Below are 72,089 nucleotides of genomic sequence, written 5' to 3'. Positions count from 1 at the left end.
GTCAAGTGTTTTCTTGCCCCTGCTTTGCACTGCTTGGCATCCACACTGGCATTGTTATGTCCATCACTGATGAGTAGTATTGACTATCAACCACGTGCCCAATGCTATGGAGGCACAACAGAGGTTTCATATATGATTGCTTCCCTCAAATTGTTTAGAATTTGGTTGAAGAGACAAGATAGTCAACATATGCACAAACCTATAAAATGGTGGAACTCTGTCTCTCTCTCTCCCTCTCTCTCTCTCTTTCCCTCTCTCTCTTTCTCTCCTGTGTTCCCCACTCCCTCTTCATTTCCCTTCTTTTCCTCTGATCCTCTCTCTCAATCTTCTTTCCCAAAATTGCACAGCCCTGGTCTCTTACACTGAAGTGTCATTGACTCATTTAGAAAGTCTATATCTTATAGTCCTTGAAACCTCTTTATCACTTTTATTTACTCATTAAGAGGACATTTTTGAACACTGGCTTTGGGTGTGTAATGGGTGGGTAATGCACTGTGCAAGGCACTGGAGATACAAAGTGAATAAGATACAGTCCTTGCCCTCAAGCAGCTCACAGACTAGTGGGGAAGAATAAGGATATAAAGAGGAGAGTGCAACATAGTGAAATAAGTATTATCTGTATCTCAGTTTCCTTATTTATACAATAGGGATTAGTACCTACCACAAGACGTTGTTGTGATGATTGAATTAACATGTATAAAGTGCTTATAATGGTCACATAGGATACACTATGTTAGTGTTGCCATTTTATTAGTAGTATTAGTAGTAGTAGCATTACTATGATGGAGGTAAGTAAAGACAAGATACCATAAGAACACAGAGGATGGGAACTTGACCCAGGCTAGAGTAAAAGACATCTGAGTCCTAAAGGATGAGAAGGTGCTAAACAGAGAGAAAAGAATGCCAGGCATTCTGCATAGTAGGAACAACCTGTGGTCAGGTTTGGAAGCAAAAGGCAACAGGACATGATTGAGGAACTCAAAGTAACTTAGTTCAGCAAGAGCATAGAACATGCGGAGGGCAATGGCAAGAGATGAAGTTCGACAGGTCATAGAGTCCAGACACGTTTTGGACTTTATCCTTTAGCCGATGGGGAGCCAACTGGAATGTTGTATGTAGAGCAGAGACTTGATTAGATTAGTGCTGAAAGATCACCTTAACAACAGCATGGAGAACGAATTGGAGGGGGCAAGACTGGAAATAAGACCAGTTAAGAAACCGTTGCTATAGTCCAGAGGAGAGAGGATGATGAAGCCCTGGACTGTGGAGGTAGCAGTGGGGATGGAGAGAAGGATGCCATCGATTTGAGGTATCTTCAAGAATTGGTGAGACTGTGACAGTAGAAGGTGAGTGGTAAGTGTGAGAGAGGTGTCAAGAATCACTTCCAGGATTTGGGTCTGGTGCAAGGAGATAAATAGAGGTGTCACTCAGTGACCACAGGGAACCCACGGAAGAACTGTTTGGGGAGGGGTACAATGGGAGAGGTGATGAGTCTTCTTTTGAACATGTCCAATTTGAGATGCCTGTGAAATTTCCAGGTGCACATTTTATTTTATTTTTTTAAATGCATTTTATTTATTTATTATTTATGTATTTATTTTTGGCCGTGTTGGGTCTTTGTTGCTGTGCGTGGACTTTCTCTAGTTGTGGCGAGCGGGGGCTACTCTTCGTTGTGGTGCACGGGCTTCTCATTGCTGTGGCTTCTCTTGTTGCGGAGCAGGGGCTCTAGGCATGTGGGCTTCAATAGTTGCAGCACGCAGGCTCAGTAGTTGTGGCTCGCGGGCTCTAGAGCGCAGGCTTAGTAGTCGTGGCGCACGGGCTTAGTTGCTCCGCGGCATGTGGGATCTTCCCAGACCAGGGCTCGAACCCGTGTCTCTTGCATCGGCAGGTGGATTCTCAACCACTGCGCCACCAGGGAAGCCCCCAGGTGGCCATTTTAAATAGGTGATTGCTCTGGAAGTCTCGAAGCTCAGGAGGAAGGTCTATGCAGATTTGGGAGTGCCAGTGGTTGGGTAGGAGGTTATGTCATGGGGGTGGATAGTTTGCTCAGTGACAGAGTGTACATTGAGCAAAGGATGGATTTCTGAGGAATACTCACATTTAAGAGATGATTACAGAAAGAGAAATCTTGAAGAAGGCTAAAATGGAATAGCCAGCTTGTGGTGGCTTGAAAAACTAGTGGGTTGGAGGGTCTTGTAGTGGATGGAGAGAAGGATGTGCCCTTGACCTTTAGTGTCTTGAACCTTGATAAGTGTTGGGGGCGGTGAGAGGGGGACGCTTATTGAACACTGCAAAATCCTGAACAGCTCTGAGATTCTAAAGGATTGACTCACATGCCTGCCTCTTACCAAGTCCCCTTATTCTAGAGCAGCTACCTTTTCCTTTGTCTCAGTGCCCCTAACAAAGAGCCTAGGGAATGTCAGGGCTCCCTCCGGGCCCTGGAACAACCTTTTCTGAATCCTGAATCCTCCCACATCACCCGAGAGGCCTAGGGATGGTGGCGCAACTATTAGGAGAGCAGACAGGAAATGTCTGGGTGTGTTATACACGTGGGAGGCCTCAGGCTAGCCTGTGGAGGGGGATTTGGGCAGGGCTGGGAGGACTTGAACTCTGAGACTGTAGACAGATGCTTCGTTGCCTGCCTCAACCTGCCCTGGAGTCAACTTTCACCGTGGGCAGGATGACCCAGGGCTAGACCATTGCTCTCTAGGCTGCTGGAGATTCAAGAGGCCTCTAAGAACCTAGAGTCCAAGGCTATACCTTAGGGTCTGTTTCTCCTACTCCAGTCTCCTGGGGTTTGGCACCGGTGTGCAATTGAGGGGCCCCGTAGCACTGTTGCCAGGTAATGCGTTAAACAGCATGCCTTGGAGGCGGAGCCAGCCTACAGCCTGACCTGGAGTTAACACGGTCACCACAACCGACAATGGCATCACCACCTTCTCGGAAAGCAGCCACTTGTCTGGCCCCTGGCTTTGTCTGGCTGCCAATCTAAAGCATGTACCTACGCAGGAGCCGATGACATTTTGGCTCCACTTTCAAAGTTTTTTTTTTTTCTTTCTCATGTGTTATTTCTAAAGAAGATAACAAAGGTCAAAAGGCATCCAGCATTTTCTGGTTTCTCATAAGCTTCTGGTCAATATTTAATCTGGTTTATGGATTTTTTTTAGGTCTTCTAGATGCCTTCTTGAGCCTGCCCGTGGCCACCCACAGACACTTGTAAGGAGGAGAGAAGTCGGCCTGGCACAGACACTCTGAAATGAGGGATTAGAGCCCAGGATCTAAGGAGGAAGAGCTACAGCCAGAAGACGAGGGAGCAGGCCCTGAAGACGCATCTACTGAGAGGTCTGCCATGGCCTCTCTTGGCCTCCAACTTGTGGGCTACATCCTGGGCCTGCTGGGGCTGTTGGGAACCCTGGTTGCCATGCTACTCCCCAGCTGGCGAACAAGCTCTTACGTCGGTGCCAGCATCGTGACCGCAGTCGGCTTCTCCAAGGGCCTCTGGATGGAGTGTGCCACACACAGCACAGGCATCACCCAGTGTGACATCTACAGCACCATGCTGGGCCTGCCTGCTGACATCCAGGCTGCCCAGGCCATGATGGTGACGTCCAGTGCAATCTCCTCCTTGGCCTGCATTGTCTCTGTGGTGGGCATGAGATGCACAGTCTTCTGCCAAGAGTCCCGAGCCAAAGACAGAGTGGCGGTGGTGGGCGGAGTCTTCTTCATCCTTGGAGGCCTCCTGGGCTTCATCCCTGTTGTCTGGAATCTTCACGGGATCTTGCGGGACTTCTACTCCCCACTGGTGCCTGACAGCATGAAATTTGAGATCGGAGAGGCTCTTTACTTGGGCATTATTTCCTCCCTGTTCTCCCTGGTAGCTGGAATCATCCTCTGCTTTTCCTGCTCGCCCCGGGGAAATCGGTCCAACTACTACGATGCCTACCAGGCCCAGCCCCTGGCCACTAGGAGCTCTCCAAGGCCTGGTCAACCACCCAAAGGCAAGAGTGAGTTTAACTCCTACAGCCTGACAGGGTATGTGTGAAGGACCAGGGGCCAGAGCTCGGGGGTGGCTGGGTCTGTGAAAACCAGTAGACAGCCTCCCCCAGGGCCACAGGTGAGGGACGTTGCCACTGGATCGTGTCAGAAGGTGCTGCTGAGGATAGACTGACTTTGGCCACTGGATCGAACAAAGGCAGGAATGGGAGCTGGTGTGACAGCGTGCAGGCTGAACTGTCAAGATGCTTGTCAAGTCAGACTTTCTGTTTCCTTCATCCTGGCTCCCCATCTCCCACCCTGAGTCCCCAACCCTCAACTCCACTCCACTCCCCCCTGAGGCCAGGCCCCAGAGTCTCCCCTTTACCTTCTGCTTTACCTGGGAATCCATCCCCAAACCCACTAATCACATGCCACTGACTGACCCTCTCTGTGATCAAAGACCCTTCCTCTTGCTGAGGTTCGCTCTTAGCTCATTGCTGGGGGATGGGGGTGGGTGGGAAGAAGTGGCGGGTTCTGTGGGCATGGCGCTAACCTCCTTCTCAAGCCTCCCTGCAGAGAAACTTATTGGCCAGTAATGGGCCCTGGAGCCTCGTCCATCCCACTCTTGTTATGACTCCACAGTGTCTAGACTGGTTTGTGTATGAACCGAAATAAAGCCATCGCACAGTATGGAGGGAACAGAGAGCAGCTGGGTGTAGAATGAGACGGGGAGGGCAGGCTCGGAGAAGAAGCCGAGGACCAAAAAAGAGCAGAATCATGGCCCAGGGCTCTAGCCCCCGGCTAGAGGAGAGCACAAGGAAAGAAACTGTGGTGGGACGCACAAGGTGGCAGCAGACTCTGACTCTACTGAGGAACTCCCTCAGAAGCTCCAGCTCCAACGTTCACTGAAGCCCCTGCCTCCCTTTGACCTGGCTAACAACGAGGTTAAAGGGCCTACACAATGGTTTCTTTAGGAACAGGAAACTGGTTTTTGTAGAGATGGCCTTGGCTGGGGGATGACAGCATGGGAGCAGGTGGGGACTCAGGAAGGCACCACTCCTTGATGCTGCCCGAGAGAGAATAAGAACTTGGGTATCTAAGAAGCTGGGTGGACATGTGTGGGAACCTCAGTGGGTATTTCTATTGGGCCAGAGAGGCAGCCCCCAGAGAGTCTTCAGGCCTAACGGAGAATCAGCCCAAAGGCTGAGATCAGGCCCCCGGGGTCTGCCCACAGAGCACTGCAGAGTCTCTGACAGACCAGAGCCCCAGATGGGCCCCCTGTCAGCCACCTTCATATTCTCTCCACCATCCTTCACCAGATATGGTAGAGCTGCTAGAAGGCCCTCATCTGAGTGATAGCTGAGCTGCTGCCTGGGATTTCAGTTGAGATGGAAGAGTCGAGAATGATTCCCAGGCAGCCGGTTCCAGCTCCAAGGTCTAAAAATGCCCCATTTCCCCTGGGGGGGGGGGCGGGGCGGGGTGGGAGTCACGAACAAACCGAAAGCTTGACCATGACCAGCTTCTGACAAACTCCAGTACACCTCCCCAAACCTCAGTGCCAGCAGGAGGGGCCCAGTGACTGTCTGTGACATGCCTTTCACAGTTCTACCTTCTTGCCTATATTTAAGCTCCTGCCCTAAGTGGGAAGGCCCTCTCCCCTTAGTCAAGTCTTCCTCATGTTGGAGAAGTTGCTCGGCACCCCTCCTTCACTGAGCCTCCACTGACCACTCCGTCCCTATCCTACCCCTCCGTCCTCTAACCCTCAGTGTAAAACTCACTCTTTGATGCTTATCATTCACAATTTTTGATGGATACTTACATTTCCATGTGCATGTAACTGATTTCACAAGTACATTGTAAACTCTTGGAGGGTAGGGGCCATATCTCAGACTTGTCTATATTTCCAAGACTATCTGTAAGAGTGCTGGGCACACAGTAGGCGATCAATAAACACTTGTTGATTGAGTAACTGTTTTATTAATACAAATTAATTCAGACAGGGCAGGTGTGACTGAGGGAATTGGGCGAAGGGGAGGGTAGAATGGAAATTGGCCTTTCTCCCCACTGGGTGGATAGAAAATTCTAGACTTTACTGGAGACGTTAAGAAAGCAGGACACAGGGCTTCCCAGGTGGCGCAGTGGATAAGAATCTGCCTGCCAACGCAGGGGACACGGGTTCGATCCCTGGTCCGGGAAGATCCCACATGCCGTGGAGCGACTAAGCCCGGGAGCCACAACTACTGAGCCTGAGCTCTAGAGCCCGCGAACCACAACTACTGAGCCTGCGAACCACAATTACTGAGCCCGCACACCTAGAGCCCATGCTTTACAACAAGAGAAGCCACTTCAATGAGAAGGCTGCGCACCGCAACGAAAGAGTAGCCCCCCGCTCCCCACAACTAGAGAAAGCCCACAACTAGAGAAAGCCCACAACTAGAGAAAGCCCACGCGTAGCAACAAAGACCCAGCGCAGCCAAAGATAAGTAAATTTAAAAAATTTAAATTAAAATAAAAAAAAATAAAAAGAAAGAAAGCAGGACACCCTCCCTCTCCCCAGGGAAACATTAACCTTTTCATAACGTCCAAGGATCCTCCCGTCTCACAACAGTTGTTTCATTTATTTGTTAAAAGGCTATGTGTTGGGCTTCCCTGGTGGCGCAGTGGTTGGGGGTCCGCCTGCCGACGCGGGGGACGCGGGTTCGTGCCCCGGTCCGGCAGGATCCTGCGTGCCACAGAGCGGCTGGGCCCGTGAGCCATGGCCGCTGGGCCTGAGCATCCAGAGCCTGTGCTCCGCGGCGGGAGAGGCCACGGCAGTGAGAGGCCCGCGTGCCGCAAAAAAGAAAAAAAAAAAAAGACCATGTGTTTATTCCATTCAGCTCTGAGCCACCATTATGAGGAATGTGAAATAGATCAGAAAATCTCCATTTGGCGGATGGGGAAACTAAGGCCCACATCAGTAAAGAGATTTTCCCAAGGCCACACGGCTGGTGTTAGTGCCCCAGTCTCCTGACTCCCAAAACAGGATTGCCGATCCAACAATATTCACAGCCAAAACGAAGAGTCTGCCAGAGGTCCCAAGTTGTCTGAGGAAAACAACGTGTGTGGCCAGCAAGGTAACATCGGGGACACATACGCTCTCCGGGTCTCCCGTGAGGGGAATCTGGGAGAACAGACCCAATTCACCAAGTGAACCACTTGGAACTGCCCCTCCTGCTGTGCTGGCCACTGGGCCAGCCTTGGCCCAGCTAGCTGTCCCATCCCAGGGATGCTAGGCTTACATTTGAATAAGACATGACACCTTAGCTCCAATTCCTCTACCTCTGGAGGTGTAGGAGTTTGGGAGGCCAGTGATTTGGCCCTGTTCTAACCTCACTGGGAGGTTGATTCTTAAACATGTTAACTGTGGCTACACTGACAAGATTGGAGCCCTACAAGTCTCAGCTTCCTCAGTCCCCAGACCTAGCGGGCCTCAACGCAAAGGAGCCTGTTATAAGAGGCGCTACACTTGCATTCCTGAGGTGGGCCTTTTTTGTTGCAGACGCTAGGACCGCAACATCCAAGCCCATTTAGAGGGAATAGTTGCAGGTAGGAGTGAGGGTGGAGAGAAAGGGCTCTTTGGACAGAAGTTTAATAAGAGGTCATGCCTCTGCTCTGGTACCAGGAAACCCGGAGTCCTTGACTGGGGGCCACGGAGGCTGGAAAATGGATTTGCCTTCCTGACTCTGCTGTGCTGAGTGGGCAGCAGTCTGATACGGGCTCTGATGACCCACCACCTGGCAGCCAAAGCGCGTTCAGACCCACGATTTCACTGCATCCTCCAAATACCCCCAGTGAAGCAGGTCTTTTACAGGAGACAAAACGGAGGCCCGGGGAGGTGAGTAAATTCCCTGAAGCCACAGAGTGTCAGAGTCTGAACATAAGCTTGGAAACTCTTCGCACAGCAACACGGGTCTGGGATTTTGCCTTCAGATTGCTGCTGCCCCCCTGCCCCTGTCTGTCACTGCAGTGTAGGGGCTTTTGAGGAAAATAGGGCACAGAGCTTCCCTTCCTCTTAGGCTGAGGCTGGCTGAGAGAGGTCCTCCTTCCTTTTAATCTGGGAGGATTCTAGGGAAGGAGTTAGAAGTTCATCCTCAAGTAGAAAAACTAAGGCAGACCTGATAAAGATCAACTGTTCTCTTTGGCTGGTTGAGCAAGAAAAGCCTTTCTCTAGATAGTTTCCCAGAGTCTGGGTCCAAGTTGAACAGCTTTCAGCTCACCCCATTGCCTTCCATCATAAAGTAATTTAGATTAGCCACAGACCCAGGGGATAGTGAAGGCCATTGTGTTTATTCCCTGGCCTCATGGTTCTGACCCTTGCACAAGGAGAGATGTTTCTGCCCTCCCTCATTCCTCTGATAATGGCGTGACTCATATTTTCTCCCCCTGGGGGCCCTAGTGACCCACTGCTATGTGATCATTAATAGGGGAGGAGGAGGCCGAAACTGACTTCTTGGTGGAAAGACAAACTCCAGCTCTCTGAGAGACCTGCATTCAGCCAGTCAAACAGCCATTCAGCTAGCACTCCAGCCGGCGAGCTACCAGCCGGCCCACACTAACTGCGCTCTCACCTGGTGGCAGGCAATGTGCTGAAGGCTTTGAGGGTGACAAGGGTGAACAAGGTAAAATCTGTGCCTCGTAGGAGGCTGCAGTTGATCTAAGGGAGACATAAGACATGCACACCTACCTGTGGTACCAGGCGCGATATGGTCTGTCCTGTGAGAGATAAGGAAAAGGTGTCGTAAGATGGGGTGCGTCAGGGGCTAGTTAAAAACGGTTTGTGAATCCCCTCAAATCCCAGCCCATAGGAAATGAGGGTCTGGCAACTACTTGAGCTTCTGGGGGAAGGATGATCAAAAGAAACTGCTTCCTCCAGCTGATGGACCATGGGAAATAGAGAAATAGGGGAGAGGGCAGTGCTAAGGAGGAAGCAGGGCTACAATGCACAGCGAACCTAGGAGCTCCTGGGACACCTAAGTGGCTCTAACGGCAAGATTGACACTGGGGCTCAGCCCGTCCCCCCTCATCTCCTTCTCCTGGGCAGGGCTCCCGGAAACTGCTGGGGGCAGCAGAGGCAGTGCCCATCCAGGTAACCTGAGGCCTTTTGGCTCTGGCACAGAGGACAAACACAGACGTGGGAGAAGGGAGAGAGGAGAGAGGAGGGGCCCAGTGCTAAAGGAAGCCAACTGAGGCCTCGCACGGTCAACTGTTCTCTCCCACTCAGCCCTAGGCTCACGGACGGGGTATTCTTTCGTGCCTGTAGCTGCCCACTCCGGGACATGGAGGTCCCGGGCTGGGAAGCCCATGGGCTCCTCCTCAACTGGCTGAAGCCTGGCCTTCGCCTAGCCTGGTCTCGCTTCCCCGGGCGAGCGGCTCCCAGCTTTGATGAGAAGTTCTGTTATCTCAACGGGAAGGAGCAGGGGAGACCTCAAACAGGAAGTCCAGCAGGTTATCTCTCTCTTTGGCCCTAAGTGGTGGCTCCCCACATGCTGTGATGTGATCACTGATAAAATATTAACAGGCTGTTATCAGGCACAGCAATACAGAAGCTGTCGTCTGACTACCCCTCCACCTCACACAACCTACCACCTTCCTGAGGATTGCAGCTCAGGGTTTCCTAGTTAAAACTTGCCTACACTTCCCTGCTCTAGGCCTCACTTCTCCACAAGAGAAGCAGGAGTCTCTTAGGGTTTGATGAAGCAGGAAGTCACCATGCAAGGGCAAATCATCAGGTGCTGCTTTTCTGTTATCCTGGAAGTCCCATTCCTCCAGAACAGCACCCTCTCACCGCTCCACAAGTCACTTCCCAGGAGGGCTTTGAAGAAGTTTCTCTTCGCAGACATGGCCTTGTGGAGAAAACACTGAGAAAACTCACGTGCTTTCAAACACATATTAGGGAGTGTAACGGGATGTGCAACTAGATGCCAAAGGAGTGTGAGTAGTGTGGCAGGCAACCCAGCGTTTCAGTGGTTAATCCCTTTTCTCCAATAGCACTTTCAGAGTCTGTGATATTTGACAAAGTTCTGTTTGCGTTGCTCAGGAGAAAGGCCAGTCACACCAAAAGTACAAAGAGAAGATGCTCTTGACTTGAATTTGTTTCTGGAATTACCCAACTGGATGCAAGAAGGTGGATCAGCAGCCCCACAAAGGATATCTGATGACACGGTGAAGATCCTGCTCCCTTGGTTTTAAAGGCACTGAACGCCCTGATTAAAAAGCAAGTATATTTTCTGGGAAGAAACACACATTCAGCCACAGATCGACCATTAACGCCAGAACTTGCACTAGTTTCTCAGTTTAGTTCTTGAAGGAGCCAGAATGAGAAGATGAGTCTAGTGAGTTAAAAAAAAAAAAGGAACACTAATTCAGAGACTACGGACACTGGAATTTGGGGGACCAGGGGACTTCTCTGAGTAACACACACACCCTTCAACTAAATGGTTCAACAGCTTTAAGAATGGAGATGAGGTAGGACTCAAGAGAAAGGCAGACAAGATGAGAAAGGTGGTGCCACCTTCCCCTCGGCAATTCCAGAGGCACCTCGTGTGGTTAATTTTACTCCTCCATGTGTAATAATAAACCAATATGTTCTCAAGTGTCACTTTCTCACTCCCAAAGAGATTTGCCCAACTCAGCACTGTCTGGAGGGGGTGGTGCAAAGGAGCCAGTGAGAACACTCAAAGGCAGAGGCCAACAAGTCCAAGACCTCCTGGAGTGTAAGAATAGGATCTTGGTGGCTGTTTTGATATCAGGAAAGCTGCCAAGCGACAGCCCTGAGTGAAAAACCCAGTCAAGAGGAAATGAATTTCCACGTTGTTTAGAGGGATATTCGTTACAGAGTGAACGATTTCCTGATCATGAGGGCAGTTAAACATTGTGTGGGATTGTGGAACTTTCTTCCTTGGAAATTCCTATTAGTGTGGGCTGGCTGTAGCATTTTCTTATCAAGAGGTAGAAGACGAGACTGATCGTCTTCAAGATAGTATGGTATAGTGGGAAAAGAGCCTGGAGGCTCATTAGCCGCACTCTCTAGCTGTGTAGTCTTCGGAGAGTCACTTCAATTCTTCACGCTTTAGTTTCCTCATCTGTAAAATGGGGATTATACCTGCCTCTCAGTGTGGTCATGGCATATAGTAGGTCCTCAACAAATGGTTAACTGTATTCTAAGCATAGGTGACCTAAAAAGTTGTGCCAAAGTCACACTAAAATGTATGTGTCTTTGGGGAAAGGAGGCAGACAAAGTATATTTTCTACCACAGATCAGAATCTGCATTAGCAAGGGGATAGTCCTTCCCAGGACAAAACTTCTTAAGATTCTTCCCCAAAGTCTGAATGAATACCTTGAAGATTTTGAATAGGCTTCTACTCATCAGATTCCATTAACAGAAGCCAGGGGCAAAACAGACTTGAGAAGTTGGAGAGGAAAGAGGTGGTGATGGCTCTTTGACCTTCAGCCAGATTTGTAAAAATCTGAGGTGGAACAGAACCATAACCCATCACGTCCCACTGCTAGAGAAAAGCTTAGTCCAGGGGAACTGCAAACTAGGCTTAATTTCCCAAACTCAACAAGTGGGGAGATTCCATTAGCCACTTTCCTAATTCATATCCTACGGAGGCTCCGTTGTTAAACAGATTTAGGGCAGCCCCCGCTCTTGCTGGCATTCCAAGCCCTTGGTCCATTCTGTTCCTTATGCTCCAAATCGAATGATTCACTATTCCTCAAACCTTCTTGGGCGTTCCCTTATTCACCCCACACCCAGTCTTGTGACTTTGCTTATACTATTCCCTACACCTGGAAAACCCTCCCCACACACCTCCACCTTTCCAATCCTTACAGGTTTCCATAGCCCATCTGGAAGATCAGGCCTTTGTGAACACTTTCCTGAGCCTCTGCCTAAAGTCATCTTGCCTGTCCCTGAAGACTCAACGGGCAAATGTATGGAATGTGGCACCGAAACATTTGAACTACTATCTAAAAGTGTGTTGGGGATTTCTGGAGATTCACATCAAAACTTTGGGTTTAGGTATAGAGGCAATTAACAAAACACATTACTCTTGCAGATTTTATTTTCCATTAGAAAATGAATGCTCTTTATGTCTCACTTAATGACTAAAGCTTTAACATACCCAAGAGTATCTAAGTCAATTCTTTCCAGTTGTGTAGTTTATTATCCAACCATGTGCCCTGACTTTGGAATCAGAAAGTATGGTTCCTGAATTTCCTCTCTGCCTAAGATAATTTGTGAGTTAGGGATGTCCTTGTCACCAAGCACAAGTTATTCTTTTGGGGAAATTACACTTGACTTAGCTTGAGCTCACCCCTAGCTTTCCTGGGCATACCCCAGCGCTTTACTCCTAACACAGTACTACAGAAAGAGGTTTTAATGCATAGTACAGAACTCTGAAACATGTTCTATCTGGAGATTACTCTTGGGAACTGAGAGCCTGCCAATTAAGCCCCTCTCTCTAAATTGTTACCCCAGATTATTTGCAGTCACTGGACTTGGGCAAGCAAATCTTCCTGTCCCCTGGGGCCTCAAAGTCTCTGATCTAGTCCTCTGGTAGGTGCCCATGTGTTCATCCAACAAGCATGTACATACAGTTGTCCCTTTGTATCTGTGGTGGATGGGTTCCAGGATCCCCATCGGACACCAAAATCCAAGGATGCTCAAGTCCCTTAGATAAAATGGTGTTCAATTTGCATAAAATCTATACACATCCTCCCGTATACTTTAAATCATCTCCAGTTTATAATACCTAAGTCAAGGTAAATGCCATGTAAATAGTTGTAAATACAATGTAAATGCTATGTAAACAGTTGCCTGAATGAGGCAAATTGAAGTTTTGCTTGTTGGAAATTTCTGGATTTTTAAAAAAATCTATTTTTAATCTATGGTTTGTTGAATTCGTGGATGCAGAACTCACAGATTTGGTGGGTTGACTGTACTTGTACTGATTTGCTAACTTGTGTGGGGAACTTACAGGTATACCTCATAGATATTTCAGGTTCAATTCCAGATCACTGCAATAAAGTAAATATCTCAATAAAGAGAGTCCCAGGAATTTTTTGGTTTCCCAGGGCATATAAACTTATGTTTCCACTATACTGTAGTCTATTAAGTGTGAAATAGCATTAGGTCTAACAAAACAATGTACATACCTTAATTAAAAATACTTAATTAAAAAACTTTATTAATAAGAAATGCTAACCATCATCTTAGCCTTCAGTGAGGAACAGCAAGGATTGTTGATCACAGATCACCGTAACAAATAAAATAACAGTGAAAAAGTTTGAAATGTCATGAGAACTACCAAAATGTGACACAGAGACATGATGTGAGCAAATGCTGTTGGAAAAATGACACTGATAGACTTGCTCCACACAGGGTTGCCACAAACCTTCAATTTGTAAGAAAAAAAAAAAATCGCAACATCTGCAAAGCGCAATAAAACGAGGTAACGAGGTATGACTGTATTTCCTTGAGGTGTGTTCTGTCTGTCCTTTGAAAGAGGATAGCTCCTCTTTCTTCCCTTGAAATAAACTATCACTGCTCTTGGGAAAATGAGCAGAAGATTCCTCAGAATTTTTTTCCCTTTGAGTTCTCATTCTCAAGATCTGATCTCTATAAACTTCTTCTGATTACATTCTGTGATTTTCAGTATTTTAAAATTGAAATCTAGGGAGCCTCCTTGTGACAATATTCAAATATTTGTCATCCATATTCCCTTTCTCCTTGATAGCCTTTCTAATTATCCAAATCAAAGATCAGCTAAAGAGAAACATTAGGCCTCCCATAACCTGTAGCACTTATTGTCTCAGGCTTTCATTTTCAGAATTTAATGCCCAGGATTGTTATCTACCTCACTCACACTGTATTTATCCAACCCCTTCTACAAACGAGGCACTGTTTCAGGCTCTTGAGGGAGATGCAGATATGAACAAAACACAGTTTCCATCATTAATTTGTTCAGTAACAACCATTGATCATCTACTATATACCAGGTACCATGATAAGCTCTGGGGTACAGTGATTGGAAAAAACAGGCGTGGCCCTTCCCCTCATGGAAGTGAGGGAAGACAGAAACTGCGTGTTTTGTTCTCCACTGTATATCACACAGCACACAGTAGGTACCCAATAAATACCTGTTGAATACATGAAATTAAACGGCCAAATATGTGACTTCAAATTGTGAGAAGTGCTATGGATTCAACAAAACAGGAAAAAGTGATAGAATTGGGTAGATAGAGAAAAATGGCTGCTGGGGAAGGCCTGTCTGAGAAAGTTGATAACACTAAGGCCTGAAGGATGAGGAAGAGTCCACCATGCCAAGACTGGACACACAGCATTCCAAGAGAGGAAACAGTATGGGGAAAGTCTCTATTTAAGTAAGAGCCTGAACTATTTCTGTGGGAAAAGCACAGTGAGCAAGGGGAAAAGCGAGATATGAAGAAGAGTTGCAGGAGACTAAGTAGAAGAAACAGGCAGGGCTCTTGTAGGACATAGTAAGGAGTGTGGATCTTATTCTAAGTGCAATGAGAAGTAGTGGAAGGGCGTTAAGCGGGGAGTCACATGTTCTGATGTGTACTTCTTAAAAAAAAAATCACTCTGGCTGTAGTGATAAGACAATCGTGGGAACAAGAGCGGAAACAAGGAACCCGTTAGGAGTTGCAGTTATCTATGGGAGATGATGGTAGTTTGGACTAAGGTAGATGTGATAAAAATGAGTGGAGTCAAGATACACTTTGAAGACAGAATTGACCGACTTTCTGACAGACTGGATGTGTGGGACTAGAAGAGGAAAATTAAGGATGACTTCCAGGTTTCTAGCTTAAGCAACTGGGTGGGTGGAGGTGCCATTTTCTAAAATGAGTAAAATTGGGGGAAGGAACAGTTCCAGGGTGTGTGTGTCACTGTTTTTTAACATGTTTTATTTGAAATGTCTGTGAGACATAGAAGTGTAAATGTCAAGTAGGCAGTTGAATTTATTTGAATGTGGAGCTTTCTAATGGGGAGCACAGGATAAGGACACTTGTGATAAGAGCCTAAGTGACACAAAACTTGCATGTTCAAAGAAAATGTCGTACCTGGCTAGGTTAATCGGAGGAATTTTCAGGAAAAAAGGTGATTTTAGAGCCAAAGGAAGGATAATGAAGGAAAATATTCCAGGCAAAGGGGATGGAACACGGCAAAGATGGAAAAGGAGAAAATCTCAAGGCAGGTTCAGAAACTGAAAACTAGTTCAATTTGGATGGAACACGGTTGGCATTTGGAATGTTGGAAGAGTCTAGAGAGCAGGGTTGAAGCCAGATGGGAATTCATACTGTACTCGGCGGACAACTGAAAGCGCTGGCAAGTCGTTGAGCAGAGGCCTAACTTGATGAGGTCATTAAAAGCAATTTAGTGATGGAGAGTAGAGTAGACTAAATGAACGAGAATTGGAGACAAGGGAGGCCAGCTAGGAATCTTTCAATTAGGAAGGCATGAGGTAGTAAGGACCTAAGTGTTGACTGTGGAAATGAAAAACTGAAGGAGAATTATGATTATGTTAACCTAACAGGATAGCCAGAACGAGGCACCCAACTTTTTTTTTCTTTTGCCTCCACGCTACGTCATAACCTCTGCTAAGGCTGGGTGACACTTTTCAATTGCTCCACTGCTGCATTTAACTTTGCTTAAAGGGACCTCACGCTGGTAAGGTTTCACTGTAAACAGGTAACAGAGAGGTAGCTCTGGTACTGCAGGGAATGAACTCGCACAGCTAACTCTCGCTGGAAGGAGCACTTTGGGGTTGAGGCCACAGACTAGGAAATGGGCTGAGAGTAAGCACAAGTAGAGTTGAGTTAAACTGTTTCCCCTTTGCTCATTTTGAAGCCCAACTGCCTGACCTCCTTCCTACTCTGCTCCACCGCTGACCCAGCACCCGCCCCGCCCACATCATCTCTCTCAGGCTGAATCTCCAATGCTCTGAATTTCCCCCGGAACCACCCTCCCCTCCACGTTGTCCCTATCTGTGCAAAGTCCCACCGTTTCATAGCTCTCATCTGGAGAACAAGTATCCCAGAGAGAATGGCTGAATGTGCTACCCGCCTTCTCTCAGTAAACTTACATTTAGACAACCAGGGCCTTCCATATCATGGTCTGTCTGACGTGAGAGTTCATCACATGGCAGGCAAGAGCCAGCAGAGAGGTGAGGGAAGGGGGCGGGGCTATCTCTCAGCACTCATTCTACTGGTGAAGCGTGGCTCTAGCCTCCCCGTTACCCCCTTGCAGTCCCACTGGAATATCTACGATGGGCCTCCTTTTTAAAAAGTTCAAGTAAGTTTGGGAGAGTCTTCTGAAGTAACTCTGCAGAGGAGAAATAAAACGACCACCCAAAACATCCCTCCGGACTAGCTAATCCTTTTGCGACTGCTTGATCCCACCTCCTCCCTTTTCTCCATTACTTCCTATTTTTCACTGCTGGTATATTTTTATGTGTTCATTGGTCAAAGCCTTTTGAAGAGTACCTTGAACTCTCCGGAGAGTATGCACTATATAAATACTATAAAGAAATGAATAAATAAAATGTCTACTTTTAAAAGAGTGTTAAGTTTTACTATTTCTGATAATGTAAGATCTACCCCTCATCAGCACTAGCCTGAAGAGTAGGTAGGAGGTGCATTCTGAGGGATATCAAATAGATCTCGCTGCTCTAAAATACCTCCCCCACCACTACCTTAAATCCCATAGTTGTGCTGATACACATTTAAAAATGTTGAGCCTTGAAGATTTCTTTTTCAAGAATTCCTCATTAAAATGCAAATACCACAGAGGCAGGTGGGTAGGTGGGTCATGATTTAACCTTAGTTCCCTTTACATTAACCCATCACTCCTACCAGACACATTTTTTACATTCCAGCTTTTTCCATGCTTTCTTTCATGTTATTCTTCCAGAGGTAATGCTAAATACAACATAAATTATAAATATAAAAATTACCTTATATTTTCACACAGTCTTTCATTTGATATCTAAATCCAAGCCTACTCATTTTTTTAAAAAAACGATTTATTTTTCCAATGTAAGAAGAATAACAGGTTTATTATAGAAAATTTGGAAAGGCAGGAAGATAGGAAGAAGAAAAAAAATATCAACCATAGTCCTACCATGTAAAGAACAACCGTTGTTAACTGTGCTGTTATGCCCATTCTTTAAACAAACCTTAGTTTAGCTCCCATTTCTGATGTGATGCCTTCCTTGACCTTCCTCCCCCAGAACTTCTCTATCATGTTTGTACCACTCACTGTACAAGTCAGTTAACCTGGTGTATGTCTTGTGTTTCCAGCTAGATTGTTAGATCCTTGAAGGCTGAAACCATGAGTTATACTTCTTCACTTGAACCCAAACACCTGGTACATTGGACCCAATATCTGCTGACTGATTTAACCTAAATGAATACAAATCATTTCAGAAAGGATATGAAATTGGCCAAGTATCTGAGTCATGAAAGTTAAAGCTTTCCGGTCACCTGGTTTGGTGACTACTGCTTTTCCATTCCTGGAACTCTTGAAAGCCTATTTAACTAGCCTCTTTCTCCACACCAAGACTGAATAAGAAGCAGACTGATTAAGAGCCAGGATTTACTCAAAGATTCTCCACGTAAGGCATAAGGGTGAGAGAGAGAGAGAGTGAGAGAGAGAAAGAGAGAGAGAGAGAGAGAGAGAGAGAGAGAGAGAGGGAGAGAGAGAGAGAGAGAGAGAGAGGTGTTGAGAGGGAGGGAGGAAAGAATAGGGTAGAAAAGGGGATATAGAGTATCTGGTGCTCAATCCAGTATGTGATTTGCCTCCAGCACCGTATACAGGATCCCATCCACTTGTTCTGAGTCAAACCCGATCTCACGAAGCTCCAAGTGAGGGAGGACAGAGGTAAGGAGATAGCTGACGTGGATACGCAGCCGCGTAAGCTTTGCCAAAGCCCTGTATGATGGAGTGAGGGACAGGAGAAGAGATGACATGAAGTCGTTAGCCAACAGAACAAAATGAAGCTCCTTCAAAACAGGCCTACATTTCTCAACAATTACGTTTCCATTAGCTAGAAAGAAAGAAGAAAGCACAATGCCACCAAGCACTGGGAGGTTGGCTGCAGCTCTCTAAGAAGCGATTGCTCAATCCTTGGTGGCCTAGGAATTAATTAAGGCTTCTTCCCTTATCTATGACCAGTAATGGGGCGGGGGGGGGAGGGGTCCTAAGGGAGGCTTCCCATTAGCACTCACAAGCTGATTACTAAACCCTAGTAATTAACCTTTCTAGGTCATCTCCCTCTGGGGTCCGGTAGGAGACCTGAGCCTTCTGCAGAACTTCCAGGTGTGTCTCTGTCTCCTTCAGTTTCTCTTTTAGTTCCTGCTTTTCCTCTTTGGTTCTTTCCAGCTCAGCTTTCAGAATCTGGAACTCAGCTTGGCGATAGCCCATGTGTTTCTTGCTCCAGTACAAGCCTTCTGTCTCCTGGGTACTATAGGTCACCAATTCATGTTGGACTTTCTTGAATTCAGAATGCCAGTGATTCCTCTCCTGTTCCAGCTCCTCCACCTGCAGTCCAAGAAACAGAAATTCAATGACCCCACATACTAGTGAAAGCTAAAGAGAGTGCCCCAAATTTTCCTGAATATATTCACCCTGTGATTTCTCTAAACATATTCTACTATGGACCTTTTCAAACCCCAAATATAGGAGGGAAGCCCATTAGGGTTCACTCAATCTGAGATATACCACAGGATCATTCAATGGCTTATTCTGTTTAAAGGCCACAGAACATGAGATCATTGGAGTTCCATCTCTCTGGTTCCTTGGTTACAATGGCCTCTCATTCCTAGTGGTAAGGTGTTACTCTAACCTTTTGCTGGAACATATTCCTTTCTGCCAAAACACGTTCCAACTTTTCTGTGGTTCTCTTCAGTTCCTCTAGCTCTCTTTGGTTCTTCATCTTTGGTGTATGACGACCTCCGCTCTCCTCAGAGCCTCTTCCTTTCTCCACAACAGCTGCAGCAGGAGTTGCAGCAGAGGCCACAGAAGAGTAAGGCACCGGGTTCCAGGATTCAACTGCTTTCCTCCTCTCAGCAAGCTCCTCTCTGTTAAAAGGGATCAGCTGAATGGGAGCTCCTGAATCTCTAACACCTTTTGCAACACCGACAACAGCTACAAAAGGTCCCTTGCTTACTTCCTCCTTGTTTAGGTGTGTGCTGCCTCTGTTAGATTCTTCTGCCACCAATCTTGGCATCTGATCTTCTAATTCTTCAGGGAGCAGGGAGCCCTGGTGCTGGTCTTGGGCCCCTGCATACAGAACTGAGACCTCCCTACTCTGACTGGTATTCTTCATTGCTTCGGGGTATTCTGGGGAAAGGTATGGTGGTGTGCTTCTCTCAGAACTCGATTTATCATGGCTGTTCTCCCCTTCTGGGCAGGCAACTGCTGCCTCTACCCTCCTGTAAGGGCCAGGCATGGAATAATCTAGAGGAGGTGTTGTCATCTCATTCTGGAGCCTTCTTCGTTTCTCCACAGGTTCCTCACCTAGGATCCATTTGTACTTACTGCAAGAAGAGAAAATTAAATTTTAAGCTGTCACAATACAAGCTAAGTATATTCTTATCCTATGGAGCCCCTCTTCAAATTTCCCATATTAAAACTGACTCTAGCTGTTATTCACAGATCATTTCAGATTAGGAATATGTCTTTACCTCCAAACCCCAAACCCTTCACTTATGCAATTTGCTGAGACAGCAATGTGTCTTAAGAGACAGAGTAAATTGAAAGGTACGAAGAGTCAGCATCTGGATATAACAGGACCAGGCTGACCTTGGTAAGATTTCTGAAAATAGGATTGAAGCTAGCCTGACTTAGAAGCTTCCGAACGGCAAGTAAAGGAAGAAAAACAAACAAAAAAAATACACATTCAAAATCCCCTAACACGAGAATGGGAAAAAAGGTCATAAAAAGCCTAGTGGAGTAAGCAGAGGAGACCGAGCCAGATCGTTAGTGTCACAAAGACCTTCCAGTATCAATGACTTATGCACATTTTTTATACTGCTATGGAACAATACACAATGCCTTTGCCAGCCAACTGGATTGTGGCTATTGCCCATTATCCACTTGTAAAAGTTAATTAAAACACAGGGCCCTAGTCAGAAACAAAGAAACTGAATCGGCCAATTCAAGTCATTCCCCACTTAGGGCAAAAGAATTCCCCTTTGTCAGGGCAAACAGGCACTCCCTCAGTTCTTCAGGAAAGCCCAGGACAGTGACCTCAAATCACCTTCTATTTGTAGCTGCTATATTATACTAACGGTTGAAGGAACTAACAAGAAAACTGATGCCAACGAAATCCATATGCAAGTTTATATCATGCAGCACCATGGGACCCCCATTTTTATCCTTATAACTCTTGTGCTCTCTCTCCAGAAAACCAAGAAATTTCAAGGTGAAAATTAACTTTCAAATTCTCAGTGAGAGGGCTTCCCAGATGGCGCAGTGGTTGAGAATCCGCCCGCCAATGCAGGGGACACGGGTTCAAGCCCTGGTCCGGGAAGATCCCACGTGCCGCGGAGCAACTAAGCCCGTGCGCCACAGCTACTGAGCCTGCGCTCTACAGCCCACGAGCCACAACTACTGAGCCCACGAGCAACAACTACTGAAGCCCGCTCGCCTAGAGCCCGTGCTCCACAACAAGAGAAGCCACCACAATGAGAAGCCCACGCACCACAATAAGAGTAGCCCCTGCTCGCCACGACTAGAGAAAGCCCGCACGCAGCAACAAAGACCCAACACAGCCAAAAATAAATAAATTAATTAATTAAAAAAATTTTTTTCCAATGAGAAAAGAGCCAGGCACATTACTGGCCACCATATCTCAAGGCTGCTTGTATTTCTCTGTAATTTCTGAGAATATCTGTTAAGACATCTCAAACCTTAGCTTCTTAGAATGCCCTGAATGTTCTTCAAAACTGGTGTTCACCCAGAAATAAAACTGGTCTGTCATCTTAATAGATCTTGTTGTGTCGGCCTTAGGGGGAAAGCAAAAGGACTTAGGGGCTATGTAAGAACGAATGTATCCATCTTTAAACATGCGTAGGGCCACTCTAGGCGGTCCATTTAGCGGTGGTAATGAGGATGATAGTAAAACAAGCAGTTTGCAGGTATAAAGGAAGGGTACATGATACTAGATAGCAACAACAAAGTTTTATGAAAGGCAATTAAAGTCAAATTATCTGCCTTCTCTTCATTTTCCCATCTCTAAGGATTCTGTCTTTAATTATCCTCTCTTCTATCCCTGCATTTTTCTTTTTATTTATTTAATTATTTAACCATTTAATTATTTAATCATTCATTCATTTGGCTGTGCTGGGTCTTCGTTGTGGCATGCGAACTCTTAGTTGTGGCATGCATGTGGGATCTAGTTCCCTGACCAGGGATTGAACCCGGGCCCCCTGCATTGGGAGCGCGGAGTCTTAACCGCTGGACCACCAGGGACGTCCCCCTACATTTCTTTTCTTTGGTAATCTCATACAATCTTTTGGCTCTAACTTCTGGAAGATAACTTCCAAGTCATTTTCCCAGCCTTGATCTCCAGTACTGAATTTCAAACTGCCTGTTACACATTTCTTTCTGGAGGTCTCACTGATATCTCACTCAGTATGTATAAAACTGACCTTTCACCTTCACCTTCAAACCTGCTCCCTCTCCCATGTTTCCTATTTGTGTTATGACACCAACAAACTCTCAGTAATTTTATATAGTTCTACCACTATCAATACCCAAGTTCAAGTTCTCATTACCTCTCTTGGACCCTTGCAATGGCCTCCTCCAGTCTCCCCTTGTCACACCTCCAGATCACCCACTGCCAAGTTAATCTTCCTAAGGCATTGCTCTGATTATGTCACCTCCCTATTTGCAATCTTTAGTTATTGTTCCCCACAACAGAAAAGCTCAGATGTCTTAGCTTGGTATTCAAGCTTTTCCCTTCCAAAACACAGGAACCATTTACTGAGCACTTACTCTGTGCCAGACAGCTCTTAATGTGTATGGTCTCACCCAATTCTCCCAATAACCCTGAGGGAGGAGGTATTTTTATCTTCATTTAAAAAAGAGGATGCTCAGGCCTAGAGAGATTAAATAACTTTCCGAAGGTCATGTAGCTAGTGAGTGGCAGAGCTGGGATATAATTGGCCCTAGCTTTATTTCTCACAACTTCCCTTCAAAAATACCAGCCAAACAGAATGCCCCACAAATTCTCGGGCTGCTTCTTTTGAAAGGAATACACTTCTCCTCCTCAGCACTGCAGGTCTTAAGTCCAGTTCAAATGCCACTTCTGAATTCCTATAGCACTTTAGCACTCTCTGTATAATATTACTTTCTACCGTGTGTGTGTGTGTGTGTATTGCAGGTTTCCCACTAAAGTATAAACTCCTTAACAGAAGGTAGTTTAACTAACTTGCTACATGGAGATGAGGGAACAAAATTTTGCAAATAAAAGGCAATCAAAAAAGGAACTATTATGTTAATGAGAGACAGTGAGTGGATTTTACTTACTGGTTCTGTAAATACTCCTGGTTCTTCCCTCTAGGAATCAAATCTTATTCCAGACCTGTATTCACTGATTCAGTAGAGATTAATTTAGAGTTTACATAGCAGGAATTATTTTCCAACTACATAGTTTCTTCTTATTTTCCTTTTTCTTTCAATCATATTCCTCCATTGGCTGTCTGCAGAGAAGTCAGCTGATATTTTGATAGGGATTGCATTGAGTACTCAATTTCGGGAGTACTGCCATCTTAACAACATTAAATCTGCTGATACACAAACATGAAATGTCTTTCCATTGGTTTAGGTCTTCTTTAATCTCGTTTAACAGTATTTTGTAGTTTTCAGTGTACAAGTCTAGCTTTAATTTCTGTTAAATTTGTTCCCAAAGATTCTATTTTTGAATCTACTATAAATAGAATTATTTTATTAATTGTTTTAATGTTTGTTGTTCCTTTCAAAGAGCCAACTTTTGGTTTCACTGATTTTCCCTATTGTTTTTCTATTCTCTATTTCATTTCCATTCTGATCTTTATTTCCTTCTTTCTCCTTGATTTGGGTTTAGCTTGCTCTCATTTTTGTAGTTTCTTAAGGCGGAAGTTTGTTACCAATTTGAGATATTTCTTCAATTTTAATATAAGCATTTACAAATATAATTTTCCCTCTGAATACCTTATTAGCTTCAATCCATAATTTTTTGTATATTTTATTTTCATTTTCATCTTAAGATGTTTTCTAATTTCCCTTGTGACTTCTTCTTTTACTCATTTGTTATTTTGGAGTGTTATTTAATTTCTACATATTTGTGAATTTCCCAAATTTCCTTCTGTTGTTGATTTTTAATTTAATTCCACTGTGGTTGGAGAACATCCTTTGTATGATGTCAATCCTTTTAAATTTGTTGAGGCTTGTTTTATGGTCTAACATATGGTCTATCCTGGAGAATATTCCATATGCACTTGAGAAGAATATGTATTATGCTGTTTGGGGGTGAAGTGTTCTGCACATATCTGTCAGGTCCAGTTGGTTTATAGCATTCTTCAACTGTTTTACTTCCTTGTTGATCTTCTACCCATTACTGAAAGTGAGATATATCTTTTTACATCTTTATTGGAGTATAATTGCTTTACAATGGTGTGTTAGTTTCTGCTGTATAACAAACTGAATCAGCTATACGTATACATATATCCCCGTATCTCCTCCCTCTTGTGTCTCCCTCTCACCCTCTCTATCCCACCCCTCTAAGGTGGTCACAGAGCACCGAGCTGATCTCCCTGTGCTATGCGGCTGCCTCCCACTAGCTATCTATTTTACATTTGGTAGTGTATATATGTCAATGCTACTCTCACTTCGTCCCAGCTTCCCCTTCCCCTTTCCCCGTGTCCTCAAGTCCATTCTCTACATCTGCATCTTTATTCCTGTCCTACCCCTCAGTTCATCAGAACCTTTTTTTTTTTTAGATTCCATACATATGTGTTAGCATATGATATTTGTCTTTCTCTTTCTGACTTACTTCACTCTGTATGACAGACTCTAGGTCCATCCACCTCACTACAAATAGCTCAATTTCATTTCTTTTTATGGCTGAGTAATATTCCATCGTATATATGTGCCGCATCTTCTTTACCCATTCATCTGTCGATGGACACTTAGGTTGCTTCCATGTCCTGGCTATTGTAAACAGTGCTGCAATGAACATTGTGGTACATGTCTCTTTTCGAATTATGGTGAAAGTGGGATATTAAAGTTTCCAACTATTATTGCTAAATTATCTGTTTCTCCCTTCAATTCTGTCTGCTTTTGCTTCATGCATTTTGGGGGTTCTGTTGTTAGGTCCATATATGGGTATAATTTTTATATCTTCCTAATGGACTTTATCAATATGAAATGTCCCTCTTTATATCTAGTAACATTTTCTGTTTAAAGTCTATTATTCTTCCTGATACTAGTATAGCCACTCTAGCTCTCTTATGGTTGCTATTTATATGGTAGGTCTTTTTTCATCTTTTTATTTTCAACCTATTTGTATCTCTGAATTAAAGTGTATAGATACTAAATTTGTGTATGTTAAAAAAATCCAATTGGATAATCTCCATCTTTTGGTTGGATTGTTTAATCTGGTCACATTTAACGTTTTTACTGTTATGTCAGAATTGACGTCCACTATTTAGCTTTCTGTTTTCTGTATGTGTCATGCCTTCTTTGTTTCTTTCTTCCTCTACTTTTCCTCTTTTCATGTTTTGTGGATATTTTCTAGTTTAACATTTATGAATCTAACAATACATTACTACAATTATTACTTTATGTAATGTTATGCCTTTTGAGGAAGCTAAGAGAAGAAAGTGGAGCAAGGACATATTTATAATATTTATAGAGTTTGTTAAATCAACCTTCTTTTTCCATTTTTAATTTTCTTCACTTCTTACTGTGGATCTGAGTTACCATCTGGTGTTAATTCCTTACTCTAATACAGCTTTGCTCCCACCCACTTCTTTTATGCTGTTATCGGCAAATATTTTACATCTATAGACAAGCCCAACAATAGAATTATATTCATATATAAAATTATATACAAATATATACACATTGTTTATGTAATTATTCTTTAAATCAGTTAAGAACAGAAAGAGGAAGAAATATGCCACTGTATTGTCTTTTACAATTAATTACAGTTACCACTGCCAGTACTCTGTTTTTTCATGCAAATTTGAATTACTATTTGGTGTCACTTGCTTTCAAGGTGAAGAACTCTTTTTAGTATTTCTCGTATGCAGCTTTGCTACAAACACATTCCATCAGCTTTTGTTTACATAAGAATATACTTATTTCACCTTCATTTTCTAAAAATAGTTTTACTGGATTTATGATTCCCAGTTAAGTCTTTCTTTAAGTACTATGAATATGTCATCCCACTGCCTCCTGGTTTCCATTGTTTCTGATGAGAAGCCAGATGTTAATCTTACTGGGGTTCTCTTTTACATGATGAATATTTTTCTCTTCCTGCTTTCAAGATATTCTCTTTGGCTTTGGCTTTCAATATTTTCACTGCATAGCTGTAAATACCTTTGCACTTATCCTATTTTGAGTTACTTGAGCTTCTTGGATGTGTAAATTAATGTTTTTCATCAAATTTGGAAAGTTTTCAGCCATTATTTCTTTGAATATTTTTTATACCTCTTTTCCTCCCTCTCCTCTTCTTCTTGTACTCCTAATTTGCATATGTTGGTGCACTTAATGGTGTCCTACATTTTTCTGAGGCTCTTTTCATTTTTCTTCATTCTTTTTTCTCTCTATTCTTCAGACAGCATAATCTATAATTGCTGTATCTTCAAGTTTGCTGATTCTCCTGCCAACCCTAATGTGCTGCTGAGTCCCTTTAGTGAAATGTTCACATTAGTTATTACACGTTTCACCTCAAGAATTTCCATTTGGTTCTTTCAAAAAATAAATTCTGTCCCTTTATTAATATTCTGCACTTGATGAAACATGGTCTCCTTTAGTTCTCTGAACATATTTATAATGGCTGCTTTGAAGTCTTTGTTTGCTAAATCCAACATCTGGGTCTCTTTAGGAGCAGTTTCTATTACCTGCTTTCCCCCTACCCCTATGTACAGGTCACACTTTCCTGTTTCTTTGCATGTCTCATAATTTTTTGTTGACAATTGATATTTTAGATAATAACAGTATAGCAACTCCCACTTCCCTGAGTGGTTGTCGCCACTGTTTGCTGGGTTGTTTTCTCAGTGACTTGGCTGAAGTGACTCTATGAAATTTGTTTCCCCAGTAGTATGCTGAGTATTCTGCTCAGATTTATTCTTGATTTTTATCTTTTACCTGGCAATCTAGGAGTTACCCTGAGTCAGCATAGGCCAAAGGTTATAATTAAGCCCTCTTAGCCAGTTAGATTTTTACCCTTTACCACTGGATATATGTGTGGCTTGGAGGCTGCTATCACAGTTCAAGGAATTCATGTTTCTACCCCACATTCAGCCAGGTAGTAGTAGCTTGGATTTTCCCTCTCCAATCACCTCTGACCCCTGGGTCAGAGTAGCTTACTGTTCATCCAGTGGTTGATTAGAGGTTGTGCTTAAGTCCCTACTACCAGTGAGGCTCCTGCTCTCTGTTGTTTGATCTGTGTGAGGCTTGGGGACTGCATTCAAGTCCACCTTGTGTCCTGAATGAGTGCGGTCTTGTGCTTATGCACAGCCTTCCTAACCGCCAGGGTTGACTATGATCCTAGGAGTGCTCTTCTTGGCTATCTTTTTGCTTGGTTCTCTCTGTTACTGAACTTATGATTATGCAGCCATTTTGCTTGTTGTAACTTGCATCAAGGAGCTACGAGTGCCCTTTTAATTGTTCGCCACTAAGATTTCCATTGTTTGTGACAATGCCCTTAGGAATGGAATTCTTCATGATCTGTTCCACACAAAGTCAGTTCTCCCTAAGCAGAACCTCTGTGCCACTGTGCAAGAGCTGATGGCAGGGACAGTGAGTGGTCCACTCTCTAAGAGGGAAACCTTTTCTTTACAAATGGGTGCTGGGATGGTTTTTGGCTTGCTCCTTCTGGCATGAAACTCTGCCCTATAAGTAAGCTAGGGCTGGAGCAATAGGAGTCCAGGATTGTCAGCATGCTGTCCCTAGGTGAGTGCTTCCACGCTTTGAATGGGGGCTGGGTGGGGGAAGAGAGACCCAGTCCTCTTGATTCTGCTTGGAATAGAGCTCCCGCAAGACAGACCTGGGGGATATGAGAAATGTCAGAGGCCTAACCCCCCAGGTGAAACCATAGCTCTAGACTAGGAGCTAGGAAGAGAGGGAGCCCCCAACTTCTTGACCACACCTACCTGGATTAGAGCTTCTTGAGTAGTTACATAGCTTGGAGGGGGATGAGAGCAGGCGAATGCCAAAGACTCTTGCTGTTCTTTCTGAGATTTAATAGATTTTCTTGAATGAATGTTTCTGTACTTGCTGTATGCCCCTAGGACAATTTCTAGGAACTAGGAATGATTGCTTTGTTTTGTTTAATATTTTTTTCCAGTTAAATGGGTACTTGTTGGTGAAAGAGTTCATCACACTACTCATTTTGCCATTCTGGAAGTCTTTCTCAAAGATCATATTTTAAAATGTTAATACTGGCTCTTGAATCAATCTTATTCATTTGCAAAACTGTTTTTCTATTTCTACCTGATGTTTGTTGTTTCAAATATTCCTTTAACTATATTACAATGTCTCCCTCCTCTCCTTCCACCATTACGATGTAATTTGGATTTTTTGGGGTTATCTTTTTAAAACATGAAATAATTAGCTTTTGACATATAGCTTACTCAAAAGTTCTCTAAATATCTAAATAAATTACAGCCACTAATTCTCACCTTTGTCTGTATGCTTATGGCTACTTTAGACCTTAGTTTATACCACTCATATGAAACCTAGCATGTACCAGGGATGCTTACATATATAACTCTGAGTACCATAAGCTCCTTCATCTTTGATTCCATCACTGCCTTAGAGCACTGCTTTCATATAGTAAGCACTCAAATGTATGTAGAATGAATGAACAGAAAGGGGACTATTTCCTTTAACAGATATAAGCTGTCTTCCCCTCAAAGGTTATGCTTGCTTACATACTAGCTAAACTTACTCTTTATTGCAGGTCTTCCCCTCCCCTTGCTAGATTCGTGAGACTCACAGAGCTGTTTCCAATGACACCTCTGGAACACCTTCTAGGTCTTATAACCTACTCCACTAGAAATTTTTAAAACATGCTTGGATGGTGTAGGCTTTATTTTATCTAGAGTTAAAGAGCTGTACTACATGACCCAAGGACCCTTATCAGCTTCAGGTTTTGATAACGAAGGAGACTTTTGCAACCCTGGACTAAACTTATTATTCCCTTAACATGGTTTTAACAGAAAACCTTGTATATTTTATTAAACTCTTGGGCACCTTAATTTTCCTCTATAAAATTTGAATCCCCCTATATGTGTAGCTTGAAACGACATATCATTTATTGACCTTACATAAAATATATGACATTAGCAGCATCGATTATCACATATCTCTTGAAAGAACACTATTCTCGAATTAAAATTACACGTAAATAGTCACAGTACTTTGCCTGTCCTCCAGAGCCAAAACCCAACTCTGGATACAGCAGTTCTATAAAGACTCATATAGAAATCCTAATTAAGACTGATGAAGTATGCCACCCAATGGATGTACTGCCATACTGCACTCATAAAATACACACATACATAGGTTAGCATTTGTTTTCTCCTCCAGGTTACCAAAATTCACTAGACAGTACCAAAAGAAACACTGAAGAGAAAGGAAAAGTGGTCACAGTAGGAAAAGGACAGCCTTCAAGAGCAATGACACCCTGATACTCCAGTGGCAATTCTGATACATGACCATCTCAAGGAGATCGAGGTAGAGAGGTAACAATGTGCTTTGAAAAAACACAGCACTTTACTGTACACCCCTCCCAACCAAAAAGGGGAGTTGGAAAACTGTGGATGGAAACAGTAGAATTAGACTCAAATCCCTGAGACCGACTAGGCTATATTTCTTACTCCCTTGTTGCATAGTTCTATCTCAGAAATAGCTCCTTCAATATGACTCGATTCAACCATTAGTTACTGAGTACCTACTCTCTTCCAAGGCACTATTCTTGATGCTTTCATACAGATTCTCACTTAATTCCTTTAGAGTTCTACTAGTTTTTCTCCTAACAGTTTACTTCTTCTTGAGACTTTTTGTTCATGCTCGGGGTGACATGGGGTTCCTTCAGTATCTACACGGCTTAACTGTGGAAGAATCACTGAAGAGGGTACTTGCACACATAAAGAGATGTTTGTCTAGGTATAAGAAGCTGAAAAGACCCACCTAAGAAGAAAGAAGGAAAGGAATCAGTAACTTTGGCAGGGGCGGGGGCAGGAATCATTTTTACCCTATTATATATTCCACTGTTTTTTTCCTACAGTATGTTAGGAAAATATCCAAACGGAAAAGGGTTAATGAAAACTTCACAACCTACTATTTAACAGTCATATTATTGAGGACTATAGAAGTTTCTACTGTTAGAGAACAACTCTGTACCTTCCCTATGGCTTGGCCCTGCCCGAAGTGAGAAGCACAGTGGCGAGGAGAAAGCAAGTCATAAATAGCAGTCCTGGGTTCCAGTCTCATGGCAGCATAGGGGCAGTCATACCTTTTAGTGCTTCAAATATTCCTGATGTTTAAGAAAATTTCTGTTGTAAAGACTAACAAAATAATATTGATAAGGTGCTAGAAGATGAACAAGTAAATCCTAAGACTAAACTTATACTAAAAATTTACCCTAGGAAACAATGAACTAGAAGGCTTACCTAATGGCACAAACTTCTGATACTTATTTTTATATGTGGCCAACATGTGCTAGGCCTACGGGGCTGCACAGGATTTCAATATTCCTAAACTTAAGGAAAGAAATAATGCTTATCTATGTAATGTTACCTTACATTTGTATAGTACATTATGCTTTTCAAAGGGTTTTCATGTCCATTATTTCACTTACACAATTCCCAACATAATGTGAATACATAATCCATAAAAGAGCATTTGTCAGATGATGATCACCTCCAAAAAGTAAAAAAAAAAAAAAGATCGACAAACTTGACATGACAGTTATAATGCTGAAAAATGGGGGATACATGCAACATGCAATTCTATCAACCCAAAATGGTGTTTCTCCTTCTGAATTCCATGCCAGGCCTTAGGAAAAACATAAACATTATAACCATACCAATTTATTTTATAGGAAAAAAAACGCTGAGGCTTATTACTGAAGAGAGTCTGTTTTTTTACCCACCTGGAAAACTGAAAAACACTGGAATCCAGAGGCTTAAGTTGAAGAGAAGGTGTTCTGCTTTCTTCTCCAACAGATGAAAGCCGGCTAGGGCTATCAATTCCCTCATATTCAATCGTCTTATTATTCAAGTCGTCCATATCTTGAATAGAAGGGATCTTGAGTGGATTAGTGAATACCTAGCAAAGAAAGAAAGAACTCATAAAAAATCCCAATTTCAAACTAAATACCAAAGGATGAGTCAATCCTTCTGATGCTAGGAAAGAACACTTGGCCAAATAAAAACAAACTGTTTCCTACACAAAACAAACAGCGCGCAGTAATGTACACTAGAACACTGACCCCAGGCACGTTCAGTTATAACCTTATCAACTGGACACCAACAGACCTCCCCAACTCACTTATTGGCTCCTAGAGTCATCCCATCCGCAACACAAACCCAGGCCCCCTAGTCACTGTCTAATTCTCTCTTGTGACCCAGTTTAAGGCTGGGTTTTCACTCCTCTGAGCTCTCTGATGAGGGAAGGGATGAAGGGAATAAGCACTGCAGCAAGGGTCTGTGCTGGTCTTGGAGAAATGCATGCGAGAGACTAATATATATTCGTATTGCACACACACAGAGACATGCATCTGGGATCTTGTGGGAGAGCCAGCTTATGAAGATAGTATGAATGATGAAGGTGAAGGAGTATAAAGGGGAGGTAAACTGAATGAGGACAGGGCGGTCCCAGGAAATCTCCCAATCTCTAGATCAGACTATTAAGCCAAGACATGAGGGTATGCAACCTGTTTATTAATACACCTGGGTCTTGGAAGGCTATCAGAGGAAGAATTAGTATTTAATTGCCTCTATCCTCACCAGTCTGACCTACCCTGACTGAGTGGGTGGAAGGTGAATCTAACATGCTACTAGCAGGTATCTCTGGGAAAGAGGGTCAAGAGGAAAATCATGCAGAAAGGCAAGGTTGGGTGGGGAAGATATATGGGTGCTATGGTGGCTGTCAGGAAAGGAGTGTCCCTGAAAGGACGGCCAACCTTATTGCACCCTTCAGCGTCCGGAGCTGGGCAACCATGTCCGAGAGACAGTGCTCCTGAAAATTCAAAACAGCAGAGTCTTTATAAAGCCAGCCAGCCTGAAAGCAGGGATGGGGAGGGGCACAAAGAACCACCCCTTCTTCCCAAGAGGAAGGAGAAAGGAATCACCCCTGAATCCTGGAAGAAAGGAGACTGAGGAAAACCAGACACTCAACAGGAGCAGCCTGTATGAGGATGGAACATAACCCTGAATATTCTGTGACACCGAATGTGATATTCACACTGTCCAGAATCAGTACTGAATCCAAATCTGGACAATAAATGATTTGGCTTTTCTATTTTTGGTGATCTGAACATCAGTAACAGCAGATCAAAGCAAAATCAAAAGATCCAGTGAAAAAAAAGACCACCAGAACAACTGGTTTGTTATTGCTATGCAGCTTTCAAGAGTGCTGCTTCCTTCAACCTATGTCCTCTGTTGGGGAAAATTTTGTGTAAGAAAAGCAAGAGGGTGGACTGTCTCTCACCTGGTGGCTCTCACTTTCCACTGGTACCTTCTTCTTCTCAACAGTTTGATCTCTAGGAGAAGATAAAAGGGATATTTAGTTCACTCATGAAATTTCTCAGTCTGAAATGGATTACCAATTATAGACTTAGGTTATAATGTTCCTTCTAAACTAGAAATAGTGTGAGCCTTGTTGAGTAACTAAGTGTTCCTTCCTGAACTCTGCTACTGAAGAGGGATTTCAAATGCCCTATCAAAAGGTGGGGGGAAGAGGGAGAGAGGGTAAAGTCAATCACTAGTTGAGACATTCAGGAGATGACTAGAAAGAATAAAGAACTGGAAGACCAGAGAGGTGAATAGGGAAATCATTTAAAAAAAATCATTTCTCTTCTCAAAATTCCCCTGTCCTATTAGGAAGGGTCAGGCTCCTCTACCGTACGATATAGAGCACCACCTCGGGTATACTCAACTGTTTCTTAGCTTTGCTCAAGTACAGGTCTTCATCAATGAGTTCTTGTTCCTCTGGAACAGAGCACCTCCTGCAGTACAGAGAAGAAATCATCTTTCAGAAACAAAATGTGCCCTTCACTGTTACCCTTAACTTTCCTCACGACTATGACAAGGCAGGTTAACCCCCCTCTAACATTACAGAGTTCAGATTCCACCCACATTACAAAACCTGTGTGCAGGATAACATGTAGCAATTCTCTTTTCAAGGCATATCATATTATTATTTTTGGTGTATATATCACCATTCTCCCAAGACACTCAAAGTACTAAAGCATAATCTCTAGTTCTACACAGTGAAGTTCAAGCACAAGAGAGACTTGCTTGAGGTTCCATACAAAGAGAATATTGCTGAGACTAGAACCGAGGTCTTTTGCCTCGTGTACTAAGAAAGTAATTCCCAAGGTGCCATCTAGAAGCAGGAGCATCCCTAGACTATGTGATGATACCTGAAGAGGAAAATCAGAGGCTATGATAGAGAGCAGCAAGAAGAGACTAGGAGCTGACATTGTAAAAGGGACAGAACAGAGACCAGCAAAGAGACGAAAAAGAGAATTCTATAAATGAAAAGACTAGATGTAAAGCACGAGGAAGAGAATTTTAGGAGTAAAAGCTGAAAGGAGTACTAGAAAATGTACTCAATGGACAAAAGCAATCCTAGAAATAAACAAAAATTAATAATAATTGGAAACCCTATGTTATACCCATTTTATTAGGGCACAAAGTGTCCTGGAAGGCTATGTCTCCTGGACTAAGTATAGACTGATAGCATATACAGGATTCAAAAATGAGACTTCTAAGCACTCAGGCCTACTTTCTTTTTTTTTTTGCGGTACACGGGCCTCTCACTGTTGTGGCCTCTCCCGTTGCGGAGCACAGGCTCCGGACGCGCAGGCCCAGCGGCCATGGCTCACGGGCCCAGCCGCTCCGCGGCATGTGGGATCTTCCCGGACCGGGGCACGAACCTGTGTCCCCTGCATCGGCAGGCGGACTCTCAACCACTGCGCCACCAGGGAAGCCCTCAGTCCTACATTTTAATCACACAACCCTAAGAGGTACTTAGGCACATCTGGAGACTACGGGGAAATGCTTGCTCATTACAGACCTGGACTTTGTTTATTTAATTTCCTCCATTTAAAAAATTTTTTTCTAAAAAGCATACTCTGGTTTAGTACCTTTTTTCTATCAGCATTTATTCTGCAGAAAAAAGTTAAGAAAGTCACAGCTGAACTGAAGCAAACTGAGTTATTATCAACCTATGTGACTAAGTCATATAAAAAATATTTGTTAAATTGAAATGAATACCCATGGATATGACAGGCACTATCTAGATGTTAGCTGCTTCAAGAAACACATGGTATATTAGAAAGACAAACATGTAAACAACCTGCATTGAATGTACAATAGGTACTACAACAGATGCAAGTATAGGAAGCATATGAAGAAAACTGTCAACTCAACCTGAAATGTAAATCCCTTGTTCTCAAATAATTTATAATCTCTTGAAGGGCCCAAGTATATATATATGAAAAACATCCAAAAAATTCAAACAGTACGTGAACAAATGTGAAGAATTAAATACCACAGGAAGCCAGAGTAAAATAACTGTAAACTACTGTCAACTGGAGAAGTATCACACAAAATACTTAAGCTTACCAGACGGATATGATTTAGATAGGCAGATGGAATACAGAAAGTCACTGTAAGCAAGTGGAATGACAGTATCAAGTCATGGAGATGGGAATACGTATGGCATGTGTGGGGAAGAGTGAAGCCACAGGCCTGCTAAAGCAGAAGGTTTGTGTTAAGATACAATGAATAGGTAGAGTGGGACCAGTTAGCATAGGGGCTTGAATGCCAGGGTGAAGAGTGTGGACTTGAGATGAAAAGTGTTTTAGGATACAGAGACAAATCAGGAGTTCTCTCTGACATAATACTGAGTCTTAACCTTACCTGTACTTTGGATGGGAATTATAGTAACAAAACCATCTTGCAGGTAATGTAGATGGATCAACCTTGCCAGGAAGCTTCCTCCATTTAAGACACTCATCACACTGTACCCATGTCTGGTCAGGAATCTTCCTGAATGAAGGAAAACAGAAGTATGACTGTGTATATCCTAGCTCTGTACTCTGTCTTACATTAGAAAAGCATAACCTAAAAATGAAAGAGCATGATTTTATATATGAAATGTGTTAGAAATGTTATCGTCCAGGTGTCTAAAATGTATATATCTTAAACTTCACAGATAAAATAATGATAGGACTAGACCAGATATGGATATGAAAAATAGTAGCAAGTTTTAACATGGTGAGCTACCATATTACAGAGGTCCATAGTACTTACCTTGGAATCTTATCCTTAAGCAAACAAAAGGATAACTTTAAAATTTATTAATCAGCAAAAAGTTTTATATATATTACAATATTACTAAAAAATAAGACCGATAGAATCATTTTATTTGCTTCTATCCAATCCCGTGATAGATTTGAAATGCATTTGTGAGAGTCATTGAAGCACCGTCATTAAAATGACTCCCCCTTTTCCCTGCAGGCTCCCTAGTCCTCCCTTTTTTATTTTCCTTTCAAGAAGTCTTTGTTCATACTTAAATCAAAATCAATATTAGGTTGATATTCCCAAAGTTAACCTTAAAAAGTAACATAAATTTGGGTTTCCCTGGTGGCGCAGTGGTTGAGAGTCCGCCTGCTGATGCAGGGGACACGGGTTCGTGCCCCGGTCCGGGAGGATCCCACATGCCGCGGAGTGGCTGGGCCCGTGAGCCATGGCCGCTGAGCCTGCGCGTCCGGAGCCTGTGCTCCGCAACGGAAGAGGCCACAACAGTGAGAGGCCCATGTACGGCAAAAAAAAAAAAAAAAAAAAGTAACATAAATTTGATTAAATTTCGTAACTAGAAATGGTGGCTCCAGTTCAACAACTGGGTTAAGTTATGAAGAGAAAATTCTTCCAGAGTTCTACTCTTAAAACACATGCCCATTCCCATCTCCTCTAGGAAGTGTAACCCAGTCACCTACACCTTAGAGTAAATTTGTTTCTCTGTAAGAGGAGATGATCATTATATAATAGAAGTAGTCAGCATCTAATATGTGAAAGGCAGACCAGGGTGGGAAAGGGGAAGGCTGGAGAAAAGACAGAAAGAGGGTAGAGGGACACCTAGGGCCAATTTGAAAAACATGTAATTTAGACTAAAAGATTTTGTGTATGTTACATTTACACTGCTCTTTAGTATACTAGACATTTCAATAGAGTGGTATGATTCTTTTATGCCTTAGTTCAATATTTTTCTTATCTATTTTAAATGGTGCTTTTTTTCTAGTTATAAAAGCAATATAAGCTCATATAGAAAATACAGAAAGATATAAAAAAGAAGTAAAAGGTGCCCATAAGTCTACTACTCAAATACAATGCCCTCTTCTTGTTCAAAACTGTTTTTAACAAAGAGAATTCATACATATTCTTGGATATATAGCTTCCTATCTCCTAGCTACAGGCCGCTCTAGCCTTGCAACCTCTAAACTCTAAGCTCAGGCCTGACCTCTGGTGTCTAAATATTTCTGTACAGTCACCGTTTTATTTAGAGCCAGAGAAAGGAGTTTCAGCCGTAGTGGAAGGGGAGAGGAAAGGTCACAGTAGCTTTGGTTTTACGTGCACACACACAGAAGAGTCTCGTGCAGAAGCGTGCCAATATTACTCCCTTGGGGACAAGCATTAGAGACGGTAAATCCCTCCCTCAGGTTACATGCAGACCATGGTAGATCCTCCCATCCAGGCAGATAGGAGAGACTTTTAGCTTGTGCTTGCAATAAGTAGGTAGTTGAAGGGGCTATGCCATATTCTCATTGCATCCTCCCAGAAGAGTGTCGTGGTTGAGAACCTGGGTTTGGGGGCCTGATTGCCTATATTTGAACATAAGTGGATCTACCACTTTTTACTTATCCAATCTTGAACAAGTTACTTAAGCTCTCAGTGTATCAGTGTCTACATTTGTAAAGAAGTAATAATATCATCTGTCTATCTCATAGGGTTGTTGTGATGATTAAATAAATACATGTAAAGAACTTACACCAGTGTCCGGCATGTAAGTACTCAATAGATAATCATCATTCTGCCTACAGAAAAGGTTGTATAACATACATAAACACACTCCAGCAATATATGAACATCTGTTTCACTGCATTAATCACTGCTTATTTAAAAGGCAAAAAAAGGCATCTCAATTTGCATTTCTTTGAAAACCATGGATGTTGGACAGGAGTAGAGATCTTTAGAATAAGATATAGTGATATTCATACAGCAATCATGTTGCATTTAAAACAAAATTTTATATCAAACATTTGTCTGATTATTTCCTTTTTTTTTTTTTTTTTTTTTTTTTGGTGGTACGCGGGCCTCTCACTGCTGTGGCCTCTCCCGTTGCGGAGCACAGGCTCCAGACGCGCAGGCTCAGCAGCCATGGCTCACGGGCCCAGCCGCTCCGCGGCATGTGGGATCTTCCCGGACCGGGGCACGAACCCGTGTCCCCTGCATCGGCAGGCGGACTCTCAACCACTGCGCCACCAGGGAAGCCCTGATTACTTCCATTTTTAAAAAAACATGGGTGCCTACCCCAAAATGAACCTCTAATCTTTGTCTTGATGGTATAATTGACTGTATACATGTTGTTACATATCCTATCCTCTATATTATGCTCCTTTCCTGGCCTACTAAGGCATTTCATCCTGATCCACCATTCTGTGTGTAATCTCCTCTCTTAGATTCAATAAATTCTACATCTTTTTCTGACATGCTGGGTTCTCTACTTCGAGTCTCAAATTTCTTGGTACAGTTCCAACAATGTTCGCTAGTAATAAAGAGAAGGGAAATTGGCTAGTATTTCTGAACGCCGGAATGCCTACTATATGCCAGGTACTGTGCAAAAAAGGTTATGTCATCTAACTTAATATATTCAGAGAGGTGAAGTGACTTACTTAACCTAAGCTCAACCAACTATTAAGAAGCAGATCTAATAGACTTGTGGTTGCCAAGGGGGAGTGAGTAGGGGAGGGAAAGAATGGGAGTTTGGGATTACCAGAGGCAAACTACTATATATAGGATGGATAAACAACAAGGTCCTACTGTATAGTACAGGGAACTATATTCAATGTCTTGTGACAAACCATAATGGAAAAGAATATGAAAAAGAATATACATATGTATAACTCAGTCACTTTGCTGTACAGAAGAGATTAACACAACATTTAAAATCAACTATACTTCAATAAAATCTAAAAACAAAGACTAACAGACATTTATCCATGATTTAATTTCATGATTTTTGCCTAATTATTTGAAAGTAGAGAATACACTAGTGAGTTATTTAGGGTTTTAAGTAATATTCATAATATTTATAGAACTTATAACCTTAAAGCAATTGTAATACATTAGATATTATATTGATACAATAAAAGTTTCAAGTTGTTTATTAAATAAAAAAGAAAAAGATCGAGATTTTCAACCCAGGAGTGGCTGATTTAAATGGTCATCATCTTCTACTATATCATGCTGCCTGCAGGATAAACTGACAGTACTAAACTCTTCATATTTATGATCCAAATCACAGAAGTGTCAAACCAGAATGAAGAGGTCTAGAGAATGATGAAATTAGTACCTGTGATTTCCTATTTTTAGTTAATTAAACTTCCTTATGTGAAAAGCACCATCTTATCCCATTCCTTCCATTTGCTCCATAGACATTACCCCTAATACTTTTATATTCTAAATTTACTACTCACGGTATTGGCCTGACTATGGCTGAGGTCTCAAAATTCTCTTGGGAGGTCTTTTCCTTCCAATAAGCATTGAGCTTCTGGGCAAGGGCATTTATTGTCAACCTGAAAGAAAAAGAAAGAAACATGTCAATGTTGAGAATCTGTTGAATAATTCTGCAATCTTTAAGATGCTCCCATTTAACAGAAACCAGCAATTTAGAATATTCAGGATAGGTCTGAACATCTACACTTTCAGAAACTAGGATGGGAATGTACTGCCTTTGTAAATTACATGTCAAAATGACAAAGTCAGTTGAAAAGGTAAGATGGTCACAAGTCCTAAAAAGTACTGTGTTCTCCAAATTTTAGAATCATGGTGAGGGGAGCTGACATTAGAGACAATGATAGAAGACTAAATTGCAGATAAGTTGTTGGGGAGTTATTCAATTGTCAGATGACTACAGGTAAACAATTGAGGACCAAGTTGAAAGGCAGAGGATCAAATACTGCACCCTATCTATTACAAATCAAACACTAACTTAAAAATGTCTATATGGTTCTTCTTTGTCTAAATGCTGATCACAGCAGTTATAGCAACAACAGGCAACAAAGTCCCCTTCAACCTTCTACTCTATAGCTGTTAGTGGAGGCTATGCCCCAATTATGGCTCTTGCCCTTTCTCCTTTATCTCTCTTCCCAAATGAACAACAGCAGACCCAGGGTTAAACAATATAATGTGTAGAAAACCTGAATTTTACTTTTAAAAACTGCCAATTTCTAGTGACTAATTCCTATTTAATTCTACAACCCAGGATTACAACTTAATGTAGAGCTGTACACACCTGAAACACTACAAATTTAGTGTTTAGATCTCTTGACTCCCCGGATAATTCCCCAAAGGTTTTGTAGACCTCTTCTCTCCTTAAGAGGAATTCTTCCTTAACTCCACCTTACTCATATTAAATTATATTCTGACTACACAGAGAAGATTAAATCATATATGAGTTCCCCTATAAACTCTTAGTCCCCTCCAACCTACCAATGTTCCTACCTCTATGTTTATATCCTTCCCTAAAGTCACAGATGAAGAACTATTTCTTGTTTTCTCTTAAAATTTTACTTTAAATCTACTTTTTAAAAAAGATTACATGGGATTCTGGAAAGGTGATGGAGTAGGAAGCACCAGGAATCTGCCTTCCCATCTAGACAACAATTACACTGGCAGAATCTGTCTAATGTAACTATTTGGAACTCAAGAGTCTACTGAAGACTTGTAATTTCCAGGGGAATGCTTGGATGATAGATTGGCAAATTTCAGCTCTTAGCTACCCATCTCCTACCCCAGCCCTGTGACAGGCAGCTGTGCACACATTTCAAGACCAGCTTGCAGGAGCCAGGGTAGGCAAAAAAGACCTTGTCCTCCAAATATTGGGGATCTGTGCTCTGATCTCTGTTTGCTGCTCCTGATCACAGGATAATGTAATCCCATGGTAACCACAAGGGAAATAGCTATAAAATATACACAAAAGGAAATGAGAAGAATTTAAATGTTTCACTACAAAAAAAATCAGCTAAACATAAAAGAAGATAGTAATACAGCAAATGAAGGACAAAATATCTATAAGGCATATAGAAAACAAATAGCAAAATGACAGTAGTCCTTTCTTATCAGTAATTGCTTTAAATGTAAATGGATTAAACTCTCCAATCAAAAGACACAGAGTGATGGGTAAAATAAAAAAAAAATGACCTAAATATATGCTGTCTACAGGAGACTAACTTTAGATACAAAGACACAAATAGGGTGAAAGTGAAAGGATGGAAAAGGATATTCCATGTAAATAGTAACCAAAAGAGAGCAAGGGTAGCTATACAAATATCAGACAAAATAGACTATAAATCACAAGAGCTAAAATGGTGAAGCAATCCAAGTGTTCACTGATAAATGAATGGATAAGCAAACTGTAGTATATACATACAATAGAATATTATTCAGCCTTAAAAAAGGAAGGATATTCTGACATATGTACATCATAGATGAAACTTGAGGACATTACATTAAGTGAAATAAGCCAGTCACAAAAAGACAAATACTGTATAGTTTCACTTTTATGAGGTACTTAGAGTAGTCAAATTCATAGAGACAAAAAGTAGAATGGTGGTTGCCAGGGGCTAGGAGGAGGTGGGAATGAGGAGTTATTGTTTAATAGGTATAGAATTTCAGTTTTGCTAGATGAAAAGAGCTCTGGAGTTGGATGGTGGTGACGGTTGCATAACAATATGTATGTACTTAATACCACCGAACTGTACACTTAAAAATGGTTAAGATGGTAAATTTTATGTTATGTGTATTTTACCACACAAAAAAATTGAAAAATAAAGGAAGCAGATTATGTGGTTACCAGGGGTTGGAGAGGAGGGGAAATGGGGAGTGACTTCTAATGGACAAGGTGCTTCTTTCTGAGGTGAAGAAAATGTTTTGGAATTAGATAGTGGTGATGGTTGTACAACTTTGTGAATATACTAAAATCACTAAAGTATACATTTTTAAATGGTGACATTTATGGCATGTGAATTATATCTCAATTTAAAAAATAAAAATAAACCTCTGTTCTCATGTACTCGGGCAAAAAATATTGAGGTGAAATTTACATAGAGCAAAATTTATCTTTTTAACATGTAGTTCTATCGGTTTTAACAAATGCATACAGTCATGTAACCACCACCTCAATCAAGACACTGTTCTCATGTATTTTGAAACCCCATTCCTTCTTGCAAAAACCTGGCTTGACTCCACTGTTCCAGTAATCTCTTTCCTTTTACTTCCCCAATCCTGGTATGTGGTCTATACCCACTATCTCCTCTTCATTCTCCTGTCTTAATCCCGTACAATCTAATTTCCACCATTGCCACTACACAAAACTGTTCCTTTCCCCAACCTCATTATTCTATCAACGATCCTGTCAATATGCCAGTCTACTAAATTTGAGGCTTTGAAGTGATCTTTGATACTTTCCTCTCTTTTATTTCCCTTATCCCATTATTAATTTATCATCAATTTTTAAAATAAATTTATTTATTTATTTTTGGCTGTGTTGGGTCTTCGTTTCTGTGCGAGGGCTTTCTCTAGTTGCAGTGAGCGGGGTCCACTCTTCATCGCGGTGCGCGGGCCTCTCACTGTCGCGTCCTTCTCTTGTTGCGGAGCACAGGCTCCAGAGCGCAGGCTCAGTGGCCATGGCTCACGGGCTTAGTTGCTCCACGGCATGTGGGATCTTCCCAGACCAGGGCTCGAACCCATGTCCCCTGCATTGGCAGGCAGATTCTCAACCACTGCACCACCAGGGAAGCCCTCACCAAACTTTTTGATCTTTTTTTTCAGTATCTGTCACATACTTCCTTTCTCACAGCTACTCTTATTTCACACCTTCACCCCACACCTAGATTACTCAAATAACATATAATCCTTCTTTCAATCTATCCTGCACCCTCTTTCCAGATTTATCAACTGATATAATTCATGTAGAGCACTTTATAAGCCATAAAGCAGTATATAAGTGTAATGTACTATATTCTTAAGATAGAATTGTTTCAAGTCACCCCTCTACTTAAGAATACACAATGAATTCTCATTGCCTAAAGCATCAACTACTCTATCCAATGTCCCTCTAAGACAGAAGTTCTCAAACTATCTCGCTTCATGGTACCTTTAGTGTCCCAAGTTTTTCATGGCACCCTTAGGTCTAAAGAAATATGTACTGGTTCCAATTACTATTAAACGGTTATGTCGAAACAACTTAATAACTATTTATGTACTAAAATTTAGGGTCCATTTGAAAAATATATGTATATATTTTAAAAATATTTCTGTTTCAATCTTAAATAGCCACAATTACTTATAATGGAATGGGTACGCCTGTTGGATATTGTACAACTACTCAAACCTTGGAGTCAAACTGGACACAACTTCCCTCATTTCTTATTCAACATTGATTTTTGGTAATACTTGCTTTTTATCACAGCAATCATAAAAAACCCAGATTCACAAAGATATGATATAATCAAGAGGAATGTAAACATTTTTTACCTGAAAGTGGGGTGCTACCATAACAAATACCTAAAAATGTGGAAGTGGCTTTAGAATTGGACAGTGGGCAGAGGGTGGAAGAATTGGAGGAGCATTACAGAAATTGCCTGATTGCCTTGAATAGACTGTTGTTAGTACAAATATGGATGTTAAACACCCCACTGGTGAGGGCTCAGAAGGACAGAGCATGGTCGAGAAAACACAAATTTCCTCAGAATATATCTAAATCATTGTGAACAGACTGTTAGTAGAATTATGGATGTTAAAATTGTGGCTGGTGAAGGCTCAGAAGGAAATGAGGAACATGTTATTGGAAAACTTGAGGGAAGGTGATCCCCGTTACATACTGGCAGAAAGCTTAGCAGAATTGTGTCCCACAGTTAGGTGGAAAGCAGAACTTGTAAATGATAAAATTGGAAATTTAGCTGAGGAGACTTCCAAGCAGGCTGTTCAAAGTGTGGCCTGGTGGTTGCTTGCTGCTTATATAAAATGTGAGAGGAAAGAAATAAATTAAGGGAAGAACTGTTGAACAAAAAGGAACCAGGACTTAATGATTTTGGAAATTCTCAGTTTATCCAGACTGCAAAAGATGCTAAAATTTAGAAAGATGCTCTAGAGAAAAAGCCAAGGCAGTGGCTGGACAACCTTTCGCTAATATCTCAGGAAGATCAAAAGGTCAAAGTATTCAGTCACACAAAAAACTCTCTGAAAAGATTAAACACGTGAATCAGATCTCCACCACCATCTCAGCAGAAGCCAAGAACAGAAATAGGATTATCTAGGAAAGACATGTCAAGAGTCGCTTGTCTGATGGAGTGAATATCCATGATACATACTTGAGACCCACAAGGTTCTTGAGAATGGTATACAAGGACAAAACTGCTAGATTGGACTGAAAGGGACAGAGAGAGTATAAATGAAAGAAGGCATTTAGACCCCCAAAACTCTAGAGTTAAGAAACAGGCTGATGAAACTACTCAGCTACAAATACATGCATGCTACCTTTCAAAAAAAAGGAAAAATGAGTCTGTGGGTGGAGCCATGAGGACAGAGAACAGAGCCTTAAATCCAGAGGGTGGAGCTGAAAGCCCCAGAAGAGTATTCCCAGGCCTTGAAATTTAATGGAGTTAGCATGGAAATTGCTTGGAATCTGTGATTCCTTTTTCCTTCATTTTTTCTCCCTGTTTGAACTGGAACATCTATAACTGGTATCCTATGCCTGTCCCACCATTATATTTTGGGAGTAAATACAAAAAAAAAAAAAAAAGACACACATCTGCAGATGGAGAGGAATTTTACCTCAAGATGCATCAGACCCAGAGTATCATCCATACCTGGTTTAGATGAGAAGATTTGGGTGTTCTGAGCTGATGACATTAAGAGTTTAGACTGAGCTGCTGTAGGAGTTGAGACTTTTGGGGATGTTGGGATGGGGTAAATGTATTTTGCATGTGTGATGTAAGTGGATCTTAAGGGGCCAGAGGGCAGACTGTAGTAGCAGAAAAATGGTCCTCCAAAGATGTCTATGTCCTAATCCCTGAAACCTATGAATATATTAGATTACATGTCAAGGGGGAAATCAGGTTGCAGATGGAATTAAGGTTACTCATCAGCTGAACTTAAGATAGGGAGATTACCTTGAATTACCAACATAATCATTAAGGGTCCTTAAAAGTGGAAGAGTGAGGCAGAAGAGTCAGAATCAGAGAAGGAGAGTGATGACAGAAGCAAGGTCATCAGAGTGTTATGATGTGATGACCCAACCCACCACTGACGGCTTTGAATATGGATGGAGGAAGAGGGCCATGGGCCAAGGAGTACTGGCAGCCTCTAAAAGTTGGAAAAGCCAAGGAAGCAGATTCTCCCTTAGAGCCTCCAGAAATAAATGCAGCCTTGCCAACACCTTGATCTTAACCCAGTGAGATCTATGATGGACTTCTAACCTACAGAACTCGAAGACAATATACCAGTGTTGTCTTAAGGCACTAAGTTTGTGGTAATTTGTTACGACAGCAACAAAACAATTTCTATTGCTTATAGGCAAGAGTCAATATCACTGTATTCCCCTCGAAAATTTTAAACATCCTGTGGCTCCTCTGTGAGTTCATTATGTGCACCTTGGCACACAGTTTGGGAACTGTGGCTCCAGGACAGGGGTCAGCAAACTACAGCCTGTAGGGCAAATCCGGGCCACTGCCTGTTTTCGTAAACAAAATTGTATTGGACACAGACACCGTTCATTCCTTTACTTATTGTCTACGGCTGCTTTCCTACTACAGCAGAATTGAGTAGTAGTGACAGAGACCATACGGCCCACAAAGCTTAAAATATTTATTTCCTGCCCCTTCACAGAAAAATTTGCCAACCCCTGCCCTAGGACAGGGCCATACTCTATCCATCTGACTTCACTCCCCTTCACTCTACTTACATCCCCTTATCCCCACTCCTCATATTCTTCCCACTCTGAGTTGCTGTCACTTAGCTCACGCTATAATTCCATCCTGGAATTCCCTTCCCTCCCTTTTCTAAACCTGTATCCTTTAAGCAAATCTCAAGTCATACCTTCTACCTAAAACCTTCCCTATCTGTTCTACCAGGGAATGCTTCCTATACCATACCACTTAGTTTTGATTGATCAAAGAGCAAGTTTATTGCTCTCTAAACTGTTTCGTGTCTGTGACAATCCGTCATTACAATTACACTGTGAGCTCCTCAAAGACAGCAACCATGTCTCGAATTTCTCTGGAAAACTCCACAAAATCTAGCCACTGTGCCATGTACCAGTGAGGTGTTCACTTAGTATGCATTGACTGCATTTCTTCAGCTGAAATTCACTCTAAAAATGTTATAAGTTTGAGCCCTGATAGTTGTAGCTGAAATCTGATATCTACAACTATTAAAAGTGATATTACAAATGATTTATTTGTAGACATTCCAGCAGTATGATGGCTGGTATCTCTTATAGCAGTTTTGAAATGTATAATAAATACTCTTAGGATGAGTTTGTGATAGCAGACAACCTTCTCTAATCGCCCTCTCAAATTCCCTTATATTTTAACTAAAGACTTTTTTCATTTAACATAAAATAAATTGAGTAAAAAGGGAAATGCTGCCAGAATTGGGATGAGTTATGCACACTTATTACCCTCAGAAGACTCTGTATGCAGGACAGTATACTAGTTTTCTGTTTTTAATAAAATGTGTAGCAGATATTAAGCTACTTAAGCCAGAAGTCCCATATGTTTAGCTGAATAAACCTACTCTCTATAGAATACCTCCATTTGGTTCCCCTGCCATCACCTCAAACCCATCATACTGAAATGAAACATCACAAACCAAGCATCTAATACCTCTAAACTTTAAAAGCTAGATTGGGGGGTGGTGGAGATGGCTTAAGAGGATGTTACATAATTTTTAATATCTAACATTTGGATTTCACAAATCTTAACTATTTGGTTAATCACCAGAAATTCTCTATTCCTTTCACTCAAGAGAAATAGAATGACTTGGCTCTGAGACTTTTGTCAAACTGATGTCATTCCTAAACTTTCACTCTTGTGAGTCAAGTCCTAGTCAAAGATCTCCATTATGTGCCAGACTCATATTTAAAAGACCATTTTACTTAAACTAAGGGCAGGTAGTTATTATAATCATTGAGCAGCCCGAGTGACCAAGAACCAATTACCTTGAAATTAATCTGGGGTTGTCATCCAAATAGTTCTCTGTCAAATACTAAACCTAAAATTCTTATGGTTTCATATAAATTAAGGCACAACATTTAACTAATTTTATTACAGTTTTGGACACAAAAAAAAAGAGATTTGGGGAAATACTTTTCCCCCACTCTAAGAAAAGATTTGCTACTGAGATTTCTAGAAAAATGACACCAAATGTCCTCATGCCTTCTTTCTCCATCCTCCCAGAACACCCTTTGCCATTTCAAATACTTCCCTGTGCTTAGAATGTCCTCCCCCTCTTCATCCACCTAGCAAACTCCAATTTTTCCTTGAAGTTTAAGCTCAAACATATTCTGCTCTGTGAATCCCTTTAGGCATATTTAAAGCTTCTTCCCATTTGGCATACATCCCCCATTAAAGCAATTATTCTATAGGTATTTAAGTTTCTTATTTACATATATCTCATCCCATTTGTTCATAGGCATCAAGGATTCTTAACTTTCATTCTTATGTCCCTAATACCTGGCACAGAGGAGATATCTCACAATACTTGATGAAAGAAGGAATGTATGATCCATCCCTCCCCACAAGTTTTAAAACAAACTATTATATCCTGGCTTTAACAACTCCCTTCTTTGCCTCCTAAAAATATCCTTACTGGTTCAGCCTCAATGTCAAGTTCCTTTCTGATTCTTTATTGGTCTTACCTATTAAATCTAGATGCTTCCGGAAAAACACACGTTTTTCCTGCTGCTCCAATACTTTCCTCTCAATCTGTTCACTGGCTTCAAGGAAATCTTTCGGAACAAACTTCAAACTGCTGCTTTCCCCACAACATATTCAATAACTTCAGATCCACTCATCTCTTTTCATTAAGATCAATTCCAAGGCTCTTTGTTTCACCAAAGTATTTTACTAAATAACCCCTATGCTCTTTCCCTAATTTTTAAAGTTGAGGTTTACTTCAGTTGGGCTCCATACATCATGTATCAGTAAGCTTTTAATTTAAAAATCAAATCCTTTTATCTCTAATCTTGGAAAATAGATTTGAAAGGATTCTCAGTTAACTTATGTGGCTGACTTTTAGAGATGATTTTAGAGGTTTCAGAGAATAGAATCATATCTGAACAAACCATCAGAAACACCTCAGGTTGGGAGTGACTCACCGGTACTCCTTGGTGTACTCAAAGTCTTGTTTGTTGTAGGCAGGTTTTAAGAAATTGCACTCAATGACTCCAATTACTCCCACACCTTCTCCATGAGTTGGCTTACAAGAAAAATATTAATTTCAACACTTACATTACTGTTGACTGCCTGGAGGCACTTCCTTTTGATTCTAAACAATAATAGAAAGGTTACATAACGTTCACGGGCAAGGAGAGGCCAGTAATATCTAGAGAAACACTGAGAATGTACGCCAATAGACTGCAAGTATTACAATGAACTGGAACCTCTGGCAAATTACAGGGCAGAGATTTTCAAACTGTGATCCATAGATTTCCTAGGATTTTCCAGGGATTAATAGCCATCTCTACTTCACCCACACTACCTCCACTTTCATCTGTTTTATATTATGGGACTGCCAGAAGATTTCACTTGAACAAAGAATGACAATGCTAAAAAAAAATCAAGGTTATATACTTCTGTTCTAGGGAACTAAAACCAAACTCCATCTGAAAAAAAATTAAGGATGCTATATAAATCACACTCCATTAAAATAAACCATTTTTATATATGTATGCCACCAAACAACTGCTAAAGAGAGTCAGACTTGCAGTATTATTAATTACAAGTTGATACAAGAGATTTTTGGATTTAAAATCATTTTTGTATACTTTAATGGAAGGAGCTGAGTCGGAGTGTAATTAGACTGGCAAACAAACAAGTTGTATAAAGATGATATAACAATGAAAAGCAATATAGGCTGAAAACTAGCTCTCCTGGGTCATATGTAACTTTGTCCTACTGTGTAATATAAAGCAGTTTATCATTCTTTGTGCTTTAGCAATCTTATCTGTAAAATAGGAATGAATGGGATACTTGCAGATATTACTACTTTAAGTTGTCATCAAAATTTTAAGATGATGGTAATATTTGTATAGTTCAGTTATAGAGTACTTTTGCATAATTTATCCCATTTAAATCTCTCAACCCTGCAAGTTGTAAGGTAGGCAGAGCAAGTAAAATTACTATCGTTGTTTCCATTTTACAGGTAAGGAAATTGAGCCTCAGAGAAATTAAACAATGTAGCCAGGATTACATGGCTTTTAGGTGGAAAAGCCAGGCCTCAAATCCTGCTCATAAACCACTACATTTTATACATCTTCCACGATGCCTTACTGTCTCCCCAAGAAAATGGAAAGAGCTACCTCAAACATTAATAAACTTATACGCATGGCAGAGTTGCTGGTGCTCTAATTCTACCTCTTATTAACAGCTACCTAGAAAATGCCTTCAGTAAAACTCCTGGGTTGATTGACATCTATGAAGAATGAGAAGTAGAAAGAGCTTTTGAACATAAGACAGCTCACTGGTAACATAGAATTCTAGGATCAGATTTAACAACTATCTCAAGATGAGTAAAAAGCCATTCATTAGTCTATCCCTTTTGCAAAATTTAAATCCTTTTCCTACTCTTTTCAGCCTCTATGACAGAGAAGCATTAACTACTCACCTTCACCTGGCATCCCACCTTCTCAAAAGACTTTATGAGGCGGTTGTTATGATACATCATTACTCCAAACTGGTTATTATTCTTGCAAGAGAACCCAAAAGTTATTTTCACCTGCTTATTCTGAGAAGAAAATCATTAAGGAGACAAACACCAGGAGCTTTAGCACACAAAATTTTGCACTATATTACAGCAAAACACATCAAACACCATTGAATGTAAACCGGTATAACCTTTCTAGAAGGCATTTTAAAAATCGGTAGCAACAGCTTTAAAAATATTCTTAACCTTTGAACAAGTAATTCTCTTTCAGGAATTTATCCTACAGAAACAGTCAGAGAAGACCATAAAGGTTTATGAGTTACAGAAATTTATCAGTGATTTATAATGGCTAAAAAAACATAAATAATTTAGATGTTTGACAATAAGGGAATGACTAAATAAATGCTGGTGTATCCACATGGTCTGTTGTGCAGCTCTTAAAATTATGTCTTTGAAAAGTATTTGGGAACATTAGGAAATGTTCAGAACAACAAGTTTCATCTAAAAATATATACTATAAATGTATACATGGAAAAGACTATAAGAAAATATATCAAAATACCATCAGTGATCTAAAAATTCATAAATCACAAAACGTTTCTTAACACTTGCTAACTGCTTAACTTGCTGCTAGGTAAGATACATGGTACAACACAGATTCACACAATTACATGCAATAAGGTAAGTCCGGCTAATCATACAAAACACAATGAAAGCAAAACCATGAAGAACAAAACCACTTTTAAAGGTAAAGGACAATAAATAGTCCTGTTGTAATATATTTCATGGGAAGAAGTTAACAAGCTTGGATAAATGAAACAAAGAGAACTAAGTATTATACATAAAACATGAATAATTTATGAGTTTTTAGCAACTCCTATTTGATTTAAAAACCAAGGTAATAGAGTGAGAAAGATAAAGGAGATAGAGAAACTGAGATTTTCATTAAAACAAATACTAAGAAATCTTCATGTCCAAATGAGTTAAATGAAAACTTATTTTTGTTACTTTTCCAAAAACTGATCTCCATTACCCCCTCTAAGTAACAAGCTACTTGCATCAAATCCATGTGACAAGTGGGTCAGGTATGATATGAAGACATAATACGAGTGGGTACATAACACAGTAATGTTTGGCTCAGAACATATAATGTTCTGGGCTCCAGAAGCTCATATCAAATCTCAAATAAGACCCTATTCCAATGAAAAAACAAAACAGGGCAAAACTGCCCCAAACAAAAACCCAAAATTCTACACCATAAAGTTAACATTTTAAAGATAAAGATAGTCAAATTCTTTCTGTTGTATACTTTTAAATTCTAAATTATGGGGTGGAAGTACACTGGGGTAGGAGATTCCCCAAATTAGAATAAGGAGAAAGGACAAGAGGAGAGCAGACGCCTTTGCTAACTGAACTGAGGAATAAATAAGTCAGCATCAGTAATCTTTTCCCTCAGTGACTTTAGGGGAAATTTTATTAGAAGTTTCATTTTACTCATGCCTAGAGTGAATTCGTTTAGCCCAAATTCTAATAGGGAAAGGTAACCAGTTTAATGGGAAGGGAGGTTGAGAAGAGCTCAGGTACATACAGAATGCATGCATAGGAGGTACCCTGGTAGAAACCCATAGAAGAAAGAAGCTGGAGGTAGAAATGTGGTATATCCTGAGACAGTAGTTGAAAGACACTTTAGACTGGCTCTGTTAAAACTATGGCACTAAGATCCTAGCTACATACAGTGATATTATAACTAATTTACCTACAGATGCTAACAATGTTAGCTCTGGCTTTGTTAAGTTAGGTTTGTTTAGGGCTTTAAAAAAAACTTTCACAGTAGACAAGGGTTGTGTTCTTCAAAAGGAGAAAATCAATCTGCTTATGAGTAACAACCATATGGCTATTTAAAAGGGAATGGCATTTTCTAATTTTTGGTCAGGGGAATAAAGACAAAGTAAGCTAGATAATGACTTTGATAAAGCAAACAGAGTGTGAACATGTTTCTTGGGCCAAGAGCTGAGCTTATTACTAGAGAATAAATTACAAGAGCAATTCTTCATAACTGCTTATGAACTCTCACCCTTTCAAAGACGTTTTTGACCCCAAAATCCATCAACAAAGATGGACCTAATTTCCAAAGCTCATCTTAAGATTTCCTCAAGTGCCTGAAATCCATTCCCAGGGCAATGGGGTGGGGTGGAGGGTAGAAGTGAAAATGAGTAATTACTTCTCTGAGTGGCTGTCAATATGAGAAGTACCAAGAAATCCATGTCAAATCTGTTGAAGATTTATCTCACCCTAGAAAATCAACTTTTAATTTCCAATCTCCTAACTTTTATCAACATAAGTCTGGACTTGTTACAGCAAAAATCATAGTATGTCCAAAAGATGAACAAGTTCTAGTCAACATTTTGCTTATTTCAATCAATGTAATATATATATAACGAAATTCCAGTACAAACCAAACAGTGTGAATCATTCCTTATAGCAGAGATTCTCAAACCTAGCTATTCATTTAAATAAATAAATATTTCTTATTAAAAAAAGAGATTTCAGAATCTACTGAACCAGAATCTCTAAAGTCTCAGGATACTGCATTATTTTAATAATTTCTAGTTGATTTCTGATAAAATTGGCACACAGATTGGCATTCAAGAAATACCTCCTTAGATACCTAAAATAGGGTTTGTACTATAACACATATTTTTGAATTGGAAAAGGAAAGGTTTCTGTTTTTCTGTGCCAACTTGGAAATCTAATCCTGAAACAAAGAGGTCAGCTTCATGTAGTTGTAAGGATACTGTGAAGGTAGGTTTATATATATCATATCCTACATTGGCCAGGCTCTTGGCAATCATCTGGGTAGTCACCTTCTTTTGACGCAGAAAAATTTTCATTCGTGGCTTCATATATAGAATGCCACAAAATGCCTATGGAACAGTGAAGGGAAAGTTATTACACAATATTGCCAATTCTACTGACATCCCTGTTGCTACCATCTACTGACTCTGCTAGCAACTGAGATCTAATCTGGGCAAATACTTGACTCAGTTTCTATACCTTGTTATTCTAAATCAACTACCACACTAAGTGCTGCTGACTATATTAGCTACATTGTTTCAGTGGAGACAGTGAAAAGGAATCCTAGCATAGGGTCAAAAGGTTGTCATCTTTATATAACTAAAGTGAGATCTTGTATTATAATATTTTCATGTTACAGGATATCTTACCTCTCATTGTTGAAGAAAAACCACTCTTACTCACCCGTAAAGAATACTCTGTTTCTGGCAGCTCAGAGGTAATGCCACCAGTCTCTTTTTCTTCTGTGCCAAAGTCTGATACCAGGATATCATACTGATCTGTATCAAAGTCCAACTCAGACTTTCCATCTTTATTTCTGGGTAAAAGAGACAAGTACCAATCTAACAAAAACTGGCTCCAAAGGACAAAAATGCACTAGGAACCCAAGAGAAAAGAAACAACATGAGCCAAAACTCAGATACCTATTTCTTTCCCTGACTACCAATTCAAAGGAACTACACGTTACTTGCTTTGAAGATCACACAATATTTAAGGGCCTTTCCAGCCTAAAAAAATCTACTAAGTTTCATAGAGATGTGATACAAAGCACAGAAGGAAAGAAAAAAAAGGAAGGTGGGAATGTCTGTGATCCGATAAATCAAATGGATGCCAGCTATCCTCAAGGCAGGATCTGAAAACAGATCTCAACTTTCTGGGTATTGTTCGGTAGGTCATTCAACATCATTTCCCCCAAATGAATAGACAGATGAATCAAAACCTACTCTTTCTAACTTTAGCAATAGTATAAGGACTACTAAGATTTCCCCAGATCTAATTCTATTTCTTAGAAGGACAAAAAAAGGTTGCGACAGGAACAGCATATACTTGTTAGTCTTCTAGAATTATCATTTAAATATAATAGTACTCATATTGTTTTCCTTAGGACCATTTCTTCTTCTCATAATCCCTTTGGGTCACCTAAATATGGTCCATTCCAAGACCCTGGGCTACATCACTAAAAACTGCCAGGGAAAAAAGGCAAGACCTATCTTTGTTACTGGAAAAAATGCAAAACAAATGATAGGTTACAGAGAAAAAATACATATCAGAACAATGGTCCCCCAAATTTGTTCTGTGGGACAGCAGTCCCCCAAGATACTCTTAAATAAGAAATAAAGAGATAAATAAAGCCTGTATAATCAAATAAAATTGAGAAACAATTCCTGGCTCCCAGAGCCACCTCAAGCTCTAGGGATACCTCCCACATACTGGAGGTTCCAGAAGCTCAGAGCTGCTGTGTTGAAAATGTAGCTCCTTTTTCAGGGCTGAACCAGAGCCACTATGATACGTATCCTGTCTAAAGCTCATGTCACTATAATAGTATATCCTGTATTTTGCAGGATAATCCTGACTCTTGCTACCCCATCCCACTCTAACGCATGTACTCTGAGGAGATTCCCTGTCCTCTCTGGTGCTCACCATTCACCATCCAAGGAAAGGAGGTCTGGAGAAACATTTTTTCTGAAATTGGGAAACACTGCATTCTACATTGCTCTCTTAAATGTTTTCAATGTATTTTGAAATAACATTAGCATATTAAAGCCTCGGAGAAGTCCTGCAATAAAGCAACATGGTAAGCTTTGTTTAAGCCAGCTTTTTCCAAAGTTCTTGGACCACAGAATCTTTTATTTATATAACACCTAGTACCATATAACTGAGAAACAATATACAAAGAAAAAGTCTGCTTATTGTGTTTAAATCACTGGAAATGGCTCATGAAAATGATCCTTTATAATATAAATTATATTACTTGAGGTTTTCTCAGCAGGACACAGGAAGATGTAAATTACCTTACTTTTTTTCTTTTTAATGGAAAGTACTTTCTATATAAACCAGCATGGTTTTTATCTAAGTTTTACCCAACTAAGAAATGAGGCAAAATACTTGACCTATGGAGAAAAAAGAAGAATGAATATATCTGCTCCTCTGTTCTATTAAACATAAGAGTAACACCTCTATTTTATATTAAAGATTTTTAGGTTTCAGTGGACACTGTGTTCCATTTAACATGGCAAAGTTAAACAAATGACATACCCCAAAGTATTTCTAGGTTATTTTATTAGCTCTAAATACATAACCTGAAGCCAGCTTCATTATAGTTCAAATGTATCTGCTTTGAAGATTTTTCCACTTCTAATCCAGCTACTCTGAAAACAGTAATACAGAGGTCCTTATTATTTATACAGAGGTCCTTATTATTTAAAGATTGTGTTGTGCTTTGTTACCCTAATTTCTCCTTCTCTTACTTCATTTTCACTGCAAATAGGTAAAATAACTACCATTGACCTATCTCAAAACAGTGTCCGTGAATATAAAATAGATATTTATAATGGATTCTGAAGATTTTAGAATAATGTTGAACTGTCTTGATGGTAATAGCTTCAGGATATGTATGTAGGTCTCCACCTTATCAAGCTCCACGTTTTACCAATAAGAAGCACTGTCTCAAACAGAGCTGTGGTTCTAAGAAAGTTAAGGATAGGTTTGCAATGATATACAAACATGTATCAAAATTTATCTACTCTGTTTCTCTAGAGCGATTTATTAAAATATGCTTCATCATACTGCTTTTGCTTATTAGAATCTATCACTCTTGGAATACTATACCTGCGGATGTTCCAAATGAGAACACGAGTGCCTTTTTTGCCTGGGATGGCATCAAACTGGGACAGCAGGTCATTTTCACTGTTGAAAATTGAATAGTTCAAGATGGCTTCTAGGCTGGGCAAGGAATCCTCAGTAATAATCATTTTTTGTAAAACCAAGTATAGTCAAAGAAAAATTAATATCTTAAGAGGATGCTATCAGTCAGGAAGATCTGCCTTTTGGGTTGCCAGTTTAGACAAAATATAGACATATAGATATAAAGCATGGGTGTTACTGCTACAGAAGAAAGGAAAGGGGGGAAATGCAGAAAGGTTGTAGAGACAAAAACCAAAATCAGTTACGCCTGCAGAATATAGCTTCAAAGATATAATATAAATTAAGACAGTCCTATACTTAAGAAATAGTTCAAAGGCTGAATTTTTCAACTCTTTGGAAGCAATGAGTTCAAACTTTATTGCTATACTGCCTGCGTAAAGACACCTGGTGTCTAACAGAAATAATAGCTTGTCCAGGTATAGAAAAGTGAGCTATTCAGCTGTCAGATTAGCTGATAAATAGTATGTTTCTAGGAGAGTGACGCAAATGTAACTACCCTTAGGGGGAAAGAAAAGAGAAGGCCCTAGGGAACTTTACCACAGGAGTGGTGGGAGTGGGGAGATAGTATATAGATCAAATCGCCTAACAGTGAAAACTGCAATATAATTCTAAGATTCTGTCAATGATCCATTTATTTAAAAAATATTTAATAGGGTGAAATTCCAGTTAAATTTAAGACACCTGAATACCTCTTTAAATATGAAAACTTTTGATAGCTGGATTCGACCTGTAGAAAGAGGTTTCTATCAGAATAGTCAGATAGGACTAATTTTTAACTAACATTTTCCATTTCCAGAAAGGATATTGTTTTGCTGGTTGAATGGAACAATTGGTACAATAACCGCTTGGGCCTGGACACATTCCAGATAGGTCTGTGATAGGAGTCCAACAGTGAGAGTACCCCCATTCTTGGTGAAGACGAGAGCGTCCTTTCCTAGTCGCATGGAGCCTGACTTGAAACCATTACCAAAGACCCCGATGGGACACTGGCTCTTCTTTATTACTTTGTCTGTAAAGCCAAAGCTGTAATTATACAAGAAAAAAGAAATCAGAAAGGTAAAAAGCATCCTAAGATAGGTAGGCAGAATGTCTGGCTTTCAAATGAAGAACACTTATGAAAAGTCCTTCCTTTTTTCTTCCTTTCGGTATTTCTGGGCAAAATTATTAAGTTAAAAACATAGGAAATAACTACAGGGTAATGGGACCGATTTTCCTGTGTGGTCTGTGTGTACATAAACACTTCCGCTACATTAGAGTCACACTTTATAAAACGTAAAGGCGGCCTCTTTTCACTCACAGAGAGAGCTGGAGAAGGCCATGGGGCAGCTGCCTTTCTTGTCTAGATAAAATAGCTGTGATTGCTAATAGTAAAGTTAGGGGAAGATGAAAAGGGTGGTTATCTCAGAGTACACCCTAGAGAGGGTAACAAGAGTACCAGATAACTGGCACTAGCACTAGTTAGAGGTACTAGGCTAGGCATCCCTAACCTGGTCATATCACTCTCTAGAAATCTGAAAGTCAGAGGTTATATATCTTGACAATTTCAACTATTCACTCAAAGGATAACACTTCCAGTTCTTACCCTCTGCTCCATCTGCTGGGACAGTTCATTGGAATGTGGCCAAGGGATAAAAATAGGTAGTTCTGCCTGTGAATATCAGCAAACAGCTGCAGTATAAAGTCTCCCTTGTTTTATTAAGGGCCTTTCACCGAGCCACCTCAACAATCTCTGTAGCCCCTTATGATCAGCTTAATCTGGGAGCCAGATCCTTCCCCTTTCTTATATTTTCCATTCAAACACACAACAAAATGACCGAACCAAAAAAAAATTAAAGATATGACATCTAGAAAATGATTATTATCTTCATGTATCTTCTCTCATTACAAATGAAACTAATTTTTTAAGGATTAGTTCTCTCTAGATGGACTAAGTTTACAATGTTGTACACTACCATTCATTCAATAAATATTTACTGAGTACCTACTATGTGCTGTGCATCATGCTAAGCACTGGAGACACAACTGTTAGTAAAAGAGACATGGTTCTTGCCCGCATGGTTTACCGTCTAAGGAAAGATTTCGTATATTACAGATTAGATGCTTCTCCAACATCAATAGAATAGATGTTCTACCTGCCATGGCTAAGCAGCTTGGCCTTGGCTCTTATTCTTTTAATTGGGTTGAGGTGCCTGATTTCAACTTCCTGGAGGCCAGGGTTTGTGTTCACTTCCTGAGGAAGGGGGACCACCTTTTAATTTTCTATTTCAAAGTGTTAAACGATAACATCATTGTGTCCCTCTAGAGCAGACACTTTATAGGAGCTTTGTGTATCCAACAAATAAATCCTACCACATAAAAAGGTAATTTCTAGGAGAGTAGTTCCTTTGAAAATACCAAAAGAGCATTGAGCTTCTGCAGTCTATGGGTCTTAGCATTCCAGGAAGTAAACTTAAAGAAGTTGGTAAGATTCAGGCATTCCTTTTCCTCCTGTGGAAGAATTACCTAAAAACGATAGGGTCGTTAGGAGGGTTAAATGATACACTGTATGTACAATATATTACAACTTATAAAGTAGTATTCAAACTTTAATTTTAAACTAACTCTAGAAGTCATTCTGAGAATTGTCATGTGCTATCCTCTACCTCTACTTGAGATCTAATGTCATATCTAAAACTCAGGGCTCTTCATAAACAGTAATGTTACCTACCATGTGAAATGGATCTATAAGGTTATTTGGACTTAAACCTACTCTAATGCCACCAAAGCTTCAATTAGGTGCTCAAGGAGAAGTGGTGAGAATAGGGAGACTATATTACTCCCTTAATTTCCTTACCTTTCTGGCCTGTTCTGCCATCTAGCGTCTCTTTTTTCCTTTGTAACTATAAACTTTCATTGTGTTATGGTTTGGGGAGACTAAATGACTATATAAGGTTGAGAAGATAAGTAGTGGGGCAGGGCCAGAACCAGAAATGGAAAAGGATGAGAATAATGAGATGAGAGGAGCTGGAAGCTCAGTATGTTGGTGTTGTTATGTTACCCTTAACTCTTCCCGTGTGTTCTTTTATTCCACTTGCATTCCCATATTAGGTATTCTATTTAACTGAAAATCGCAGAATAGATGCCAGATACCAATCAAATAACTACCTAATATAAAAGCCTTCACAATAAATAACAGAATGGTAGGAACGTATCTTATATAGTTTGGTTAGACAGGTGGTTTCTCTTCATTAAGTAAGTCCTATTCTATCCTCTCGTGTAATAGATAACGGTGTTTACACACCAAGGGGGCTCCTTGAGTGGAATCCAGGAAAATAGCAGCTTGCTCCCAAGTTCCTTAAAATGTCACGATTCTAGAATCTAGAGGGGTAAATTTAAATTGGGACTCTGATCCATGGAAAAAAAACCTTAGCAAATTCATGGACATACAAGGGCAGGTACTGCTGCTCCCTAAATATACTGGTGATGTAATATGTCGTATAAAATAATGAAAGAATGCTAAGCACACTGTTATTCTCTGGCTGTTGTTTTAGAAGAACAGACCTACTAGGAAATGCACTTCTGATCAGAGGTAGCAAATACCTTCAATCCATGGATCTGTGGCTGCTTTTAATCCTTGACCTTTTCCAACTTGCTGAAAAAGGCAGCTGAATATATAGACTAGTTGGTTCACACCCTATCCCCCTAAGCTAAAGAGAATTAATTATGGACCTTACAGAAATTTAATGATAGGCTTTTTCTTTTTAACTTGATTTTCATGGGATTCTGCATTTATGGGAGAAACTGTTGTTTCAGTTACATAACTATTTTATTAGCCTGAAAATATAAGAGTAGCATAAAAAGTTGGAAAATGTGAATAAGATTATAACAAACGTTACAGGTCAAATAGAATTTCTGTAGGCTTAATAATTTTGCATAGTTACCTATTATTTTTTTCCAAATACAAAAATAATATGCCTCCAAACCACAAACAGAAAAATTAATATACTTAATAATAATTTTCAAAGTTACCTCTAAAGTTCAACTATTTTAAAACAAATTGTGGTAAGTGGAATCCCTGGCTGGAAGTTAGAATTGGACTAAATAATCTCTTTTAAATAAATGGGACCTTCTAACAGATTCAAGTTTATTTTAAGATATGATCAGAAATAAAATCCAACACATATAACTATACATAATCCAGGACTCATTTTAAAAATTCTCTAAAATTGATCAGACTTGTGGCTGCCAAGGGGGTGAGGGGTAGGGAAGTATTGGGAGTTTGGGATTAGCAGATGCAAACTATTATATATAGAATGGATGGACAACAAGGTCCTACTGTATAGCACAGGGAACTATATCAATACCCTGTGATAAACCATCATGGAAAAGAATATGAAAAAGAATATATATATATATATATATATGTATAACTGAGTCACTTTGCTGTACAGCAGAAATTAACACATTATAAATCAACTATACTTCAACAAAATTTTTAAAAATTCTCTGAAATTAATTTTCAAATATGAGGAACAACGGCCCAGCTTAAATTAGTGGGAAACATATTTGGCATGATAATGCCAAAAAACCCTATGGCTGCTGTAGTTCCTGCCTGATTTTTGGGACCAAAACATCCTTCGTATCTGAACTCAAATGTCATTTCTTCATGATAGCCTTTTTTTTTTTAAACATCTTTATTGGAGTATAATTGCTTTACAGTGGTGTGTTAGTTTCTGCTTTATAAAGAAATGGATCAGCTATACATATACCTATATCCCCATATCTCCCCCTTCTTACATCTCCCTCCCACCCTCCCTATCCCACCCCTCTAGGTGGTCACAAAGCACCGAGCTGCATGGTAGCCTTTTATGATTCCACAGACTAGATTAGATCCCTCGGCTATATACCCTCATAGAAACTATACTCTTCCTTCATAGCACTTACCACTAGTGGAATAACCTATGTAGTTGTATTACTAGTCAATTATTTTATATCTTTCTCATTAAACTGCCAGCCCCTTGGCAATAAGGATCATGTCTGTCTGGTTCACCACTTTATCTCCAGTGACTCTCACAAAAGTGCTCAGTAAAAATTTGTTGAAAGAATCTGGAACAAAAGTTGCTGCAATTATTTTGAAACCATCCTCCTCCTTCCTCTTGCCTTGTAATTGTAAGCACCAAATCTCACAGATGTAGTTCTACAGACAAAATAGAAGGTAGTAAGATTTGTCGGGCCCAGTATTTGACACCCATGTCACCGGGATAAGGTGTGGGGGGAAGGAACCAATAAGAGGATAAGTGATTTTAGAAAAAAAACTAGTATATACAGAATTAGACACATAAATATTTTGGTTCCATCCCATCTAAAATCCTCTTTTTCTTTATATAAAATATTAATTTTAGGAGATAAAAGTGAGGCTATAAGTTTAAAAATAGGGCCAACTCCATACCTTCATCAACATACTGGCCGCATTCTTATCTCACTTCTAGAAGCTTTCCTCAGTTATTCTTCTAATTATAAGGATCTGAGACGTAAGGTACACAGATTGCTGAGTGGTAAAACATAACCAAATTTATAATTGGTTATGTCCAAATTTCACTTCTTTTCTTTGGTGGATCAAAGGGATTTCCCTACAAACAGGGTTATAGAATTAGAATACCTTCAAAGAGAACTACAACCAAATGAATTTTTTCCGTTTTTATAGTTCAGAGCCCTTTCCCTCCTCCACAGAACCCCTCCACTGGTACTCATGCTTCACACGCTAGTTCAGGAAGCCTCATGGAGAGTAATCAACCTCATCTGCTAAAAAAAGGAAGAGAGAAGGAAGGAGTTGAGGAAACACTCATCTTTTACTGAGTGATATGTGAAGATGATAAAGTACAAACTTACATTCTTAACTACAAACCTTTTAAAGTAATTAAATGAACTGACAGTGGCAAGAGAAATCTGTTATCACCAGCTTCAGCAGTTAGAAAAGAGAATTTCCTAACCTTGTAATTCTACTGCAAAACTTTCAAAGATTATGTGTATGATGTCCTCTATTTATCTTTCGTGGGGCTTGATTATACCCAGGCATGTTCATGGTTCAATCCATAAATTGTTCCAACGCCAATACTCCTGAACTAAGAGTGAATTTAAGTTAATATAAGTTTGCAAAGGTCTTAGACCAGTGAAGACCTCCAGGTTTTTACCCATGCTGTTCTTTTTGCGGGGACTCTCATCCCTTGCCCCCCTGCTTCTTTACCTCATTGAATTCTACTACTCACCCCTTAGATCTCAGCTTAAATATCACTTAATCTAAGAGGCTTTGCCTGACCTCCTGGATCAGACTGGGCTCCCCTGATGAGTTATCTCATTGCATCCTATACACTTTTCTATCATTTTTTGTTATGATTATTGCTTGACTGTCTGAATTGCCAGCTAGACTCTAAGTTCTGTGAGGGCAAGAAGAGTGATTATTTCATAACCTGTGTCCTGGCACATAACAGCAGCTCAATAAATATTTGTTGAATGACTAAAGGGAAAGGAAAATTATTAAGCCTTAAATAGAGTTCATGAACTCAAGACAAGAGAAAAAGAATGAAGACATCTTTACCTGAGCATTCGGTGTAGTTTATGAGGTGTCATCCCACATCCATCATCAGTAAAGGTCAAACAAGATTTATTCTTGACCTCCTCAACATCTATGAAGACCGTCCTGGCGGATACATCTGGATCTACAGCATTATCTGCAAAAGGTAGAAATCTGTGATATCAGATCTCTTTTTCTAATATTCTATTAAAAGCTCTAGTTCAGTGCCCCTAAGGCATAGAAACTGTCCTTTATTCCCTTCATGTGAATGTCCCAGAAGGGAGCAGGGAGCATTAATGGCATAGGGAAAAATAGGTATGATGGCAGATGGGTTTATGAAGCTGATTTCTAGATTTCATATGATGACTGATGTGCAATCTGCTTTCTCTCTTCAAACTTCAGAGATTGTGGGAAAAATAACTCCTCCATATACCAAGCATTTTGCTCCATTTTCGTCTTATCCCTTCTTGTCTTTTCAGCCACTTTACTGCTCACAAACGTATACAGTAAGGGGTGATTATGGAGAAGAGTTGAACCTGCAGCTTTGGTACAAATAGATACATACCACACGCGTTAGAGTTTATTGTGAAGATTTTATCTTTTACTTTCTTTTTACATCACCTCCTCCATTGAAGAACACAGATATTATCACCATCCTTGTTTATAGCCTAAGAGGCACTGAAAGAGTTACAGGTTAAAAACCAAAACACTAACTGCCTGCCTAAATCCCAATGATCGTAGTAAGCATGCTTAGAGGAGTGATTCTGCTTAGGCACTCTGTAATAGTCTTGAAGGTGAGGCTGTTTACCCTCATTAAATGGAGAACATAGAATTAGAGTAGGAAATATAAATACAGAAAGTTTCATGATTCTTTCTGAGTTAGGTCTTCACAATAGGTTAATTATTTAAGACTCCAAAAACATCCAATATAGCCATATTCTAACATATGTGCCATGTCTACAACCCCAGGGGGTGCCATTGTCTAATAGCCACATCTTTTTGCCACAGGTGCCAGTTTACATAATTGTCAGTCACTAACACATGTGGTACAAAAGTCTCATTAGGGCTCACTGGCTCAAGTGGGAGGGCAGTCTGTGCAATCTGTTGGATAGGTTCCTTAAGCACTCCTGTCTTTACTAGCTGTTTAATCAAGACAAAGACCTTCCCTTCCACCTGCTCCCCTTTCCCTGGGATCCTACACTGATTTACTAATACCATGTGGCTGGGCTGAGGGATCCGGGTAGGGTTCTGGTTGTGTACTCGTCCCACTACCAATGTTCAGATCATGGCATTTCTCTAGTGGGAACATCCCTTACAAGCAAGAGAAGTATCGCACATATTCAAAATATCAGTTTTTATAACACGATTAACAGTATCAGTTACAACCACTTAAATGTGTGGAATGTCCATCAAATAAAACAAGACAGATTAATTTCAAGGGCCACAATGGTGTTGCCAGAGTCACTGATAAAGCTGTCACCAAAAAGTCTTAACAGCAGAAAGGCATCACCGATAGCCCCAGAAGGGGGTTAAAAGGTCTGATATAGTCAATCTTTAAGGACTAGGTGGTGCCAAGCCTTGTGGCACGTGGTAAATCGAGTGGGTCAACTTTTGGCAGGAATTTTAAGTCTGACATGCGATAGTGGCTTTATCAGAAATACAGTGTTTTACTTTGTAATAAGAGGCAGCAGGTTTTTTTTTCTTTAACTGACAGAAGGATTCAGCATTGTGAAGCTGCCTACATTGTTCCAAGAAACTACTTGGCAAGCAGGCCCTGAATTGTTTTAGAACCTATCAATCACTCCTACTGGAAGAAAGCCAAGGCCATTGAGACTGATACCTTTAACTTGTCAACCAACAGGACATCATTTCTACTTTGGAAACTTTGGACATAGAGGAATTTTTTTCTAACACTCAATGAACATTCACAATTCAAACATATAATACATATCAATTCCAATTCTGCATTTATAAAACTGTACATTCAATGAACCAGCTTGCAGGCCTCTCACCAAAAAATCACTTTTATTTTTTCCCTTTTTACTGTAAATTTCACCCAAACTTTACTAGGTACTTTTTTACAGAAACATACCAAAGAGTTTTAATACAGGCATTTCAGGAGTTACAAGGTAATGGCCAGGAGCAGCTAGACCTTTTATCTCCTTGGCTGGAAGCGGGTGGAGTATGGGGGTGGCGTGCCAGAGGCCAGGGTCAGCTGAAGCAGCAGGGAAAGAGAGATCAGCAGACAGGCCAGCAGCAGTAAGCACAGCTTTGCACTTACTTTCAGTTTTAAGTGGCCTTTCACTTGGCCTCAACAAATGAAATTGTAATAATAACAGATTGGCCTCAATAAATGAACTTATAATAATAAGGCACCAATCCGGTGGCTGGCTTCAATCTTACCTCTTTTAACCTTCCAAAAATTTATCAACACGTAGCATATGCTATCAAATCCTAGGGAATCTATCTTCTCCCATGGCCCAGCCCATCTAGCCTGTGAACAGGTAGGGCAGTGAGAGAACCCCTATTCCTCTCCCTTGGCCCACCACTTAGGTGAGAGGGTAACAGGGAAGACCCAAATCTGACTACATGTTGGATCTGTTTCTTTTACTTTAACCTTTGCTTTCCACTGCTTTTGTTCACTAAAAGGATACTGTCTATACACAATGGGCTGCCTGGGGAATCCTGCCTCTCTGCCTGAATGTTAAACCAAAGTGCCTTTGTTCAGGGAAGCATCCTGACCCAGTCCACCTGTGGATGGCTGCAAGAAAGAAGAAATTAACACATCCCTTGCCCGAGACTGGCCATTCTAGAGGATATTTGCAAAACCTATGGCCTTTTCACCTTACCTCCTCATCTCCTCCCCCCTTCTGTTCTATAAAAGATACTGGCATCCAAACCCTGATAAGATGGTTCTTTTGACACCCTAGTCTACCATCTTCTCGGTCGGCCGGCTTTCCGAATAAAGTCATATTCCTTGTCTCAACACCTCGTCTCCTGATTCACTGGCCTGTTGTGCGGCGAGCAGAGTGAGCTTGGACTTGGTAACAAGAGCTACACTACCAGGTCCTGGGATGTCTTTATTCCCTAACCTGGCCCACACAACCTCATGTGCTACCAGATCCCAGTAGTCTTATCTCTCGTAACCTGGCCCATGCTACCCTCAGTGGGAGAACTCTAACTTCCCTCACCCACCACTTAGGCAAGAGCATGAGAAACCAGACCCCAGGGACTCTATCTTATCCCCTAACCATCTGACCCCTGATCTTCTAAAAGAGCATTGTAACTGAAGCTTCATAGCTCATCATAACCCAGGAAGCAATGAGAAAGTGTCCCATGACAGAATCCTTGGAGAGACAGGATGGCGAGTGGGAGATGGCTTTGACGCAGCGCTTCCTCCCATGCCCTCCTGTTGCAGCGGAATAGCCTATGAGGATCCTGTAAGGTTGTCAGGGCCAAGCTGCAGCCCTACAGACATCCTGCAAGTATCTAAAACTGTTCTTGTCTAAAATTAAAGTCATCATCTTCTGATACAAGGCTATTCTTCTTCCTCTGTTTTCCCTCCCTCCCTCTCTCTCTCTCTCTCTCTCTCTCTCTCTCTCTCACACACACACACACACACACACACAGTGTCAGCATTCAAATGACCACAAGTTTGAAATTTCAGTCATTTTTTTGTGCTCCCTCTCTCTTACCCTATACATCCTTAGGCTCTCTTACACCTTGCTATTGAATATTACTATTCCCATTGACACTTTCTTAGTTTACAGAGTTTATTCCCTCTCATCTGGATTATTTCGATAACCTCCTACCTCGTCTTTCAAAGCCACGTCTCTCTTTTCTCCAATTCATCTTATACAACGCTGCAAGATTAACTTTCCTGAAGCACAGCTCTGATCATGACATTCCCTTGCTCAGAAAACTTCAGATTAAAAGCTCAAATACCCAAGCCTCCCAGTCACATTTCGGTCCCAGCCCACCTTCCTAACTTCATTCCCCGCTTGGTACTTGGAGTAAAAATGTCTGTGTTTGAGTCCTGGGTCTGCCACTTACTAAACACACAATCTTGGAAAAGTCAATTAAATTCTCTGAGCCTCTGTATTCTTATCTGCAGGATGATAATAATGATGATGATGCCGTCTACCCCAAAAGGTATAGTTAAAAATGTATTTATGAAAGCTCTATGTAAACTCTCTAAGGATCTATAGCTTTGACTATTCATGAACTCCATGCTCCAATTAAACTCAACTACTCAGTATTCTTCATGCCTTTGTTCATGCAGTTGTTCCTTTTGCCTGGAATGCCCTCCCCTCCCCACACCCATATCCACATGTCCCAATCCTTCAAATCTCAGCTCAAATGTCACCTCTTCTCCAAAGCCTTTCCTAAACCTCCTCTTCCTGGTAAGCTGGAAGTCATCCCTCCTTCCTCTGAACTCCCACAGCACCCAATGTGTCTATCTTTGCTGATATATCACTTTCTATCTTGCAGTTATACAAAGAATAAAGCTTCTGTACATGTTTTGTCTCCCCTACTAGAAGATGAACCTACGTTGTATTCATTTTTGTACCCACCACAGTGGCCTTGCCCACAGTGAGTGCTCAATAAATATTTATCGAATGAATGGTTCACCAGAAAATTAATGCATAAGTGGAGGAGAAAACTATGAAGGAAAACCTAAAATGAAAGCTTCGGATTACCTGTTAACACTTTGCTCTCCCTTTTCCCTATTATTAATATGACCACAAATAGTTGTGATTTGGTTTTAAAATCTCTGTGTTTGTATGTATGTGTGCAGGGATGTGTGCGTATGTATTGATATATAATACACGTGTATACTTGCACTTATACGGGTCAGCTTAGGCTAGAATTAGGTTAATACTTAAGGCAAAAATCATATATATTCAAAATTACAAATGGAACACTTTTTAAATCACCCATAAAGTTCAGTACACAGTACAGCATAAGTGCATATGGTTTTGCACAGTGCCACTGTGAGGGAACAACACATTTCTGTCTCTCATTTCCCACTAAGCAAATTGTTACTTTTTCCTCTTTTTTTCTTTTTTGTAAGTTGCATGCACTTATATCGCATTCCACTATGAGTTTCCCTCAAGGCATGGTGCAAAACCTTAAAAATATAGTCCCTGTTCTCCAGGATTCAAAACGTGCCAATGTCACTTTTCCCCTTTCACCTTCTAATGAACATACATATTGTGAGCATTCTGTGTTATGGTCAAACTAATCATCAAAGCTCCCCATCACCCTTCCAAATAACTCTCCTGACCATCTCCTCCTGCTGCCCACTGACTTCTCGCCCAAGGCAATCCACACTGCATGGTCACAGCGATTGCTTAAGTTGTAACTGGGGCTCATCTGGGGAGCTTTGAAACCATTTTCAAGATTTTGTTCTGTGCTATCTTGCCCCATAAACATCTCTCCCTAATTTCAGCTTTTGAAACATTTGCAATGTGCTGCATTTTGTCCAGGAATGTTTTTCTTCTTTGCTTTCCACACAGTATTTAGCACACTGCTGCAAAAGCTGGTGTACTTGGCTTCAAGGGATCAACTGAAAACGCTTTAAAAGCAAACATCGGTGGAGCTAGAGGTTAAGTGCTCAGTATTCATTCCAGCGGTGTGAGGGCGCTCGTGGACCGCGGACCCAGCCCTCCGCAGTCGCAGGGAGCCAAATGCACTCGTGTCATCTCCTAAGAGATGTCCCATCATTCCCAGACTCTCTGGTCCCAAAAGTTAAATAACTCCGTCTTCCAGACCTTTCTTCATGCCCCTTTGCTAGCTTGGCGTCCTCCGTCTGTCGCCGGCCCCCGTGGAGCCCAGCTGCCTCAGGGCCCGATATTTTTATGCATCTCCTTTTGATTATTAACTACGCTATCCTAAAGTGCCCGGAACATCACGAGCCAGAGAGAAAAACCACACTGGAGTCCTAACTCTTAGGACACACCTTGTTTCTTCAGCTTAATCCGCGGAACCTCGTCCCTGGCGACGGAGCCGGGGCGGGTCCCGACGCCCCCACCCCAACCCCCGCCCGCCCCGCGCGGCTCCGCACATTCCTCTCGCGTCCGCGGCACCACGTTGGCACCGCTGCCTCGGGCGATCGCGGCCAGGCCCGCCCTCGCCACTCACCTAGCAGCTCCGCGATGGCACTGAAGGGTCGCGTGTGGCTGCTGGAGTTGCTCTGTAGGTAGCGGGGGCTCATCTGGGGGCGAGAGAAGGTCCAGTCCCGCGTGAGGCCTCGGCCCGCCGGGCCCTCCCCGCGCGCCCCCCGCAGCCCCAGGACCCGCGCGCGCGTCCGCCCCCCTCGGGCCCCCGACCTACCGTACTCAGGCGGATCCCAAAGGCCTGCGGGCCGCCGCCCGGCCGGGCCAGCGCGCTGCCCGGCGCGCCAGGGCCCGCGGGGGCCCCTCGGTACAGGAGCATTTTTTTGGCCGCCACGATACTCGTTCGCCGCCGCCGGACTCCTCGCCCGGCCGTCCCGGACTGGCCCTCGCTCGCTCCCGCTCGCAGCTGGCGGCGGCCGTCCGGGACTGGCCCTCGCTCGCTCCCACCCGCAGCTGGCGGAGGCGGGGCGCGCTCCAGCCACCTGTCCGGGACGGGAGGGGTGAGGCCGGCAGCGCCGCGCGGTGGCCCCGCCCTGTCAGCACCTCTCCCGACCCGCGACTGCTGGGCCGGCCGCGGGGCCGTACAGAAATATGGCGACCTCCTGACAGCCGCTCCTTGATCCCCGCCCCTAATTAATTCTTGGCGTTTGCCATAGGCCAGGCCGCCGAGCGGGAAAGCGCGGGGGGAGGGGGCGGACGCGTGGGGAGGGGCGGGAATGAGGCGAGGGGAGGGAGAGGGTGCAGGGATTTCTGGAACAGAGTCCCAGTTCGGCGGTATGACTAACGGGCAGGATAAGACAAGTCTTACAAGTTCTAAAGACTATAGTTTTGCTATCTGGGGAGATAGCAAGCTCGCGTGATGGGCAAGCATTCGGACTATTTTGCCTCAAATGCCTCCAGAAACAGCCAGAACTTTCCAGAAGGCAATTGGCAAATCCACTTCAAAGCTTTGCAAGCGCGCAGGGAGGCTGTTTATAAAGGAGAAATTGGAATGCACTTAAATACCCCAAAGTAGGGAATGGGTTAGGTTATGCAGTTTCCATAAAATGGAATACTATGCAGTTCTTAAAGGCCGTATTTGTGGATGAAAATTTATTCATGTGGAAAATATTCATGAGGGAATTAAGGAAACAGGAGGTCACCACATATTGTGTAACGTGATACCTTTTTTATTGGAAAAACAAGTACATTTATACATACATATGTGGACACACACACACACACACCCTACAATGAGAAACACCTGAAATGATATATTTCAAGATGATATCTCCAGGTCTGGAATTATGAATATTTTCCCTTTTTTTTTCTTGTTTGTATTTTCTAGTTTTTGTACTATTAAACATACACTTTGATTACAGAGAAGAGATTTTTATTTATTTTTTAAATATAATGTTCCCTGGTACAGATGAACCATTATTTGACCATTCCTTTGTGATATTTCATATTGTTTTCCATTTATTTATTTTTGGCCAATGAAAAAAGTGCTGCCTCAGACATCCTCATGTACAGATCATGAATTTCTGGTGCAATTATTTCTACAGAATATTGTTGTGTCTAATAGCATGTGTGTGATTTACTCTTAACGAATACTGTAAGATGGAGGCAACTTGCCCTCCCAGAAGCAGTTATCGATTTTGCCACATTCATAGCACCACATAGCTTTGATCTTTCAACTTTCTGTCAATCTTTTGAATAAAAAATACTATCTCGGGCTTCCCTGGTGGCGCAGTGGTTGAGAGTCTGCCTGCCGATGCAGGGGACATGGGTTCGTGCCCCGGTCCGGGAAGATCCCACATGCCGCGGAGCGGCTGGGCCCGTGAGCCATGGCTGCTGAGCCTGCGCGTCCAGAGCCTGTGCTCCACAACGGGAGAGGCCACAGCAGTGAGAGGCCCGTGTACCGCAAAAAATAAATAAATAAATAAATATTAAAAAATACTATCTCCTTATTGTTCTAATTTGCATTTCCCTTTCAGTGTAGTTGAATATCTTCTCAAATGTTTATTGTATATTTATACCCTTTGAGCATTATTTCCCCCATTGGGTCCTTTGAATTTGTCTTTTTTTTTTTTGGCGTCTTAAATTTTTTTTAAATACCCAAAAGTACAAAGAATGATAAAATGAATTCCCAGGTACTTATTACTCAAATTCAAAAACTGAATCACTTTGCTGTACACCTGAAACTAACACAACATTGTAAATCAACTATATTTCAATTAAAAAATTTTAAAAAACTATCAGGGCTTTTCTATATCTGCTTTATATATTCTTTTATTTTTTTATTTCTGTATTTTAGAGCAAATTTCAAACAGCATGTCATTTTACCCTATATACTTCATTGTCCTCTAAAAATATGGACATTTCTAAGATATACAGCCACAATGCCACTTTTGCACTAAACAAAATTCATAACAGTTCTTTGATGTTCTCTAATACCCAGCCATAGTCTGATTTCCTCAATTATCTCAAAAAATGTCTTTTTACATTTGGTTTGTTTAAATCTAGATCCAAACAAGAGGCACACATTGTACCTGGTTATGTGTCTTAAATCTACTTTAATCTAAAACAGTCTCCCCTCTTTTTTTTCCTTCATTCTATTGAGTTGTTGAAGAAATCAAGTCCCTTGTACTGTTGAATGTCCTACATAATCATTTGTCTGTTTACTTATTTTTGTTGTTACTTAGGTTGCTCCTCTCATTAGAGGAATAAAGTTGACATAACTATAAACCAGAAGTTGGCTCTAAAGCCTTCAGTAGATTCCAGTACAAAGTTTTTTAAAACAGGAATGCTCAGAGATGGTGTTATGTACTTCCTATTGCAACACATCAGAAAGTACAGACTGTCTAACAGTCAGTGGTGTTCAGATTGATGAGTGGGTTCAAGCAGAGGCAGCTTGAACGGTCCATTATAAAGTTTCCCATCGATCTTTTACTTTGTAGTTTCATCAATTGATGTTCATTGCCTGAAAAAAATATTTTATTAGGGCTGCAAAACAATGATAAACTAATCTCATCATTTCTTGTAATTTATTAACTGTATCCCTCTGTACAGAATTTCTCCTCATCAACCATGGCTATTTGGTTACTCTGAAATACAGTTCACATAGGAAGGGCAGGATAAATGCTTAATTCTTTACTTTTAATCGACAATTCTTTTATTTTTTTATTTTTTTTATTTTTGCGGTACGCGGGCCTCTCGCTGTTGTGGCCTCTCCCGTCGCGGAGCACAGGCTCCGGACGCGCAGGCTCAGCGGCCATGGCTCACGGGCCCAGCCGCTCTGCGGCATGTGGGATCTTCCCAGACCGGGGCACAAACCCGTGTCCCCTGCATCGGCAGGCGGACTCTCAACCACTGCGCCACCAGGGAAGCCCTAATTGACAATTCTTAAAGAGTTGGTGCCTGTGTTGGATACTGTGATGTGCCAGCCCATCTCCCATTTCAATAAAGGACTTTCTGCCTGAGGTGCAGAGAGCACTGTTGGAAAGCTGCCTCTGTTAGCCCCTTCAGGGATTGCCGCAGGTACAGAGAGTTGCCTCACTCAAGGTCACAAAGTTTTCTGGGGCAGCGCACAGCAGTGACTGACCAAAGAAAGGCTATAGAGGCTTGACCATCTCAGCTCAACTTGGGATAACTCAGAAGGGTCATTGTAACTCCAGATCTCTCTGTGGGGCTGGCAGAGGCTGCTGTTAGGCCTACAGCGCAGCTCAACTTTCCCCTCTGCCCAGGACTGCTCCTTCCACAGGTGTTATTCCAAAAGACATCTCTTAATAGGCTTCTTGCATGCTACATTCTGTCATAGAGTTGGCTTCCTGGGGAACTCAAATTACGACACTTGAAACTGGGTGTTACCCGGGAAAGTCAGCACTTAGCTGGGATTTGGGAGCTAGATCGTTCACTGCCCAGTTGGCAAGGAGGACCGCATCGCAGAGGGGTAGGTGGATCACAGATAGCCCCCTGCCACAAGGTGGCAGTCCTATTACTGTTAAGACTTTCACCGGGTGGTGAATTGGGTTGGTATACTGGTAGAAGGGGAACATATGATCTGGTGTGATATATCAAGTATTTGAGAAACAGGGTGAAAAAGTAGCTATAAGACCAATAGAATTTGGTGGTTATTGAGCTCCAAAGAAGATTAAATTCCCAATGGAGACAGGTTTGCTGTGCCAAAGTCAGGATGCTTCCTGGGAAAGCATAGGACCCTGACATACAGTTTGGGGATATCTAGATGGATGCCACCAAAATCTTGAATCCCCAGATTTCCCTGAACCCTCTGAGCCTGTAGAATTGGCCTGACTTCCCTACTAATAGTCTCCCCACCCCTTACTTGGAGATGATGCAGAGCTTCTCCACCACAAGACAAAATGTACCTTCACTTCCCCTCTTGGCCACTAAGCCTATAACAAGGGTTAAGGCATAGCATGAACATGCTAGGCTTGATAAGGGAGGAAAGTAACTATGCCCCCAGGAGCTGCATGGCCTAGCCTGCATAGATCGGCAGGACCTAGAAAAGTACACATAACATTGGATTCTGAGATCGCTTGATCAAGGGAGCTAGACTATAAAGTTGGAAGAGGAGAGTTTATCAATGTAGGAACACTCCCCTGGAAAATAGGATTTAATACCCTGGCAAGGACCACAAGAGGTGGTGCAAACTCACTACTAAGACAGCTCCTAGAGGTATAGAAAACATGATGATCCACACTAAGTGAGGTCGAAATGCCAGCATTGCTATGGAAATAGTGGAATAAGGGATGAAAGGATTCAGAAGTGAGCATATTGGATGGACATACTGAAAAGACTGCAAAACGCAAACAGAAAGGCACAGGATACACCATTTACCACGGCTCTGAGAAGCATGCGGCTGAGAGGGCTACCGGCACCACTAAGAAATTCAGTGGTGGTTCTCCTCTGTAGGTTCGGCCTGTCCAGAGGAGAGGCCATGACAGTAGGCTCA

The 72,089-nt window shown here is 41.4% G+C and overlaps 2 protein-coding genes across 4 annotated transcripts; one reads left to right on the top strand and one right to left on the bottom strand.

Annotated features, from left to right (window-relative positions):
- The first annotated feature begins 3,349 nt into the window (after positions 1 to 3,349).
- Positions 3,350 to 4,042, top strand: CLDN2 (claudin 2). Its single transcript, XM_030835714.2, has one exon. It carries the CDS (start codon positions 3,350 to 3,352, stop codon positions 4,040 to 4,042), a length of 693 nt encoding a protein of 230 aa, XP_030691574.1.
- Positions 4,043 to 17,728: 13,686 nt separating this feature from the next.
- On the bottom strand, positions 17,729 to 67,514 carry MORC4 (MORC family CW-type zinc finger 4). 3 transcript variants are annotated; one of them, XM_030835817.3, is made up of 17 exons: positions 67,353 to 67,514; positions 67,161 to 67,233; positions 61,041 to 61,173; positions 55,272 to 55,489; positions 54,371 to 54,518; positions 51,947 to 52,079; positions 51,484 to 51,612; positions 48,650 to 48,769; positions 47,142 to 47,242; positions 38,239 to 38,337; positions 34,403 to 34,531; positions 32,413 to 32,481; positions 31,965 to 32,016; positions 30,406 to 30,581; positions 18,880 to 19,573; positions 18,292 to 18,575; positions 17,729 to 17,966 (listed from the first exon to the last, which is right to left on the bottom strand). In XM_030835817.3, the coding sequence occupies exons 1-17, from the start codon at positions 67,452 to 67,454 to the stop codon at positions 17,813 to 17,815; spliced, it is 2,814 nt and encodes a 937-aa protein (XP_030691677.3). In that variant the 5' UTR covers positions 67,455 to 67,514; the 3' UTR covers positions 17,729 to 17,812. The 3 variants fall into 3 exon arrangements, with proteins under 3 accessions (XP_030691677.3, XP_069900776.1, XP_030691678.2); XM_070044675.1 differs by having other exon boundaries at positions 17,774 to 17,966; positions 18,330 to 18,575; XM_030835818.2 differs by lacking the exon at positions 67,353 to 67,514 and having other exon boundaries at positions 17,774 to 17,966; positions 18,330 to 18,575; positions 67,161 to 67,228.
- Positions 67,515 to 72,089: the final 4,575 nt, after the last annotated feature.

This window comes from Globicephala melas, chromosome X (assembly GCF_963455315.2).
Source record: "Globicephala melas chromosome X, mGloMel1.2, whole genome shotgun sequence".
Lineage (NCBI taxonomy): Eukaryota > Metazoa > Chordata > Mammalia > Artiodactyla > Delphinidae > Globicephala > Globicephala melas.
This window is presented reverse-complemented; position numbering and strand designations above follow the sequence as displayed.

Excerpts from the sequence above, each read along its gene's own strand:
- CLDN2 (XM_030835714.2), top strand. The coding sequence starts at position 3,350 with ATGGCCTCTCTTGGCCTCCAACTTGTGGGCTACATCCTGGGCCTGCTG.
- MORC4 (XM_030835817.3), bottom strand. The coding sequence starts at position 67,454 with ATGCTCCTGTACCGAGGGGCCCCCGCGGGCCCTGGCGCGCCGGGCAGC. Across the intron at positions 55,490-61,040 it reads AAACTACACCGAATGCTCAG|CTTTGGCTTTACAGACAAAG; the intron begins GTAAAGATGTCT and ends GTATAATTACAG. Across the intron at positions 34,532-38,238 it reads GCCATAGTCAGGCCAATACC|GAAGATTCCTGACCAGACAT; the intron begins GTGAGTAGTAAA and ends TCCTTCATTCAG.